At 38.5% G+C, this 72,089-nt stretch overlaps 1 protein-coding gene across 1 annotated transcript in view; it reads right to left on the reverse strand.

Moving 5' to 3' along the window:
- Window positions 1–71,320: 71,320 nt before the first annotated feature.
- LOC150080323 (uncharacterized) overlaps window positions 71,321–72,089 on the reverse strand; it is a 1,026-nt gene continuing 257 nt past the window's right edge. The window contains exon 1 of the mRNA XM_090380682.1: window positions 71,321–72,089. This exon is cut by the window's right edge and continues 257 nt beyond it. Within this exon, the coding sequence (XP_090236808.1) occupies window positions 71,321–72,089 (769 nt within the window).

A 72,089-nucleotide genomic window follows, 5' to 3' on the forward strand; every position in this document is an offset into this window, starting at 1 on the left:
TAGGCAGAACCACAGTGGGCTCAGGGCATCTCCCTGAAACGTTCCTCTGCTGATGCGGATTGGTCTGGTTTTGATATTCTCAACCTTGATGGTGATACACCATTTCGTCATGGTTGTTTCTAGGAACTTTGTCACTGCCGGATTGACTTTGTAGACTTTAGCGTCTCTATTAGCCAGTCATATGGCACAGAGTCAAAAGTCTTGTGGTAATCGATGTAGACTGTGTACAGATTTCGGCGCTTCACTGAACATCCTCTTGCATCCTTTCTGTTGTTCGGCCATGATGTTCTGTTTCTTCAAGTGTCTGCGCGGCACTGTGGTATCGTCACCGTCCTCCCCACACCGGGTGGAAAAGGCACGGATTCGAATCCCGTTGATGACCCGTGGCAGAGTTAGTCAGTCTCAGGCGTAGATAGCAAGGTTTTTCTTCCCAGAAACTGGGGTTTTTTCGTCCAGCAAATCGGCCAGAGAACACACGCAATTTACAGACAAAAATACGGGATTATGTAATCAATTACAGTATTTGAAGATTAAATGCACGAGGCATAATATGTTATGGGTTTTAATTAACTATAAGATATCGGTGTAGATAGATCATAATTTACCCATAAATTTAACTACATACGTAGTGTAAAGGCATCGTTTGATTGTATCTCATATTGTGGCTGCCTTCACAACGAGATAACAGTTATCGTACTACTTCGAACAGTAGTCTCCTCCACTAGAGAAGCGTTATTTATTCGAAGTAGTGCAATACCTGGGATCTCGTTGTGAAGGGTAAACTATAGCGTATCTACACCGATATTATATAGGTAATCAATTACGAGTAACCCTAATATAATAATTGGAAAAATTTAGTTCTCCGATTGGTCTGATATCTTCTTGGTTATGCAGCTGGTCAGAATCTTGTACATCGTTGTGAGAAGGAAATAGGAGAATTGGCCTCCATTTCATTGGGCTTCTTGTACTTGGTCTTTAGCCTTCAGATACGTGATTTCTTGAGTGAAAACCCTGGGATTATTTCTGTGTGCCTTATCATTCGTGCGAACTGCTATTCTAGTTGCTTATGAGTGCAAGTGAGCTTCTTGTACCAGTAGTTGTGGACGTTATCTGTTCCTAAGGCTCACCAGCTGTGGGAGTTCTTGATCGGCTGTTGTACTTCTTCCTCCGAATCTCCCACTCTCTCATCTCTATTTGAGAGATGAGAGAGAGTGAGTTCTTCCTGATTGGGGGGTTCCACACCGTCACGGGTTTTGCTGCCAAGTACACAGGGTGGTTGTTGTGTCTTTTCTTGCTGTTGGTCGGGGAACTCTCTGACTGTCCTACAAGTGTTCACGATTGCGACTTTCTGGAGTTCCTTGTAGGAGTTCGCTGGGAGACCTATTGCTGCTAGGCTATTATGTAGGGTCTTTGGTACCATATCGGTGATTGACACGATGATAGGGATGGTTGTTACTCGTTGCATATGCCACATCTCTTTGATCTCCTGTCTTAGGTTCGCGTACTTCCTGATTTTTTTCTCATGGGTTTTCTGGAGGGTGCCAGTGTTGGACACCACTATGTCAATATCTCTCTATAGATTAAAAACGTTTTCCTCCTAGTAATATTTATTCGAGCCAACGGGAGAAGATGGCTGGGCAATTACGTCACTACAAATGCACAGGTAAATAATTATATTGTTGTTGTCTTCCGCTGAAAGACAATTGCCTCCATAACGCTCACCAACCTCGTGTTTCACTCTGTAATACATGACCACGCACGGCATCATTTTATGTTCCATTCTAATGTCAGCTGATGCAGGGACCCGATATAGTTTGTATATTTGTAAATAGTTTAGTATTTTGTAAATAGCTTAAATATTTTCATAGTTTGTAAATATTTTAGTTAAATATTTTAATCTTGTTCTTTCGGATGCAATAATATTCCTCACGCATTATGGGAACCCGAAGCAAAAGGCCTTTTCCTATGTAAACGCAGGTAAATAATTACATAGTGATATTTATTCCACCTTGAGATTGCCGCGTGTTGGAGTAGCCAATGGGAGAAGAAGGATGCGGGTTACGTGGTACAAGTGGGTGGGACAATCACACCACTACGAGTTTCATGTTGTTGTTCTCTGGAGGCTTAGGTTCTTATGGAGGCTCTTTGGCACCATGCCGCTGGTTGATATGGTGATTCTTATTGCAAAGATATATATGCCAGTATCCTTTGTTTTTTGTAGTTGGTTGGTCACATCATGCTTAATGTTTTCCAAGATTGCAGGACCTATCAGGTTCTTCATGAATGGTCCGTCTCTGGTCTGCTATTCGCTGTTCGGTGATCTGAAAAGTCGGTAAACATTCCAACTACTCGGTGTGTAGTTTCATCCTGTACATTTTCATTATTCTTACTATTGTTATTTCAATTCCCCATTATATTGAATCACCCAAATATACACACCACATTTATTGGGCATACGGACGTATGCCCAATTAATGTGGTGTACAATATATGCAATGCTCAAGTTTAAAGGTGAATTCGCAGAATATGTCAGTTGTGACTGTTGTTTCCAAAATTTTCACTAGCGTATCCAGAAGAAATTGGGAGGTAATTTTCTAGCGCACTGCCTTTAGGGATTGTCATAACATTAACTCTATTGAAGTGCGTGAGGTAAGTACCTATCTCGATAGAAAGATTGAATATACTGTATGTATTATATTCAATATTTCAGTTGTGGCAAGCATTTCCTCTAGAGTCTAAAGTGTGAAATTGGAATCTTATCTGGACCAGGAGAGCAGCCCTTTGAAAGTTTTCGAATCACTTGAGTAAGATTTATCTCTTCTTACTGAGATGATATAAAATGTATCGTTGTTAATGACTGTAAAATCACAATTAATGCAAAAGAAACTTCTGAGTGTGTTGTACGTGATCAGAATATTAGGAGCAGATTAGAAAAAATATTTGCTTTAATGTAATCACAAGCTCTAACATTCTATAGATAAAAATCACTTTTTGGTCACTGTTGAGCATAATGGGAGTTATTTAACATAATTAATTCAGACCGACTTCGAGTCACTATCAGCAGTGAAACTACCTTGAATTGATTGAAAATACCAAACATGCTGATTTCTAGGTATCTTTGTTTAAAGATAACTAGAAACCAGTATGTGTTGCTCAGAAATTTCTTGGCAACACATACTGGAAAAGTCCAGAATGCATGCAGTGGACTAATGAGAGTATCTGTTCCTGTGTTTATTACTATGAGATTGGAAGTCCTGCACAATAGAGGAGATTGAGTTAATAAGATTGGGGTAAGATCATGCTAATAAGATCTTAATAAGATTGTGTTAATCCTTTTTCTCTCTTTCTCTCTGTCTGCAAAGAATCATTCGCTAAAACCATTGGTCCAACACCACAGCAATGAAAAGCATTCAAACTGTCAGAATGACAACAGTGTTGGAAAGGTCAGCAATTTGGAAAATTCAATTGCTAAACTGCAACTTTGTACAAGGTTTTCGGGATGACATGGCCAACTTTTTGGAATTCTGAGATCTCCGTTAAAATGAGCAGTCTTGTCGTCGATTTAACTTTGGAGCCATTAACGTCCTTCCACTGGTTTACGATGTTCTCAACTACTGTCTTTGGAGAGATGAAAAGCTCAAAACCATCTTAGGGCCAGCCAAAGAACTCTCCTCATTAGCACAGTGGTTAAGGCTTCGATCGATTTGAATCCCATCTTTAGGGTTGGGGGATTGAAAGCCTTTATGATTTTTTTCACCACTCTGTAACCGAATGTGTGCTTGTTTCTAAACGTCCAGAAACGTTTAGAAACATTTATCTAAACCATTTATTTAGAAATATTTATTCTACAAATATGCAAACAGACTACAAATGCACATAGCTTACAGACAAAGTTTCAGTCTCTGAAATGATATCTCTAAAATAATTATGTCTGTATAAATCTATTAATACCATAGTTCTTCAAAAGAACTATGGTATAAATGAACGAACACGACTTTGATCTAGCATTCAACAGGAAAAAAGTTTTGCAGTGCTACGTGGAACTGGTATCTGGATGATGGGTGAACCTATAGATGAAGATGTTTTCATCTCTCCATGATATGTGACGTCATCTTGCAACAATTTGCTTTCTCGTCGCCTTATTCGCCTCGAGGAAAATTCAAACGCGACAACCATCTACGCTAAGTATAGCCCATTGGCATTCAACCATCTGCCCACGTTCATATTTGCCGAGCAAATTTGGCCATGCAATAATGAGAGATATTTTCACATCCAACAGTGTCCATTTCTTAAAGTTATGTGTTCTTTCAGTTTGACCTGTCCTACAATTGCACATTCGTTTTTAATGCTGCTGTATGCCCTCTCTATGACTGCAGAGAGTGGCACATTAAGACACGCATTCGACATATGGTAAGAGGGAACAGGGTGCCGCCCAGAGCGTCCCAGAAAAGAGTTAATTGCAATGAATATCACGCACAACTATGTCAAGATTCTTACATTGAGCGTCGCGGGACATAAAACTACCCACACACTTATTTTGTCGGATTCTGCCCACCAAAGAGCAGCAACCGTTAACAATACCATCACGTCTCCCATTTGTCACAAACCCTCGTGGATCGATCGCAAGCAAAGTTATAAGTGCACCGACTCGCTGCCCACGTTATCTGTCCAATCCCATAAATATAAACAACAAGTATTTATTTGTCACTAACCTGAACAGCGTTTATTAACACATACGAAAAGCTATAAAAGTTGTCGTCATTTACAGGATTGGTTTCGCGCATGTCTGGGCTTGACACCTTCGCATTCTCAGCAGTCCCACTGAATTTCTTTTAGAAGATTGAGGATATGTGTTTATTTTTGTGTTTTTCTTAGCGCTTTATTTCTTTATCTTTAATAAAAGAAATTTTACATCCCCACTAGCAAACAGAGATGTCATTGTTGCCTCACATGAACAATCAAACTAATATCAAGATGGATGACTTGAACAGACTTCAAAAATGCTCAGAGAAGTAGTTGCTATTATTTAATGATGCTAAATGCAAGGTCTTAAACTTGGGGAATAGCAACCCCCAAATAAATTATACACTGGGGGAGGGGTTAAAATAAAAACATTAGAGGAGGAGGAAAGGGATTGGGACAGGGGCAGATATGAAGTTTTCTGAATAGTTTAAAGAGGAAGCCAGGAAAGCCCACGATGTCCTATCGATGATTTATCGAACGTTGTCCTGTACAGATAGGGAGTTCATAATCCCACTGTAAAAGGAGTTCATAATCCCACTGTAAGACCGCATTTGGAATACTGTGCTCAAGTATGGAGACTTCATTTGAAAAAGACAATGCGCTTCTTGAAAGGGTCGAAAGACGGTCAATTCGAATGGTGAGATTGGCAAAAGGGCGACCATATGAGGAAAGTCTCCGTATTTGTGGGCAGCTTGCCAACCAGTCACTTCAGAGATGATCAGGCTAGGTTGTAGGGAATATCCGTTTAGCCAGCGAGTCTTCTGGAACAGGTTGTCACAGGTAGTTGAGGCTGTCAGTTTGAATAAATTCAAAAGTCAACTGGATAGTTACCTGTGTGAGGAGGGAAGCAAATTTTGTATTTTCTTATCTGCTTGGTGGGTTTTTTTTCCAGCAAATGTCTAGTGGGCTTCCTTGCACTATATGGCGAATACTATTACTATAAATTTTTATCTTACTATTATAATACAAATTGGGCCAGTATATTAATTTTTATTAAACAACTTAAAACTATTTCTTTATTTCAGCAAAAAATTGTGTCTGTCCCAAATGAGAGGTTACTATATATATATATATATATATATATATATATATATATATACATGTATATATATATATATATATATATATATATATATATGCTGGAACATGTTCCGAATCACAGAAAAGAGCTTTGGATGAATCACATCTTTAAGAGTAGGAGGTGTTAAATGGTTACTTTTCAGATTGTGCTAAGTTAGAAGTGGGGCTCTCCCAGCGATCTATGGCCACTGACATCTCTGATTTTCTTAAATGATATTGACGAAGGGATGGATACTGTGCGTAATTTCAAAATTTGCAGATGATATCAAGCTCAGTATTTAGTGATCAGAACTAAGCAGAGCTCCTTGAGGATGACCTGAATAGACGTCACGGGATGATCAGAAAAGCGGAAATTATATTTTAATGTAGCAAAACTCTGAGGTGTTAAACTTGGTTGGGGAATAGCAATCCCAAAGAATGTTACCGATGTCATATTGGAAATTTCTTTTTGAAGATAAAGAGGGTAACAACAAGAAAGACAGACTTACAGAATATTGAAATCAATATAAATTTCTGAAATACGCGTTTCTATTTTTTATTTTATTTTCCTTGTGTGAACTTTGCATGTTGTGCGGGCAGAAAAACCCGGAATAGCTTGGGAGAAAGGAATCTACTTCTTCCTCCTGAGATTGGCTAACTACAGCCTCAATTTAAGAGGACTTTAGAATCCATCTAGTCGTCTTCGTAAACCGAACTCAGACCTCTCCAAACGAGTAGCAGACATCAATGTATATCTTGTCTACCGACTTGGCTGCCACGGAGGACTGCACTTTAATGTGCGAACTGTTTTCAGACATATATACAACATATTGATCACAGAATCCAGCGCACCACCGGATTTGATTAAAAACTTCATCGTACAACTTATTTATCGGCACCATCAAGCAATGCTATCTGTTACTGAACTGCTTACAGTATTCTTATTGAAATCTACTGACATGAGATGCCATGAGACAAAAGTGAAGTGGTTGAATCCTTTAACTTGACAACAAAGGCGTCTATTCAATTGCCATTCTTGATTAAAAATTAATTTATATAATTCTGGTGAATATCAAAAACTCTGTTCTTCTTCAAGACGGGTCTTTGCAGATGCAGAAACTCCAGGACAAGATCATGGACAACGATATATAATTACTAGCGGAAAGTGATGTTAGAAGATCTGAAACAAAAAGGAACCAATTTGTTTGTCATTATTCTATCAGATGCTCTCCAAAGTTAGATGAAGTTGAGATTAAACAACCATAATGATTTTCCCCGCTTTAATGTCGTTGGAACAGATTGGTACAGGTGTTCTATCGCTCGTAGACATCTAAGTATGGGACCGAATAATTAGAATCTCATCTGGTAAAGACACCGGCGAGTTGAATTCGTGTCGAAAGTGCACTCGGTTATTGCACCGAATCTGTCAGAGCCTATAGCAAACGATTATGTATGACGGCTACTCTATTTCTCGCTATCTCTTCACCTCAGCGCGTGCACAATGCGCGAATGGCTCCCGGAATGTTAATCAAGGTAGATTTACGCATCACGCATATGTAATTAAGATCATTTTGTCCGACACACGTTGCGTCTAAACACTGGACATTTCGGAGGATGAAAAAAGGGGGAGGGAAAAAAAGAGAGAGAAAAAACGAGCACGATTAAAAATAAAACTCACCAGATGTCAACTCCACCCTTCGTGCCTATTTATTTTGCGCATAACTTTGACCTTCCAACCCATAAAATAACCTTCACCTCCAAATTACGGCAACAAATATCACAGTCGACGATCATCCCCAGCGTCTGTCCATCGATAAACAAGACTCAGACGCGAGACGAATGATGGACAGATAAAGAGAGAGAGTGAGAGGAAGAGATCGCTCTGTAGATAACGATGCGGGACAGAAATTCGACGGTCGGCTTTATTTAGGGTGGTTAAAAAGTCCTTTCTCGCTTTTAAAATTTAATAATTCGGAAACTATAAGTGGTAACGTAAAACGGTTTTTTGCATTGGCTTTAGAATATGTGGAATGTTTTTTGCTTTTTAAAATAATAAGACTTAGTTCAAAATTTGACCATCAGAGTGCGAGCCAAGTGATTAATTTAAAAAAATTACACAAAGGTAAATTTTTCACCAATCTTTATTGACGACCCAAGTTCCACCTGTACACCTTTATATTTTAGTAAGCAGTGAGGACGGGGCATTGTGTTATCCACGAAGCCTCTAAATCAGAAAGAGCGGAAGAGAAATCTCTATAAACGAGGTTTCAGTTATCCCTACAACCAAAAGTCTGCTGGAGTTAGGGGGGGGGGGAAGATCTTCCAGGTGAGGGATGTGGAAAATTTGAGTCTGATAATTCGTTTTTCCCTGAAGGTCTCTCGTATGAATTGTTTCGCATTGTTGTCAATATGTGACGTAACATCAACCTGCATAAAAATCATGCTTCCATGTAAATCGTATTCATTGGCTTCTGGGATACTTTTGGTCCGCAATAGGCTGAGACACCTTGTGCCGTTAATTATGCTGATGACTCAACGCGCACATTCTCTAGCCTAAATTCGGCAATTTGTCACAGATTTCCAAGGTGAAAGTGCACTTTATTCACCCATAGGATGTTAAATAAACATTCTGGATCTTGCTGGACCTTCTTCAATCATCCAATAGGCGAAATCAAAATAGCTTTAAATCTTATGGTCACAGTCGATGCAGATCTTTAATTTTAGAGGGAAACAGGTAGAGTTATAAGTTCAAGGATTTATCCCCTCTGAGGAATATGTTGCAAGAGACATTTACAAATTCTGATCCTGTTCGGGACCACAGTGCCATCGATCTAACCCTATAGCAATAACTCTTCGCCCAGTGCCTGTTCCGATCCAATTCCGCTCTAAAGCTAGGACCAAGTGGAGAAATGCTATCACGTGCTTAGATTTCTTGCATAGAGATTATTAAGATTCTTGTAATATCCTTTTGTCGGGAAGACAACGAGAGACTTTGAAATGGAATGAGTTTTGTAAGTCAGATGGTGATTTGCAAGATCATCATTTCTAGAGTTACAGAAAAACTAAGATACTAATAAACCAGCGTTATCGTTAGACGAGTATGCAACAGAACCATCAGATTTTAAGGGAGGTGGAGGCATGGATGAACAGAAATTGTGGTCAATGGCCTTGGCAAGAAACGAGAATATGGTTAGGGAAAGGCGCTACGTGGTTTCTATCCATTTAAATTATAATATATCTAAATTTTTGTCTCCCAACAGCAAGGTTTGATGATGGGTATCGGCAAGATACCTGAAACGTTATTCAATGTACTGTATATTAGTTTAGGTAAAATCTAAATCTATTAAAAGCTCCACGTGGTATAAGAGTGGTAATTTAAATATATTATAATTTAAAAGAAACGAGAAATTTCATCTTCCGTTTGTACAGGAGGCAAGTTGCTTACTCTTAGATATTTTTCAATTGAGTTTGTATTTATGTGTGGTTTTATGTGGTATGGACACCATCACCATGCTACTAAGCGTAGTAATTTTTAATTCTTGGACATTTAGTAATCCTAGAAGATTTAATTGAACATTGGGACCTAATATCGTTTCCATCAACGTTTTACACTCCAGCGTTAACCGTCATCACTGGAAGTATATCTACGACAAACTTTAGGAACCCAATGTAATGCCGATTTGTTTTTTTTTATCCGGATTAGAGTTTTGCAAAAAAAAAAAAAGTGTTCAAAATAGATTAACTGGGCCATAATGTGAAAAAGTCAATGAAAGTTCTTCCCGTCTAGCGCGATTGGAACTAAAACCTTTTCCAAACGGTGTGGCAGAAAAGCGATTCGTAATCACTGGCGCAGCTATGAGAGTTATAAGAAAGGTGCACGCCAAAACAAACATTGAAGAATGAATACAAAGGAAGGACGCCCCGGGTTTGTTGTGACTTGTAAGAGTGCGTTCAGGCAGAAGGATGCAGTTTGTCGAACAAAATCGTCGTTCTACATCAATAACTGAAATGCAGAAATTAACTTCCAAAGGTACTCAGGAGCATTGAAGCGAACTTGGAAAGCGTGCTTGGAAACCAGAAAAATTCACAATAAAATTTTATATTGAATTGCTCCTCGGACTTTATTGTACTGAGGTAACGCCGAAATTGCACGTATGACGTTTCAGTTAAAACAGCCTCGCCTACAGCGTTCATCCACGTCCCCTTTCGGCTCGTGAATAGAGACTCCGATCACTCATATCCTTGGGGATAGAAACCTAGCTACGATTTCTGAATCTACTTTCGTTAAACCATACACTGTTATCGGAAGCGTTGTAGTATTGTGTTACCTGAGATATACTAAATTCGTTATGAAAGAAAAAAATGAAGTAGCCAATCGCATTTGAGAAAAATGAATTACATTATTGAATTCTAAATGCTCAATAATTCGAACTTAAAAGAGTCAACACTCTGTACAATCGAATGCTTGAGTGCTTCCAAGTTAATGAATTCAAGCTGATATAAACTGAAATTAATGAGCAAAATAAACAATTTACGATAACTTCATTACAATAATTAGCCAGCTCTTTCAGACTCCGAAATCCACTTGGAAGAAAAAAAACTGCTCCAGTTAAATTTCTAAGGAACTTCTTCCCTTTATTCAAATGTCAATCTGACTGAAAGATTTCGAACGTACATTATAATGCTAAAAGCAACCGGACAACTGAGTGTTTCAAAGAATCCTTTATTAAAAAAAATATACAGTAAGTGATCACTGAATTGTAACCACTTTCCTAATACTGTGTTGGGCAACCCTTCGCATGGATAACAGCCGCTGTTCTCCTAGCCATTGACTCTACTAGATATCTGAAGACACCCGTAGGGATCTACAGCCATTCTGCCGACAAGGCTTTCTATACGCCTCACTTCCCGTTCCAAAACAAGCATATCCCACAGGTGTTCAATTGAGGTTGAGTTCAGGCGAATTTGGAGGCCAATCAAGGTAGGTGATATCTTCACTGGTTTTCTCGAACCACTCGTGCACAGTGCAGACTCGATGGGACGGCGAATTATCGTCATGGAAGATCTCGTTTCTTTGGAAAAACATGCAACGTGGCAGGGTACACGCAGTCTCCTAAGAGCTGTCGGTAAACCACGGGCAACGGCGGTTCCCAACAGGGGTCCCGAAGCTAAATGGTCGAAGGAACAACAGACCAGCACTATTCTAGGCAGACTATACAATAAATTTACATTCTCTGAACTTCGCACGTAGGTTTGGAGGAACGTTTCCTACAAATAGAGTTTTGTAGGAAACAGAGCGTACTACGCGGAATTGAAGGGGGGAACCCCCGTGCCTCATGACATGTAACACTATATATACAGACCTCACAAGTGAGGTTTACCGACAGCTCATAGGAGTAATACACTGTTCGACAAAATTAACAGAACACGTAGAAAACGTGGTGTAACTCGTGCAGCTTTCAATGAAGCCGGAAAAATTTTGGTATGGTGGTATACCATAGAATAACGATGAAATGAGGGGACTGTGGGAAACTTCGGACAGGTATAAGGGACATTTTTAGGGGTTGTGTAAGAATTACCAAAAAGTAACATTACAGAAGTCGATACAAGATGCTCGAAAATATGGTCTCATGACATCAGCACGGAGTATGACACCCTCCAACGCCTAAACAAGCCTGACAGCGATGAACCATGCTCGAAATAAGTGTCTATAAGAATCTGTGACAAAAAAAAATCCCATTTTCCACCACGGCAGACCTTAGCTCACTGAGTAACCGAGGAGTTGGTTGTCGGCGTCCAATGCGACGCCAAAGAGTGTCCCACACATGTTCGGTCGGAATTAAGTCTGATGATCGTACTGCCCACGGCAGTCGTTGGATATTTTCAGTTTCAAGATATTCCTCCACCACTTGAGCTCTATGTGCAGTGGGGTTGTTGTGTTTGAAGAGAAAATCTGGGCCAACTGCACCCATAAAAAGTCGCACATAGGGTTCGAGGATCTGTTCTTGATACCTCTACGCAATTTTGACACCAAATCAAAAACATCAAGAGAGGTGTGGCCGTATTCCGCCCACACGAGAACATTGCCTCCATCGTAAGTGTCCCTTTCTCTGATGTTGGAGGGACGGTTCCACATTCCTCGTTGTGTCCAGATGAAATAACGTCTTGAATATATTTGTAGACTAAAATGGGGCACACCAGAAAACAGAACTGTATCCCATTTGTCAGGGCTCCAAATCACATGTTCATGGCACCAGTTTCGATGTGCCCTGCGATGGTTTAGGATTAATGGGATACAAACCACTGGCTTCCTTGCATACAGCCCATTTTCATTGAGCCTTTTTAACACAGACCTGTTGGAAATGTTTTCACCTGTGGCCGCAACAACCTCAAAACAGAGTTGATGACAGGTCATCGTAGAGTTCCGTCTTGCTGTTAGAGCCAGATAGCTGTCTGTTCTGGTTGACGTTGCCCTCGACCAGCTCCTGTAATTGTAGTCTCCTGAAACTAATTCCATAGTGCTGACGACACTGCGTGACACAGTAAGTCAATGTGCCACGTCCTCCTGCGCCTGACTGGCTTCAAGTTGTCCAATGGCCCGCCATCTCAAAGAATAATCTAAACGACAATGACTTGCCATCCTGAGTACTGGACATGTGGCTATTCCACTGAGCAAGCCAAAAAAAACGGGAATGAAGTGATGTGGTCGTAACCTGTTCTTTTATGTGCATGAATGATTTGCATAATGTAAGGTCTTAGATCGATTTCTTTGGATACTCGAAATTTGCATGCCAGGATTCCTATTATATCGAATATTCGCCTTCGGGGACACTTCACAATAAAATATTCATGAAAAACATTTTGTTTTGTTAATGCCAATGAAGATATTCATGCTTTATTTCTTGGCCCGAAATCTGCATTTGGCTTAATTTAGACCACAACGCTTCTTGCCTTACTTAAGAGATTCTACGGGATATTGCTTAATCTACTCGAGCTCCTCAAAAATCTTTTATCTAAGAGATTACTTTGCTTCACGATAATAACAGTACAATTCGTAAAGTGGTGGATGTAGGAATCACACAAGGAGGAGTCAGCCTTGCTCTTTGCAGCAATATTCGTTTCAAAATTGGATCAAGTTCCATCGTTTTTATCTTTTGATGCGTATCGTGCGTAACATGAAAGTGCCATGTGGGTGATCAGCAAAAAGAACTGTTAGGAAATTCTGAACAGTTATTTGAACACTTTCTTGCAAATAAAACGACATAAAGATATGTTTAATTTTTCGAGTTCCAAGAAATCCCTTATAAATTAAAATATTTCATTTTTACCCAGAGTCGTACAGTTCCTGCAATAACATCATCCCTATATACCGGCCTAAGCAGAACAGTACTGACTCTCCCTAATATCGTAAAATTCCTAAATTGCTTTTGTTGTTGTTGTTGTAAAGTTTTAGGCACATCAGTAATTTAAGCCATTTGCGCTGTATATGCTGTCTGTAAATTGAATGTATTTTGTAGTTTGCTCTTTTGCTGGATGAAAAACCCGGATTTCCGGGAGAGAAAACACCATGCACTCCTCGAGATTGCATGGTTTTTTGCGTTTGAGACCACGTTATGAACAAAGCCCATAAAAATTCCTCTCCTATCATTGAAGGGGATTCGAACCTGGGCCTTTTCTACCCATTTTAGGGAAGACGAGGCTTATATGCACACGAGGGCTATATTCGTAGGAGTTACCCTCAAGGTGAACCTGACCTATCAACAACACGTCAAATCCTATTATGCCAAACTCTTAAGACCGTTCTGGGTCATAAAGATAAATTTCTGAAAAAGGCACAATAAAGAAATAATTAGAGAATAACTCGCAACTTACTTCAGTAGTGTGCTCTCCTATGCCCTTGATTTGGTTGGTTGATTGGTTGGTTGTAGTTGGGTTTTAGAAGCATCGGCGACTAAGGCCATGTTGCTCCGTGTATATTATCTGTAAATTGCGTGTGTTTTGAGGTCGATTTTTTGTTTGCTGGACAAAAAACCCGAGTTTCGGGGAGGAAAACCATGCTACCCTCGCCAGAGACCGACTAACTCAGCCACATTGTGAAAAAGACTCATAAAAATTCCTCCAGTCATTGATGAGATTCGAACTCAGATCTTTTCCACCCATTGTGGTCAGGATGGCAATCCTACTAACTTGTGTTACCTACGAGGGCGCTTGAGTTGGTAGAGATTCTATGGAGATTTTTCAAATATAGCTCTTGACACCTGAACTCGCCGAACATCGACCCAGATCTACCGTCAATTTATAAGTGCTATCGTGATGAAAATTTTGGCTCTCTTATAATGTAAAGAGGTGTTTTATTTCTTTTATTTTCATTATTTTGTAAAATTAATGTAACTGTTCACCACCTTATTATAATGAAGAATGGTTGGTGGTGTAGAGTATGAAGGAGTTTGCTTATGAATACACATTTCTACTACTAAGGTTTTTTTAATGCATCGTTTTAATTATATCTCATATTGTGAATACCTTCACAACGAGTTGCCATGCTATTGCACTACCTCAAGTAAGTAACGCTTCACCAATGGAGAAGATTATTGTTACTTATTCTCGGTGGTACCACCACTCAGACGGCACCGTTTCAAGGCTTTTTGGACTCTCTTCTGTGGGTGGATAGGTACCCTTTAGTTGCAATAGTGACAACGCAATAGCGTTACTTACTCGAGGTAGTGCAATACCATGGCAACATAACGTATAACTCTACAATAAATATAAATAAACTCCTTCATACATAAGTAAATTCCTTCATACTTTTAAGCATTTAGCCAAGAAATATCTTTTAGATTAAACCACGCACACCATCAGGCATCACTATTGCAACAACAGGGTACCTACCCACCCACTGAAGAGGGGCCAATAAGCTCCAAAAAAAAAAAAAAACCAATGCATTAAAACTACCTTGGTAGTAGGAATGATGCGTGTGCCGTACCCATGAATAAGTGAACTCCTTCATTAATGTATCTAATTTAAATTAATAAAGAATCTTTTTATTATTATTTCCTTTACGAAAATATTTGATCGAGAGGATAAATTTGAATCAAATTCAGTTATAAAGTAGAACTAGTTATTTTGTTTTGTTTAATTATTTTGTTTAATGGTTAGTTATTTTGTTTAATTGTAGTTTATAAAGACGAGACATCCAAATAATAATTTAAAACAGTTAATTTAAAACAAAATTAGCATAAAATATATATTGGTATAAAAAGAAGCAGTTTATACTCTAAATTTTATTTAAACTTTGTGGAAATTTTGCGAACCTTCCAGAAAGCAAACATAGCTCTCTTAAGTGTCGCCAGATGGCAGCACGTCCTCTGTTCTTTTAATGCCCTCGTGCTACAGCTAATTACTAGGACGCTGAGTAATGTATTGCAAAATTGTTTTTATCGTATTTATTTATTATTATTATTATTTTAAGAATGAAAGATTACTAAAATGATAGTAATTTTCGTTTTTTTTTCATTCATAAAAGAGATGAATGTAAAATTAATAACTTATGATAATTATCTTAATTTATTGACTTTAATAAAGCGTCTGGGAATGTTTGTAAAGACGATTAATGGGACTGTCGTGTAGTTTACGATACGGTGAAAGTTAACAGAAACGAATGAGTGAGATGTATACAAAGAAAAAATAACAATTTTAAAAGCAAGGTTGAAAGAGGGCGATTCTTTATCACCCCTTTCTTATCTTACATAGTCCTAGACGTCAATTCGATTATCGTAGTGGATAGAATCTCTACTTGAAGTTGAAATAATGTTGCACCGACTGACGAGCAAATAAGAAAAGTTTATTAAAATAAATTAATACAAATAAAAGTGAGTATAATAAAACAGACTATCGTACAAGGAAAGGAGAACCAGTCGCTGTATTTCAATAATATCAGTTAGTCGCTACATCCCCATTGAAGTAGATAGGGTTGTAGGGTTGTATCTGTTCGGTGGTAGCAGATAAGCTTTCCGGTTAGCCCATTTAAGGAGTCAGAATTCTGCAGCAAGGATTGGCTTCTTCGTTGTAGTAGCTGCTGATGCCCATGCTTCAACGGCTTAGATGAGTGGTGTATAAAATACTATTCGATTGTATTTCCTAATTATTTGAGGACCCTTGACATAGACAAACTTACATGAGCTTGTCTACGTGAGCATAATATCGAAGTTTTGGATCAAATACTATTCCCAAATCTGCATGAGTAGGAGTGGCTGATATTACAATTCCATCGAGTGTTGGAGCTATTACTGTTGGTGTTGGTTATCTAGTATTTCATATCCATAAGCTACAATATACACCGAGTGATCACTGAATTATGACCACCTACCTAATACTTCGTAGGTCTTCCTTTTGCCCTCAGTACAGCAGCTATCCGACGTGGCATTGATTCGACAAGATGTGGGAAGCTTTCGGGAGGTATGGCCAACCAAGCTGTGTGTAATGCGGTCAGCAATGCAAGTATGGAGGTGATTGGTGTAGCCAGACGCCTGATATGCCTTTCCATAGTGTCCCACAAATGCTCTATGGGGTTGATATCGGCGGAGTTCGGAGGCCAACCGATATGCTGGAAGTCAGAACTGTGTTCCTCAAACTATTCCTGCACAACAAGTACCCGATGACTCGGCGAATTGTCGAATGGCGATAGAAGACACCATCGCCATTCTGGAAAAAGTGTAACATAGCGGGTTGTACACAGTCAGCAAGCAGTTAACAATAGAGGAGAGCACTGATTCGTTGTTCCACATGCACCAGGGATCCAAGTTCCTGCCAGTGAAACATGCCCCACACCATACAACCCCCTCCACCAGCCTGCACTTTTGATACCATGCACGATGAATCAAGAGCCTCCTGTTGTTGACGCCAAATCTGTACACCAAATCCACAGTGTGGAGTAAATAACGTGACTCATTCGACCAGCACACCTTCTTCCAGTCTTCTAACGTCCAACTTGCATGCTCTTTGCACAGGCGAGTCTTTTACGACGATGAACCTTGGTTAGGAAAGGATGCCGTAGGGGTGGTCTGCTGGTATAGCCCATACGGGCGAGCGTGCGACCCATGGTCATGCCAGATATTGTTCCGGATTGGCCCATGTTGCATTGGGTAGTCAACTCTTGAACAGGCGCTCACCTCTAACATCAACCTTTCGCTGATCTTTGCAGTTTTGCCGTCGAGTCGCTGTTTGACCATTTTGACACCAGTCCTGGTACACTTGAACTACGGCGGCTCTCGAACACGCCACCAGTTCAGCCGTTTGGAAAATCGAGGTACCAGCTCGTCGAGCACCCGCAATCTGTCCTTTATCAAAGTCCGATAAATCCTTCCTTTTACCCATCACGCTCGGAATTTTACTACCTGCTGAACCACTGACACCTTATCTATGCTACGTAGGTCGACTAACTCCGCACTCTCGTACCTCATGTGGTCAATGAGTTGCATTCAGTTTTCATAGGGGTGGTCATAATTCAGTGATGACTCAGTGTGTCTGGTATCTGGACATCTTAGGTGATATGTATGAAAAAAATAAATAATATTTACCGGATTTCTATTAGTTCGATTTTAATGAAATTTTAGATGGTTCTAGAACTCTTTCTAATAGGGTCAAATATAAAATTTCCTGAAATTCCGTCTACTGGAGATGAGGATGGAAAAAAGAAGATAGAAGAAATAATAAATACTGGATTTGAAGTCGTTACATTTTAATGAAATTTGGTTGGCTCGACAAATCCTTTCAAAAGGCCCAAATTTAAAATTACATGAAAATCCGTCCACTGAGAGTCGAGTTATCACATGCGGACGGATGGACGGACTTACATAGCGAAGATAAGAATAGCGCATTATGCATATATAGGGAGGACGATTATATCCACTGTGCTATTCGCGAGGGGATTAAACATTCATTAACTATGCATGTATATATCTAGAAAGTCCACATACATCTGAGACTGCTTGGACAGCAGACTCATTCGCTTTAAAATAGATTCATAAAAAAAAAAAAAAAAAAAAAAAACAACGGGGATGATCATCATTATTTTCTTCTATTTATGCATCCAATCACAACTATGTGTTAGTTTAAGAAAAACAGTGTCATATAATCATGAGTATAATCATGAAGACTCTCTTTCCAAACGTCGACCACAAAATCAATTGTTCTCATACCATATGCACCAACCCAATGCTATTATTTATCATCAGCATTTTTGACAGGTTTTTCCATTTAAAGTATGGACAAAAAATAAGATATGGGAAATTAAAAAAGCGCAAACTTATCTTTACTAGCTTTCGAGATACTGCTTGTAACATTCTACCTGACTCACTCTGCGTACAACGGATGCTACCACTCCCTAAAAGATAACTTTAAGTTGTTAGCCTTCCTGCCTTCGATAATTTATATTCTACTGCTTTCTTCTCTTCCTTACCATCATCCATTTTCTACTTTTTTCTACTTCCATATTTTATTCCCATGATGCCCTTTGATGACCGGAAGCAAACTTGCGTTTATGCCGGATGTCCTACCGGACGCTGTCTACGAAAGCTATGGACGCAGTTTATATTCTGCGCACTGCTTCGACACCAGTTCTGTATCTTGTACACGAGGGCTGTCCAAATTCTGACTCACTCACGAGAAGACAGCGTGTTGATTGATTTTTATCAGCTCGCGACAGTTCCAAGAATATAGTTTTTGGTCAACAACTGAATTAATATTCAGTTGACATCTGAGTGATTCTGCTTTCTATATTTTGTTAAATGTAACGTAGAATTAATTAGAATTAATTAATAAATATTTCTTTTGCTTATGTTCCTGCTGAGAAATCACCTGTAAGAAGAAAATTAAAAAGATTGTTGAGCTAAAAGAATTAGTAATACTTGTAATAATAATTATAAAAGATTGATAAGTATATATTAGTAATCATTCATTAATAATATGGTAATAATATTCATTTTTTCTTTTCCTGGCTTCCTTCCGTTGCCACAGGTTCACGATGACCTTGATGACCTTGGGTTCTTTGATAGCATCTTTATACAAGTTAGGTTACCCACCTAATCTCCAGCTGTAGAAGATCACGGTAATCTTTTATGCGTGTGCGTGAATATATTACAAACCTAGTTTCTAGTTGTGTTGGATGAAAAATTCAGATAAAATTAAATAAAAACCCGAGACCTGGAGTAGCTGACTTTATCTAGCTGACCACCACGAAAAAATCTTATTTTTTCTTTTCTTTTTCTCATTTTCATTAATTTTAGCTCAGTTTAGTAATAAAAATGTTGCATCACAAAATATATTATATTAAAAAAGTAAAACAACCATAAATAAATATATTTTGTGTTTATTCCATAAAATATTACTATCAGAATTGTTAGTTCGTTTTGATGGAAATTTATTAATTTTCATAAATTTACCCTCATCGTCATCTCATCGGGAATGTTAATAAGATCATCATTAGACTCCGGGAGATTCTCCTGGATTGAGGAAGCGCTAATGCCTCCCCAGTCCACAAAAGAGGTGATCCGAATGATGTGATGGACAACCATATATCAGTGAATTTGACTTCAGTGATTGGTAACATCATGGTTAAAGATCTCTGATTAAAGATCTCTGATTAAAGATTCATACAATACAGGACCATATCGATAGGAATGGTATCGTTAATAGATCCCAGCATGGAAACGTGAAAGGAAAGTCATGCTTGTCCATTGTAGTTTTTTTTCTTTCTTTCAACTGATTTATGTAGTCATAAATCAGTTGGAAGAAAGAAACAGCTTTGACTTCAGTAAAGCTTGTGATGCGATCCCCCATAAATTGGAAAAAATTAGGATTAATGGCGAAAGATCCTTCGTTGGATCAAGGGCTAACTAAAAGTAGGATACTAAGAGTAATCATAAATGGACATGATTCAGGGCGGAGCAGAATCTCTTAGGAATCAGTGTTAGGACCTCTTCTGTTTCTTATTTTTCTTTATGACATTGATGAGGAGTGCAGGGGAAGTTGTCAAAATTTGTGTTGAGATAAAGGCATTATCTCAACACAAATAGTTAAACACCAGAATCAGGCCAAAATGTCCTGATTCTGGTAATAGAAATGACTTAGACCGATTGCACAAATATTTCTGAAATTTCTGTGAAATTTAATGCTTCTAAATGTAAGATTTTACACCCGGGAACAGAAATTCAGGAGTTACTTACAGATTAGGGGAAGAGGAGTTAAAAGTGATCCAGGACGAAAATGATTTTGGAGTTAAGATTCAGTTAAAAAAATTTTCATATTGTTTAAACAGGCAGCTAGGAGGGTACATTGTGTATTTTCTATGAGAGTTGTTCTTTGTGGGTCTTTGATATTCTCAATTTTCTATGATAGTTGGTCTTTGCAAGTTGCCAAAGGATGTCATTATCCCATTGTATAAGATGATGGTGAGACTACATCTAGAATATGATGTTCAGGTCTGGAGGCCATACTTCATGAAAAACATAAAACTTCTAGAATGGTACAAGGAAGGGCAATCAGATTGGTAAGGGGAGCTAATCGATGACCATGTAAAGAACTGCTTACTTAAAGTGCGGACTGCAAAATTTGGCAATGAGACGTCTCAGGAGAGACCTGATAGAAGTGCAGAAGATCGTGAAAGAAATCAGTAGAACGAACGAGGAAAGTGTTTTCGCTGGCAAAATAGAGAAGAACCAGGGGTATAAAGTTTACCATTATCATTGGAACAAATTGCTTGCAATAGTAGTTGAGATTGATAATTTGATTAAGTTCAAACAGAAATCCACCAATCATTCCATTTTCTTTTAACGGCCACTTTTCTGTTAGCTGCGAAAGATCACTCATCCCTTAATCCTGTATCGATTAACGGATAAGTGATGAGGTATGAACGTCCACAAGGCGTATTGTTCTTCAGTTTTTAGAATTATGAGAAGAGCTCTGCGATAAATATCGCATAAGTCTTTGTGGATATCAGGAATAAACTTGGGGAAATGTTTTCAGACAGCGCAGCATTTTAATGCATTCAAAGGGTTCTACTGACCATGTCCGGCGCCTAAGAGGCCCCGCACAAGGGGATTTTTAGAAGATTATTTTTTATACTGCAGTACAATTCTCAATAATATTAAGGACAGCTCTATATGGAGAAATTTCCAAGCATGATAATTACTGTGTCCATTTATATTCCATGTGTAGAGTACAAATAACATACGGTATAATCCTTCACTTTTCTACCGGGCACATCAAATTTAGTAAAACATAAAATTATGTATTTTACAATGTAATTCTTTATTTTAAAATTATGAAAAATACGACTAGGAACAGTATACTCCTGTAACTCAAAAATATTTTTAAGTAAATGTTTAAAAAAAAAAAGTGTATGCTGAACATTCTCTGATCTGTGTGCCTGCTCTAGATTGTAATAATTATAATTATATATTAAGTTCTTGTTAGATAAGAAAGGTATCTAAAAACAGCTACGATTAATTAAATAAATTTTTTCGAGAAAAAATCTTCAAAAGTGTAGCAAAGCATCGTGACCTCGGAGTGATCTTCGACGCAAAGTTACGGTTTAACCAACATCTACGCTGCAATTGAGTCAAAATCGCTGAATGGTGAAATAGCACCTTCTCTATGTTGCAAACACGGGCACTACAAAGAGATACATCGAGACCGCCATTTTGCAACTTGTTCTCTACGGAGTAGAAATTTGGGGTTCTGCGACCAAAACTACTTTAAAACCACTATATGCAGCCGAATTTTGGTTACTAAAATGGGCTACATGGAAGTCTCACTTATCTCCACAGCAGCGAACCACAGCGATGGCCACGGCTCTCGGAATGGAACGATTGACAGTGAAGATGGAAGAGAGACGCCTAACTTTCATTGTGAAAATGCGCACGAGAAAGATCTCCGCCCCTAACACCTGGGATGTGATCCGATGGAAAATTCCCTGCGCTGTGAGCAATGCCTCAGTTGTGCTCGACCCACAGGAGACTGCACATATCTGAGAGATTTCTGCCCACATAAATGTGTTCACAAGGTCACTGGACGTGGATAACCAGTTCGCCTGTGACAACCAGTATAGGAGAAAGGTCCTAAAGCAAACCCGTGACCAACCCCCTCGCTCAGTAATGTACTGTGGAAGACTCTTTCGGTGCCACTCTGTGAACCACGTATTCTCTTATCTAAATGTATGGAGAACTGGATCACTTGGTATTGGTTCATGGATTTTTATTTTATTGTTGCTATTTTGAATCTTGAATACAACTATCAGATTGGGTATACATAATGGATAAAATTAAACTTCGGATATATACAGCACGATATTGACCCAGTGCCGAAGATCACGAAATCCTGACGTAATCCATATTTATTTTTAAGGGGACACCTGTTCAAAAACTTACATGATATTCTAGCATCTTTTAGCCTGTCAACACGTGTAAGGGTTACGTTGCTGCCATTGAAATCCTAACAGATGCCATACCTGTCTCGTATATTAACGGCGACATTTTTTTTTTTTCATTTTCTTTCTTTTATGTGAAATAATAAAAGTCATCTCTTCGCTTGGAATCAGGGTTAACATTTCCTTTAAGACAACTAAACACCTGAGTCTAATATTTTAGTTTTTCTGCTGTCCCCTCACCTAACACAATACCTGTATTTGACGGAACAGAACTGACAAGATTGGAACAGAATAAATTTCTCTGGAAGTTAGGACTACCATCTTTCCTTGAGTACACGTGCAGGCCAATGCTTGGACACGGCGTTATTTTATGGAGATTCACTGAGGTATGACACACATCCATCTTTGCTTTTATTTCCTTCGCTGTCCCGTATATCCATCTGTGGGCCGCTGCGTGTTCTCGCTCTTGGCTACCACGTGAGTTTTTGCCTCCATGAATCAAACTTTCCTTTCACGTTACAGAACCCGCTACTCTCATCAGCCAATCATGATGTCGCCTTAAGCAAGATTTTCTGGTGTCTTGGAGGATAAAAAAGGCAGTGGTGCAGAAAAAGCTATCTTTGGGCTACTGAGAGACCTCCTGCTGGAGGCGATGTCACTCAGGGTCAACTGATTTATAGCTGAACATACAGAAAGACAAAATAGCTCCCTTAACTTCTTTTCCTTTCATAATGGAAAACAGTTCCCGTTAAATGTGGTCTAATCTCATGAAAATGTGTTCTCTGAAGAGGCAGGAAACAAATCATCCCGCGCGCTGCTGCAATAAAGACCTGACACTGCTTTGAAACATGGAACATGTTTAAATTTCCAGGCATAGCGGTATCAATAATTCATTGGTATGTTTTCAGTTCCTTAGAGGTTTAATTGTTGTCCACTAACACTTTGGCTAGGCAGTGTACAGAAAAACAAAAAACTCGTTCCAGCTTCAGGGCCCGTTAAAGTATCCATTCCCATGTTGCATTGCATCGTTTAACAGAATCCGTCATTGGATAAACAATGGATACCGTAAAAATGGTAAAAGAGCGAGTTGATGTTGATATTTAGATATATTAAGTTAGGGAACCGTCTTATGTAGTTCGTACCCCGTGATGTTATCGAAAACCATGTCCCCTCCCCTTTCTAGAGTATCATATTCCTCGAAAGCTGTTTCCACTGAAACAAACGCTTTTATTAACGTCGTTTATCAAAGCGGTTATGATCCGATAAGAAGAGTCATTTTCTTCAGTGGGGAATTTCTTAATAGTGAAGATGTCAGGGGTGTTTCTCACCTTATCTGCACCTACTGTCTTATCAGCGAACACACGCGTCGTCTTGTCCCTGCTCTAAGAGCTGCTCTGAGAAACAAGACCTGATCAGATGATAGTGGCCAGACTTCCCAATTGCGTTACCATTAAGGAGAGGGGGAGGGGGATTCAGAGTGGCTAATAACACTAAAGTAGGGATGCCTTTCGTGTTAAGACAGTCCGTCATCGCGAGTGACGCTGTTCGTTTATTGATAACAAGAAAATTGTCATGCTTGAAGCACTTGACCCAAATAAAATAATAATCATCCTAAAACGTACTTGTGAAGGTATAATTCTTTTTGCCCCTGTCCTCTTAAGAATTCATCTTAGTATTTTTTTATGAAACCCCAAATATGAATGGTATTAGAACTTTTAGTACTTAGTGTTTTCAACCATGAGTAGGTTGATATTAGACGTGAATTTCTATAGGTTGTAATTTTTGGGCAATACATATGGAGGGAGGTTGGTCCAGAAAATGGAGGTTGAAGGAATAAATAATGAAGCAGAAAGTTTCGTTCTTCTGTGAGTTTGAAGTTGGACAGTAAAAGGATGTTAACGTGATTGGACTGGTTTGGGAAGAAAGAAAGGAAACTATAGAAGCCAGTTCAGAAGAACAGTGACCAGGAAACTATCTATAGGAAAGGCGTGCAGTAGATACAGAACATCTGAGACAGAAGATGGAGAGACTTTGTAAGAGATGGGTCATTAATTAAATTAACTGCCCTCTTTTAAATGTTGCCTTTTACGAAAAAAAGACCTCTTGATTTGTGAAAGATCATGTGCATGTTGACCACACTTCAGTAATAACAATTCCATTATTCTCTGATTTCTGGTCATTTAACTTCCATATAAAGATCCCGATATCTCATAGGACACAGTATTATCCCCTCCCCCAAGATGAGGACTTCATCTATTTGGAAGTAATGCTTGGTTAGGTTTTCTGCGTATTAAACGCCAAAGAAACTAAGGTTATGAGGCATCAGAAAGTTGTGTCTGTAATTGCGAATATTCTCGGAGATTTTTCTGTTTCCATGTTTCAAGTCCATGTTTTTACCCGACATCCGTTAATCTATCTAATCCGTTACAATGTATCTACAACATTGTAACGGATTAGAAACTGCCTGAGATCTATTAACTTAGATATACTGGGAAAAAATACCATAAAAATTCCTCATGTCATTGACGGGATTCGAACTCAGAATCTTTTCAACCAGTGTGGAAATACAATGATTACAACCGAATAATAGTACAAAGTGCATACGTATACGTGCTTTGAGTGACCGGAATTCAATCCGGTGACTGCTAAATACGGTGCTGTTTCTTGTTTTTTTTTTTTTTTTGGTAGTTGTTGGCGCATCGGCTTCTGTGGCCATAATGCACCTCCCAAGGTTTTTGCAGTACTTTGATCCAAGCCCGAGGCGGGATTCGAACCCGCGACCTTTGGGTTGCCAGGTTTCCATGAGATAGGTCTCCATGGTTAGAGAAGTTAGTCCACTTCTCCCTACTTTATTCTTGCTTAACTTCTTCTCACTTCTAACTATTGGAGAGTCCCTCTGTTGATTCTCCTCTATTCTATCCATTTACCTCCCCAGATCCCAAACTTCTCCCTCTGTATTCCTTTTTTTTCCACTTCATTCTCTTTTTCGGGCACTCTCAGGTGTTATGCCCTGGGCTTGCCCAGCAGGAGATAATTGATCCTGGCCGCCTCCACGTGGCGGGGATGGGGGGTGAGACGTAGTGACCAGGTGTTACTGCTTCTTACCTGCTAAGAGCCAGGTACCGGCCGATAACATAACAACAGAACACATCATAACACTTACACGTCCAACACACTACATACAATTGGCCGGTCTTGGCATAAGCTTCAACACAAGAAGTACAATAGCGGCTTATGGGGGAAACCCTGGGATCCGCCACAACAACACATGAATATCCCTGAATATCCCCTTTGGGTTGTCAGGGTTGTTTCTTGTATTCTGTATACTATTCTGGCCTTGTGGTCGTCCCAGAGTATAAATGGAAAGTTTATTTTTTATTTATGTTGTTAACAGATTTCTCTAGCACCAATTTCCGATTGATAATACCTTGTGGATATTTCCAATTCTTCTATACGTACAGATGTTCGCGCCTGGTAGGGTCTAGGAGAAGGAGGAGGTCGACATACACAAATTTGTCCCCTCAAAGCATCCCAGCCATTCTGGATCAGATTCAGATCCAAAGATGTGAAGGAATTCATCCAGCTGAGTTTGTGTGGAGTATTGCTGTTCGTGAAATGAATTAAAACTGTATGGGATCTTTGAAAAACCTCACATGAGCTTTTGAGGATCTCATTTCTACACTTTTGAGAAGTCAAAGTGGATCTCTGAAATACGTCGACATTGGTGTGGCTGTTCACCATAATGGTTTCCAGGCCATCAGACCACCACCACCATGACAGTGTTTTCGAATCGTCCACGTTGCATTTCAGAGAAAATTAAAAAACCTAATTAATCAGATCAGATGGGTTCTGTACTACATTAGATTACAAATGATCGGCCTCATTTATGTTCCATTTTTAAAATTTTAGTAAATTACATTGAGGAAGGAAAAAAAGAACAAAGTTGTACTAAAGGTGTAACTTAAGGGACACTGGTGCATCCAGAAATATCGCAAAACTATGCTAAAAATAAAACATTGCCAGAAAAGTGTACAGGGCTTAAATATTTACAGATCTTTTTTCATATAAGGAAAGATATTTAGATTGTCTTAAATGTATCGACTACACCAAGACTCAGCGACCTGCAACCTTCTAAAGGGCCCGTTTCAGAAATACTAATTCTGAAATTGTCTTTTATGTTCCCTTCTTTTGTTCCTCGCTCAACTACGTATTTCCTAACGCAAAAGATGCGAAATGCATCTTTTGCATAAAATTTAATCCTACGATTAATTTTTATGGAAATAAATGTATTGTTTTCCAAGCTTGCACTACAACAAGCATCTCTTTTCAGTACTGCAAACTGATCTTGTAAGTAAATACCTTTTTAACTCCTACCCCGACATTTCACTTCTTCATGACATCCGTTGTTCTTTGTTTTCACTTCCGGATTATCCTTTATTTGTTCTTTATCAGAGTTCTTTGTTTTTTTTTCTGATTTACATTAAAGTTTATTGTTCTTGGAAACCATCAGTTACTTTGCCTTCAGGTGATGAGAGAAATGCTCTCTGTAATTCGTAGTGTTTCTTATTGTCACAATTAGGCGATCGACTTTTTTATTGGTTCGTTGACACTAACGACATCTAGTTAAAAATAGGGAGTGAAATTCCAAAAAGAAACCACTTTTGTTTATTTTGAATTTCACTTTTTTTTTCTCCTAAATCAAAAAGCGCTACAGGCAATATTTTCAAAGGCTGAGCCTGAATACCTGATATGTTCTATTCCTGTGTTCTTTATTTGGATATTAGTGGATAATTATGGGATTTACTGAGCAGAAGTATTCACGAAGCTTTATAATTGAATTTTCAACTCGAAGTTGTCATTTTAGATATAACTGGGGCTTTGATTTTATTCATATCTTCTTCTTCCAGAAAACCCCTTCTCGTTAACAGGCAGGAGGCAGCTGTATTTCTAGCACCACGACTTCTTGAAAAATAAAATACAGTGCAAATTTTACTTGGAAGCAGCTAGTAAGATATATGCAAGTTATTCTTGCTCAAGGTGGCCTATTCGGTCTCAGATCCTCAGTACAAGCGGGTTGGAGAAATTCTACACGAACAATTAGTCGATCGTCTCAGTCTTAGATTGAGATCTTAGATAGTGCCCTCGTAGATAGCACAGTTGATAGAATCGCTGTCCTCCCCAAACCAGGTGGAAAAGACCTGAGTTCGAGTCCCGTCGACGATATGAGGAATTATTATGGGCCTTTTTCACAATGGGACTGTGTTAGTTGATCTCAGGCGAGGGTAGCATGAGTTTTACTCCTGGAAACTCGGGTTTTTCATCCAGAAAACAGAAAGTAGACCACAGAACACACACAATTTACAGACAATATACACGGAGCAACATGGCCTTAGTAGCTGATGCTTCTAAAACCCTACAACAACAACAACAACAACAACAACATAGAAGATTCATCATGGAATAATCTGATGTTCTGTGCTGATAGCATATTTATTAGTATTTCATACGAGATAAACACAGTAGAGATACTGGCTTCTACGTTACGTATACTATATATTTTGAGGAAATATTTATTTTGAGAAATGATAATATTTCATTACTTAAATTTACAGAATATTTATAAATATTTACTGGTTTTGAGCAAAATAAATATCTGTCAATCATCCAACTATATGGAAAGTTATAGAAGTTCTTAAAAGTGAACAGTCTTTAAATAATTTAATTATTGAATTACATATAAATAGATGTGATTCCTCCAGTTAAAAAAATAAAATATAAAGACTGTTCTTTTTATAGAATATAGAAGATTAAAGAGCTGTTAATGCATTTCATCCAGGAAATTATATGATAGAGGAACCTTAGAGGAATCGATTCCTCTAAGGTAGGTTATCATATCATTTCTATTATTAAAAATAAAATTTTAATTAAGATTCTAGTGAAGTTGTAGTAAAATTGTAGTAAAAGGTATAAAAAATAACAATTATTACTATTATTTACTTATCGGTGAATTGTGTTTTCGGTGAATTTTGGTAAGAAGGCCTTAGGTTTTGCACGTCAATCACGTTAATAATATCATCCGCTTAAAATTTCGATTATAATAATAAAAACTCTTATTTTCTACGAAGCAATTGCATAAAGAACCAGAATTCTTCTTCTGTGAATCTCTGAGACTGAATGGGTTTCTCAAATTCTCACCAACCATCCGTTTGAAAATCCAAATGAATTGTGAATAGTCAGAAAATTTACTGAGGAGAACGTAAGGTCTTGTGCGATTTTTTCATCCAGTAAATAAACAAACCGGCCAAAGAACGTAGTTTATAAATATCTCGTAACTCAGTTTGCTTTTCAGCCTATTTCTCCAGTTTATCTGAAGCAATATGCAGATTTGTTTTGGTCAAGTGGGATGGGAAAGTCATAGTTTTAACTTTCCTTAAAAATCGATCAAAATAAATAAATAAATAAATTTTCTGTTTATACTCCGGGACGACCAGGAGGTCAGAGAAGTTCACATATTAGAGAGAATACAAGAAATTGCAGCGTATTTAGCAGTCATGGGCTTGAACCCCGGTCACTCAAGGAACGTGTATTAATGCACCCGCAAACCTGACCACTCGGCTACGACAGCCAAAAGGAACACATTGTATATCAGGGAATTGGTTTCTGGCTCTGATGCTAATAGCAATTGCCGTGTCGTGTCTATAAAAGAGACTAGTATGCAGAAGAGAAAGAAAAAAAAATGAAAGTGAGAGAGAGAAGGAAAAAAGAACATCCCGAGTGCTTAAAATTCTGGCTGCCTCTTCCTTCCCCTTTTTTGCTGTGTGCGTGTACAGCAGGACAAACTCGTCCTAAGATCCCTGGGATCATATAACGGTAAACCGGCACGTAAGATTAAGGCAACCAATTAAGTGAGGCCTGCCATCTTGAAAGTCGTGACTCTTCTAGCCATTAAAATGTAAGGCTTCGGGCCACAACGGACCTTCCTAGAATGAATGAGCAAAGAGGGATGCACTCTCCCAGTCCACGTTCCCCCCTACCCCTATCCTGCTATCTTTCTCCCTTTGGATATATACACTTGCGTGTATATGTGTGTGTGCGAGCGTGTATACGCCTGTTCACGCATGCGTGTAGTTTCTTTTTTTTTTTTATTTGTGTATGTGTATGCCGCTGGGTGTGCACGAGGGTACCGTTAAACGTAGATAGCAATCGGGTGAATGTAACGGTAAATGGAAGTTTTTATGAAAGAAAACCAGCCTTGGTATGCTCAGGGTAAAAACTACTCATCTTTTTCTACTCTGGTTGGTGAATGAATTTTTTATTTTATTATATAGCAAAGCTTTAAACTCAAGACTGAATTGGTAGATGAACTCTTCAGATGGAGACTACTTGCGATTGCAAGAAGCATCTCTCTTTCTCTCTTTGTACGCATATTGAACATCACTTTCATTAAAAAGCGAACAGTATTCTTCGAAAAATCTTAATCAAACTAGTCCAATAGACTCATTAAGGAGGGAAAATTAGTTGGGATATCCAAACCCCAATTTACTTGAGAAGTAATTAAGAACAAGCATAGAGCTATTTTGGTTGATTAATTATCCTAAAATCCGTGGAGAAGAGAACATGATCAGTTCTCCCGAAACCGAAGATTATCGATTGCTGCCTTCCTTGGATGACTCCAATTGCTTACCGAAATGACACTCCATGGAGAAATTTTGAACAAGCTATAAAAGGAAAATGTGTTCCAGCTGGTGTAAGAAGGACGGTTATTTTACCAACTGTTCTACCCTTGAGGGCAATAACAATACCAGTGGACATGAGACAAAAATATAAATCTTTACTAATTTGATCAAATCAAAACAATAAACGTATAAACAGGCGAATTGTTTAACGTTGAACAGTCAAATAGTCAAAAAGCGAACTACGGTTGTATGCATTGTGATCACCACAGTTCGCCTTTCGAAGACATCTTCCAGCGAAGACTTTTTTTTAATACTGTTCATACTTAATCAGTACTGAAATAAAAAAAAAGCGATTTAAAAGTATCTTTTAAATTTATCACTGATTGAAGGCCGTAGTGACTATTAATTATGCACGTATTAGACAACAAAATGGCAGATTTCAGTGGAACAGACAGTACTGTGCATTTTTCTCTTTGATAATTAAAATCTGCAAATTCAATGAATTTTGGGACTCTTTGTGGAAACAGCCTGCAATGGATATTCCATTATATGACTGGTTCAGGAGTTATGTTTATGAAGGTCGTTAAGAATTAGCGCCAATTTGGCTTAGGTCATCAGATGTTGGCATATCATGTTTATAAATTGCCTGGATTTTGTGATCGGTTTTCCTGTTTTATAGGGTTTAAGATTTTTGGAAGAAAATCGTGCAGTCCAAGACCGACTAACTTGAAATCGGTGTGAAAAAGTTCATACGAGCTTGAAGGATGAACTACTTAAAGATGAATGTGACACGGGCATGACAATGCAATATTTTTGGGTTGAGATTTTCTAATGCTCATGGAGGTTGTTACGATATTACCGATCAAGCATCTTTAAACTTCGCGTAATTCTCACCACTATCAAGAGCAGTGGCAACTCCGACTTCCCTCCAGATATATTAGTTCTTTTTCAGTTAAGAGGCATTTTTCAGTATCAGTTGGAAGTTTCTATCGGTAAATTTACAAATTTACCAATACAAACTTCCAAATTGTCAAATGGAAAGAGGTAGTTCGATTCCGTGGTAAACACGTTTCCAATACCTCACCTTTTTCCCCTTTGCGGCTTCAATGTTAGAATGGAGGTGGCAAGACTTTTGTTGAGACGTGTCCGACAGCAATTACAATAGGATGTTATAGTCACTCATATTCAGGACTATTGCTTTCTTCCGAATAACGAAATTGTAAGGTTGCGAAGTTGAAAAGGGCCTTGTACCACCGTCTCTCGGTGGTACAAGGCCCTTTTCATCCTATGATTTTCCTGCGAACCCGTTTCCAAAATTGCATGCCAAAGTTTTTGACTGAATTGGATCAGAACGGATCGCAAACCGTTTTAAATCATATTGGTGTTAGAAAATGACAATGGAATGCTGATTGAAAACATAAATTTATTCTGTGTTTGAAATATTTAATTCCATATAAGCAGCTGCATTCCCGGCATCACTTGCAATGTTAATTCGCCCACATCCATGCTATAAATAGAAATTTTTACAATTCTTATTATGGGTGAAGATAATCTACTTTTTTTTGGCTACTGAAAAAAAAACTAAACCTGATTCGTCGATCTGAGGTTGGATACAAAACGGTGGATAACAAATTGCAAATAAACCTGCTATAAGCGCTTAACATCACTCAAGAAATGTAACAAAATAAGTTTTATTGAAGAACTTGTAATTATTTTAGCGATTCATTTGCTTATTTTTAAAGTTTTCTGAGGCCCTGCGATTTTTTGTCCACTTTTATATCATCAGCCTTTACTATGAATCTCTACATACCGCTTTCAGTATTCAATGAATGTTGCTAATTAAAACCAAAAAGAAGAAAAAAAAAAAGACACAGCTGCTCCGGCCGTTGAAATAAAGAAACTATTAAATCGACTTCTAAAGTGAACGTTCATTTAAAACGTATAATTTTCTACTCATGGAAACTTCTTAGATATTTCTGTTCTGAATGGTAATCTGAATTATTTATAATTTTAAATTCATATTTTTATTTCTTTCTATTTTCTTAGTTTAGTCACGTTCTTCTTCGATTCGTGTAAGTGAGTGTTTGTGTTAAAAAGAACTTTAATTTTTCGCTGCAGACGTGTTTTTATACACCAGCATGCATGCAATCGATGACTCAATCGAAATTGAAATTCGTGCGCATGAATTAAAGATGACATCGAAAGTGCGTAACAGTTCGTGCATAACTAAATCAATTTGTCTCCCGTTGGAATCCTGGTGTTTAACCGAAGCAAGAATTGTGCATTGGATAAACCTTCAATTCTTCGAATATATCCCCGATCTTGCGAAACAAATTAAACGAACCAAGCAAAATGACCACCCCCATTGTCGAATCTCCCCTGACACTGAAACTTACTTAAAGGCAGCCAATGGATGGAACTGTTTTTTATCTGCGACCCTGCGTGTGCCCTCCGTGGACTTGCTTAGTTCAAGGTTAAGGCCGAAAGCCAGTCTGCAATCTCAGAAGATATATTATCTGCGACAATATCAAGCCTAATAATTTGGTTGGCATAGAAAGACGACCGGCACGCGACGCACAGAACCCTCTCATTACGAGCACAGCGACACGTGGCCAGGCCGTCGCTGAGGTTGAGGCCTATCGACTTCATTTTCGTAATGGCCTTAAGAAGTTTTATTTCTCTACAGAGCCCTCTGGCGAAGGATACTGTGATAGGCAATCGCTCCATCAGTCAAAATTAACGACAGGACCCAATAAGTGGGTGAGGACTTAAGGGGAATAAAAGGGGCCACAACCTAGAGCATGAACCTAGTTATCATGCTGACCCTAGTCTTTGCCACGTGCGCGACAACATGCTTTTCTGCGGGAGGATGTCTACAGCCTGGGGAAAGTGTCTAAAACTGTGAATAGCGATCACTCTTTGAAGGCCTCGTAATATTTGTATTAAGCCGATGGCCAAGATAACGAGTGCTCAAAATGGAAGGCATGCATAGATTAAACCACGAGGGATCTCTCGGTAACCCTACAGATGGGGAGGGCGAAGTGGCGATGCAAAGCACGCGCAACAGTTCAATGGAGCGGAACCACATGGAAACGCCCTGAATAATGTGCCTGGAACAACGATTTGGAGATTATAATGCCCGAGATGGTGACGATAAATGGACCTTCCGATACCTCAAGTACTCCTAAAGTAGTAACTAAACCTTCACTCAGCACTTAACACTCTGCTTAGTTACTCATTAGTCAGCTGCCCCCCTTTACTGGTTCTCGCTGGCATCAATGCCTAAGTGTTTTCATAAAAAAACGAAATCCAAGACCTAAATGACACCTTCCGTTTGACATTTTGTTAATAACCCCCTTCCCATAACGATATTCTACCTCAATTTCACATTGGCTCACGACAATAAAAGAATATAAATTTCTTCCATCCCTGTGGATGCCAATTCCTAACCCTTCAATTCAAATTAGCACTTATAGATTTTTATTCAATCGTGTCCTCGCAGGTGACAAGTGGTTATAATCCCTATTCTTTCCAGACCAGGTGGAAAAGGCCCGCGTTCGAATCCCATTCATAACGCGAGGAATTTTTATTGGTCATTTTCACACCGTGGGTGAGTTAGTAGGTCTAAGGCGAGGGCAGCAAAATTTTATCTCTCAGAATCCCGGTTTTTTTTTTTTTTCCCTTGTCCAAGAAGACAGGCAAACTAACCAGACAACACTCGCAGTTTTATGGACATAATATGCATGGGTGGATGAGCTTGTTCTCTCGGGTAACCCTAATATGAAATATTATTGAATATTTATTTTAAACTAAAATATTTATTTTGTATGACTGGCTAAATGATGCAAGGAAGCGGCCTTTTTCTGCATCTGCCAAAAATAAAAAATAAATAAAAGTCACCCGAAAAAGTGCTTATCTAATTCCAGTTCGGACTTTAGGAAACTGTCAGCATCGACCACTCTTGTAAGTAATTCATTTCAATAATCAACAAACACGCTGCCCTAAAGTAAACTTCATGAGATCCATGTCAGTTACTCCCCAACATTTTGTATCTGTGCGTCCTTGTTCGTTTTCCTTTTGACAGCGAAAATATAACCGCCCCCCCCCCCCCAACGTTCATTTTACTCCTTGGGCCTTATATACCTCAGCCCCCCCCCCCATCCTCTAAAGTTGGTACTGTTGAAGAAGCAGGAGATGGGTGCACTCTATTCACAAAACGAATTCTCCAGTCAGTTGTTATATTCGGATATTCCATGAGGGAAAGAAAATCATAGAAAGTAAAAAAAGTGTCCAAAGTTATGTAAACTCTGAACATAGGCATATTTATTTTTCAGGTTGCTATCTTCTAATTCTTAGATTAATAAGTAATATTTCTCTGCTTTGGTTAATAGAACGCCACCAATCATGCTTTGTTTTAAATGAACTCATCTCTTTTGGCTTTTTGTACCCAATTATCTTAAAGCACACGTACCTTGTATTACTGACTTTAAGCCTAACGATAATTCTGGCGAATAACTGCTTTAGGTGGGTTCGGTAGCAATTGTTTTGATATCCACTAAGCTACCAAAGACGGCTTTTAGATCTTTTGGAGAATCTATTGAAAAATTTTGGAATATGTTCTTTTGGAAGAATATTGTTGTGGAGATTCTTCAGAATATGCTCTTTTGGGAGAATATTCTCTAGGTCTCATCACTAATTAAGCCATCACTTACTTCACTGGGAGATAAATATTTATAAGATTTCTGAGACAATTATTTTTAGACTTGAACTCTTTTTGAGACTTATATTTGTCTCTTTTTTTGGAGTCTTCAATAAACTACTCTCAAACGCATGTTTTAATTAACCGGAAAAAATAATGATACCTTTTATACAGGGATTAAGAACACGAGGGCTCCTTACTATTGAAAAAGGAAAGCAAAATATCCGTAAATGCTGTTTTCTTTTTTTTTTTTCTGGTCACGTTATTCGTAAGAGGAGTAGCTTCAAAAGTGCAACTGTCACAGCAAAGTTATGGTTCCTCGCTTGCAATTTAGACCGGTCGCAAATTGCGACAAACCTGTTTTTCCCATCATTAAATGAGTTCAAAAAGATACAGTGTCAAAACGGTTCTCCTTATTGCGCTATATTACGAAGAATTCCCTTTCGCTGCGCCACACGAACGAGCATAAAGCAATGCTGTCGTATCAGTACTAACGGACATACCGCCATCTAGTGTTAACTTTATTCCCTAGATGGCCTAGCGTTTCGACATCTGTTGTATGTCAAGAGTTGCAGTCTATGACTCTAAGGTCTGCGTTTCCTGTTTGGTCCTCTTGGATGTCTCTAATCAGATGTTTCGGATCCTTGAGTAGTTCTTGATTGAATGAGACAAGAAGACGTTTGATAGCTTGAAGTATTGGAGGAAGTGCTCTTGTAAAATTCTGAAAGTCATCGAGTAACTGCTGATAACATTTCGTACGGCAATCGCCAATGAAATATCTCAGGCATCTTAATATCTTTGAAATCAGTAGTGAATCTCGATGATTTATAGCATAGTTGCTCGCAGACAGATAGACATGTCACTGTCAAATAAACGTCAGAAGTGACGTCCAGAGATGGAGAGTAGTGATGAATGGCAAAAGGACAACTTTTAATTCTCCTGGTCAATTTTCCTTTTTTGGAAAATTTGGATCAAGTTTAAAGAACTTCCAAAAGATTTTAAAAACAGTTGAGGGAAGGAGAAGGGAGTTAAAATGAAGGATAAAATAACTACACAAAAGAAAAGAAAGCTTCCAGGAACAGAATTAGATCTTTTAAATAAGCAAATAAATTTCCTGTTTTTGTGAGCAAGAGGAAGGTCAATTGTTGGTTAGACCTAAACAAATCAAGGTCGAGTTTATTGTAGTGACGTGACACTGTATATAAACTGAGTGTAGAGATGATTTGTGATAGCAAAATAGGGTTTTAAAAGAAGATGCATCATGTAGGGATCTTCCGGGACAATAGAAGCTAAGGGCTGCTAAAAGTTATGGACTATTAAAATTGCATTGACTAACTTATTAAAAAAGACTGAGGCTTAAGAAATTCCTTCGATTGCTTCGTTACTTTAGATTTAGTGAACGGCGCCATTGTGAATATTTTTTGTTTTGTATGGAGCCTTATTTCTTACGCAGATATATTTTATAAAACTTTTTTTTTTTGAATGAGATTAATTTCACGATTAATACGAGAGACAGTCAATAGATTACCTACATTGGTAATAAAGCAAAAACGTAGCCTATTTTTAAAATTTCTCTCTGAGTATATATATATCTGCTTGAGCTCAATTCACGGCCTCCGTTTTGAGGGAACGAGGTAACGCATGAAAAAAAACAAAAAAAAAAAAAAAACAGAAGTATTTTTTTCAGGTCTCTGAAAACGTCATTTACGCCTTCCGTGAGATTATAATTGCTTGAAAATTAATGTTCACGTAGGTGTTTCTTCAGATCAGAAGAGGAGATAATCACTGAGGAGGATATCAGTTCTGGATGGTGCAGGGCGGCTGGTTTTACTCCTGGAATCCTCAATCTCTCAGAATAGCAGTTCCTTTATGAGACTCGTGTGTAGGACCGTTATCATGAAGAAGCAAGGCACCACGCGTTAATTTCCCTCTTCTCTGTTCCTTTATGGTCCCCTTCGTAAATTTTTGAGAACAGCAGCTTAGATATCTCGAGCGACTTATGTGGCATGTAATCTATCAAAAGAATTCCTTCCATATCCGAAAAAAAAGATGGCCACGATCTTCCAGGTGGAGGATCCACTCCTAAATTCGTTGGTTACCCTTGGTGTTTCCATGCAATGGAAACACCAAGGGTAACACCATGCAATGGAAACACCAAGGGTAACCAACGCCGTCATCACCAGTTACAATTGTTGAAAGAAACTATTGTTCGTTTGGAAAGTGAGAACTGATCATTGACATGGCCAAACATTCATGGAGGATGATAAGTACAGACCCTCAGAAATGATACATTTTTCTGGCAGTCATAGACACATTAATACGCATATTCTGCATAACCAGGTCTGTCTTCAAATTTTTTGGCACGTTTCTGGAGTTTTCGCTTCCGTTGATCGTCCCGGGCAAAAAGGGGGAAGGAGCTGCAATTCTTTTCAATTCCTCCATCCTAATCTATGTGAATGAGACCAAATCAAACATGTTTGAAGCCGTACTGGTTACAACAGAATACAATTCCACACTTATAGATATCGTTTCAATATATTTATTCCTGATCAAAATGTCAGTACTCTAGATGATCTCACAAACTGGCTGCTCAATCATCTGCATACATCAGCAAAGCATACAGTGTGCCACGATTTCAATCTTCCCTCCTGCGCTCTTTCACCTCAGGAGGAGATTAGATACCTTTATCACTACTGTACATTAGCAGTGAATAACCAACCAACGCGTGGGAGTCATTTACTTGCCTTAATGTTCTCATCGGCAGATTGCGCTATTGATACTGAACACGATGAGACCAGAGTCCAACCTTCACTGTCGTCAACTTCCTCACTGAACTTCTACAAACCAAGATAAAGTAATAAAAAAAATAGTCACTCCCAAGTACCTTCAGCCTGAAAGATGTCTCGAAGCTGCCAAGACAAGTCCTCAACAACTGTGGTTTGGGCGTTGAGCTACTCACAAGATGGCTGATCACAACTGCTAACTATACTGCGTCAAAGACTGTTACCATCACATCCCATTCTAAAATTTGGTGGACATATGCCTTCCGCTTAAAATAAATCCTACACAAAACTTGATAAAATACCTCTCTGGCAAAAGACCATAGCATAGACCGATTCCTCCCCAACCAAATGCTAACCAAACTACAAACATTGACTTCCTGAAATTTTCCACCCGTAAGAGGTATTGAAGTAACCTACTCAACGCTTCACCTGCCAGAATGCCTTAAAAACACCGGATGTCATCTGGAAGTGTATCAATTAGGTGAAGATACATTGACTTATGCCACCTTAAAGCATGAAGTCTAATGACAGTGATAAGTTTTCTGTATTAATAGGTTCCTAGTGTCCTGTATTTAATGACTGTAATTAATCACCTTCGTGTAATTAGTCATGTCCTTATCCCTTAATATTGTATATCCCTAATTCTGTCTTATGTAATCCAACCTTTGTGACCCCTGGCATTGCTGCCATTATGGAAACTATTGTACACACGTTACCTGTAAAATAGAGTGTTTATTTATTTTATTTATTTATTTGATGATAGCTCGATGCCCCAATTTCGTGACATCCATGTTTTCCTTTGTTCTCCGCAATTCACTGTATTGAAGTGAACGTGGGTAAATAAGATACTGTTATTTATATAATAAACTTATGTTCTTATTTTATAATTTATTGAACGTCCATAGTACCAAGATGGGAAGAAGACCCTATCGGAGAAGTATATTCCAATATAGGTAAAAATTTCTGCTTCTAAAATCTCTAAATATTGATTTGATGAGAACTTGAGTTTTACTTGATGGCTTTTTTTATAACAGAGGTAATACATTGGTTAAAGCGGACTTTATTACTATATAAAATTCCTAGATCTTTAACTGTGTTAACCTGACTTATAAGGAATCCTTGTAAGATATAATTAAAATTAATCCGCCAGTAAAGGCAGGGATCAAAAGAGGTCTGCGGAAAATGTTCCATGTCACTGCGATATACTGGGGCATCGTACATTTAGTTGGTTGGCGCTAACACCTACAAACCACCACCAGCAATTACAAATCATGCAATCTTACTGCTTCCATCCTTTGAGTTCCTTGAGCCAAGGCAGCAGTATTTTCCAGTAATTGTCTGAGATGAGCGATTTCCTTGAAGGTCTCCTACTCCCTTAAAGCATTTAACACATTCTTCGTAGGATTCTTCGAATGGTGTTGGCACTGATGCCGTATTAAATGCAGAGGTTGCTTCGTCATTTGGAGATGATTTTACTTCATAATTTGCTCCAATGCCCAGCATCTCGTCCTGCCCCCCTTACATTTTCCGCCAGTAGTATCTGTCGAAAGACATGTTACGGGCGTTTTCCCATTCATTGAAGGCTTTCTCGAAAAAGGCAACGACTACAGTACAAGTTAAAGTCCATGGAAATCCTGTCCAGTTTACATTTCCGGTGGATTGATTCGCTAGTCGACTAACGCGGATTTACAGCACCTTCCTACGCATACACGTCCCAAATCATGTGAACCCGTCGATTTTTGTATAGGTTTTTGCACGTAATGCAAACGACCATGATGCTAATAATTTGGTCAGGCTGTATATTATTAAAAAAAAACAACCCTGTGATTGCAAATTTGCTGAATCGCTGTTCTTCCACACTATATGCGCCCTCGCAGTAACACATTTGGTATTATCACCACACCGGGTGGAAAGACCTGAGTTCGAATCCCGTCAATGATGAGAGGAATTTTTATGAACTTTTTAACAACGTGGCTCAGCGACGACCCTAATGAACCAATTGGCGGACAACCTTCATTTATGTGATTAATACGAAATATGTATTACACCCAGCTGCAGACGCTTTCAGATTTCACCTTGAACCCTAATAGGGAATGAGCGGACCTCACATATAACAGTGTAATCAGTACAAGCTAATTCTATCACACTCTGCTACTGTGCTTAGCAGAAACACCTCAGCTCGAACCTTCACTGTCACTAAGCCTGGCGACTTCGCTTGACAGCCTGTATTTGCTGTCAGTGGGAAACCGAAAGAAAACAGATGACTCGACCCTTCGGCCACATTCCCGCAGCTATTACAAAGCATTTATTACAGGTAAACTTCGTGTCTGATGTATCGTACAGGGTCAGTTAACCATTGGGTGTCTTTTTTTCGGGTTATATCTCAAACTAAAACCAGAAAGCTCTCTCTCTGAGGTGTAGCCTTTTAGGCTATTTATTTACTTCGGAATAGTGGAATACATAATTATAGCCTTCTGAAAAGAAATTGCTGATAATCCTACCAATCACGAAAATTTTCCGCTTTGCCAATGTCAGATAAAGTAAACGCTTAAAAAGGCAATTCTGTTTGATTTAAAAATGTATGTACTTGGCCCCTTTCTCCTCATTCTTATGTCATTGCTTTTGAAAAACTTTCAGCACGATGCGATCAAGTCGATATTTGATTACAAGATTCTATTCTGTAAGATTTACTACAATTGAGAAAAAACTTAGAAAAAGTTCCAGCCCTCTAGATGGCAGTTGAACCGTTGCAAAAATCGTTACCACATTAGTCACGTGGTCGTGTTGAATTCGAGTGTAACATCCAAGACATTTAATCTGTGTGAGGAAGTCAATAAATAAGGTGAATTTTCACTGACATAAGTGCCTCTTATGTACTCTGTCCATGTACCGTTATTACTGCATGCCTTAACATGTAGCTCCCATCGATATGAAGTTGCCAATATAGCAATTTTTTGGGGGTTTAACACTGAGCGTAATGCGCCTATTGTCTTCACCATGCCCGTCAGTCTGGTGTTTGCAAATAATAACTCGGCTCCTTATGGATGGAATTTCATGAAATTTTGTATTTGGATCTTTTAAAAAGATCTGTAGACCGAACCCAAATTTCATTAAAATCCGGACAATAGAAATCAATCCAGCAAGTATGATTTCTTTGTCCGTCCGTCTGCCTGTAATAACTTGACTCTAAGTGAATAGATTTTCATCAAATTTTATATTTCATTCTGTTAGAATGATTTGTAGACGTTTCCCAAATTTCTCTAAAACAAGATCAAAAGAAATCCTAATTACTATATTTCTTTTTCGTACCTATCACATATGTGATATGTTAATTGTAGCTGAAACATTGAATATTACGTTTGTGTACATTAAATAGTTTCAAAATGGCATCCGTTCTTTCAGTTACATTGTTGTTTACTGAACAGAAAAGTTAATAAGCACTAAAAGTAGTCAATGAACTTTCTTAGAACCGTTGTCGAGCTATACAAAAATTCACCATCATCCATCTACTTGAAATACGAAGCAAAGCTCTAAAAGTGAATTCTGAATATTTATGAAAGATGTATAATCTTGCCTCGAAGAGTTAAATACAACCTCTAAATACATTTCTGTATTTGTGCATTGGGCTATTTTTGTGTTGCCTGAAATTTCGTAATGTTCTGTGGCTGCTTCAATGTAGTAATCACAATATTAACGACTACATTATGGATCATTAATCAAAACAAGAATGCTCTTAAGTTCTTTATAAATGATGATGATACGTAATAACCAGAGAGAAAAAACCAGCAACTTGTACTACAGATGTTCGAAGATCTTTAGCCCGAAGCTTTGATATTCGTAAACTGCCAGTAGAAACAATTAACAGTTCATTTTAAGGAGTCTTGTCTTTCTTTCGGTATTGCTACTTAACCTCTCAAATCGACCACTTAATAGCCGCATCAAAAGACCTTTCGCAATTAGCGATTTTATAATATTAATTTCTTAATGAGGACGAATAAGGGCACATTAAATTAGCGGAGAAAAGTTCGTTATAAATGCGCAATCATTTTCCATTGTATTCTTCTCACGATTCGGGAAGGCACATGGTAAACTCCACTATAACGACAATAAAACAAGTCCAGTATGTTATCTCTTCAGAAATCTCCAGCATCAAAATGCCACAGCGGTACTGGTTCTCAATCATGGCTTTTCGGTCTTGGAGCGAAGCCAATTATAGCCGAAAAATTTCCCATTTTCCAACTAATTGATACCTTGTTCATTATTTTCCTGTTTGACAAAAGTTGTACGAGGGATTTGGCGTTTATGGGGCTGATGTAGTTCCCCTAAAATTCCTGCAATTCAATAAAAATTGATAATTGCAATATGGTATGTTATTACCGGTCGATTTTTAGCCAATAACAGCATTAATTAAAGGTACCGACAGTATTTCCCTTTGGGTAATTTGATTTCTGAGAGATTTTTATTATGCCTGAACCCCCTCCCCCTTTCCCGCTAAGCTAAAATCTCTGTGTTAAGCAATTCCTTTTAAATTGCGGTCTCTTTCTCTTTAGTTGTAGCTTATTGGCATAATAAATTAAGCTTTCGTTTAATTTATTATGCCAATTTAACTTTTCAAAGAAAAAAAAACATTTATAGCTATTCTATTCTAGAAAGCAAAGTTGATTGTTATTTGATCATCGCGACTGCGCAGTTAAACAAAATGTTACTGCCATAAATTGTCTGTTGCTAGTTTATTGGTTGTGCACTAGAGAGCGCTGTAGATCCTTGTCCAAAATCAAGTATTCAAAACATTTTAAAATACTGTATTAATGAACTGCATTAAAATCGCTCAAAACATAATTATAATATAATATTTATAAGTTATATCACTAAACATCCGGTTCTTTACTTTTTATTTGTAGCTTAATTGGCAATTACTAATATTTAAAAGGAAAATAAATAAATATTTCAAGCAATGCTTCGTCTCTAAGATTTCAACTCAGAAGACCTGCTGGTAAAAAATAAAAATATTAAAAAAAAAAAAAAAAATTGTCGACATAACGGAAGATCGCTCTCACACACACACGTGTTTGACATAAATGTTATTGCCGTGTTGCGTGTTTTTTTCTGTTTGGCTCCCGTTTGGTTTGCAAATATGAGTATAAACACCTGCGGAGTCATCGTTTTGCCGTATGAAAAGTAATATGTGTGTGCAGATATACCCACCGGGAAAACAGGAAATGGGCCTCGATGTTTGGAAGGATAAGGGCGTTTTGTCCTCTCAATAATTAAGGGGTTTGTTTTACTTGTGGAGTATTGGGTCTCTGGAGAAATTTATGACCATATCTTCATCACAGATGAATGGGTCGTGCTGGAATGTCGCGTTCACATAATAAAGCATTCGTGGCATAGAAAGCTCATAAAAGGAATAAAATAAAATTACTGTCCAAGATTGTATTAAAACGAAAAGATGGTATCTGGAATGTTTTTTTTTTTTTCCTCTAATATGACAGCTTTTGGTGATTGCAGTGTTTAGTGTATCCTAATTAATATTTTTAAAGGAACAGCAGAAGAGGCACACAAAGAGGAAAGTTACTCCCTAAATTTTAGAAAGCATTACATCTATTGTTAGACTTCTAACACACGGGATTTAACTCTTTCCTTGTTCCACGAGGAACTGAGGGAGGGGTTAGTGCTAGTGTTAATATTGTTCAGGTAACGATTAGCTTCTCTGCAAAGCCAGAGTTCTGATGATGGAGCCATGCAGCCGGTTATCTTGCTTTTATAGTAGGTGTCAGTGTCTGTTAGGAGATTTTTGGACAGTGTTGCGTAAAGGAAACAGTGAAGAGCGTGTGACTCAAGTGTGCCTTTTGGCGCAGATTCGCCAACGTTGCGTATAACTGAATGAATTGGAATGAAGAAGAGTTCTTCTGTTGTCTGAATATTGACTGCTCGTGTGGATCATGCAGCAAGAACTTGGGTAGGCTTTGGCAGTAGATTCTAGCGACCAGGTTCTACAGTTACAAGCGTTAGCAACGGACGATCGAGGATTCGAAGATGTTTATGAAGTTTTAGAAACAAAAAAACTGTAGGAAAAATAAATAAATAAAAGTATTGTTTCATTTAACAAATTAATTCATTAGAATTGAAGTCCTTCACTGTTCTGAAAATAAATAAATTCATTTTGACTTGCAATATATTTTTTTCCCTACATTAACACATTTTCTTAGCGCATCGGCTTCTGTGGCCATAATGCACCTCCCAAAGGTTTTGCATTTTACTCTGATCCAAGCCCGAGGCGGGATTCGAACCCGCGACATTTTGGGTTAGTAGGCACGCACTTTGCCCACCCAGCTAGGCTGGTCGGCTCTGGTTTGAGTCAGATATATAAACTCTTTAGAGGATGCCCCCAGGGGTCGGTGTTGGGGCCTCTCCTCTGGAATGCCGTACTAGATCAGTGGCTCACGAAAACACACCAGGATTCTCTAAAGGTGGCCTACGCCGATGATCTCGTGATTGCCATAGAAGGAAGGTCACGTAAGATACTAGAGGACAAAATCCAACCCATCTTAGATGATTTGGTGGCATGGGCTGACATCAACAAGCTCAAGATATCTCCGAGTAAAACAAATTTCATGACATTTAAAAACCACTTTAATTATGGAAGACCACCAAGAATTCAACTAAATGGTTTACAGATACCTTATGTTCCTCAAAACAAATATCTTGGCATAATTCTCGATGATAAATTAACCTTTCTCCCTCATGTCACCAAACTGAAGGAAAAAAATTAGAAATTTTACTGCTTCGGTCATAAGAATCTCCAAAAGAGACTGGGGTTTGAATAAAAAAGACCATGAAACTATATTATAAAGCAATATTTCTGCCTATAGTTTCGTACGGAGCAGGTATTTGGCACCAGAACGTCGTTAAGGTGAAAATTAAAAATAAGCTACTATCAATTCAAAGAACGATGCTTCTGGCACTAAACAATGCCCCTCGTACAGTATCAAACAATGCCCTCCAAATCCTTGGAGGAGAACTGCCTTTAGATTTATTTATCTTATACCGTGGCATGATTTATAAACATAAGAAAGGACTGCAGGTCCTTTCTTATGTTTATAAATATGTCTATTTATAAATATGTCTCTTATGTTTATAAATATGTCTTATGTCTATTATGGGAATTACAACCGACCCAGTTAGTAACTTAAAGACAGAACGGAAAAGATTATGGAGTGAAATGGTTAGTATTTGGCAAAGTAGATGGAATGAGTCTGTGCACGGTGAAGTCACAAAGAAGTATATTGAAAATGTTGAGTTTGCTTCTACTCAACCTTCTGTTTCGTGGTTTGCACCAAGTATGTTTACGACGTATTTATTAACAGGCCATGGATCTCTGAGGGCCAAACTTTTCGACAGAGGTTTGGAGCCGGATCCTTTTTGCACCTGTGGTCAAATGGAAGACTGGATCCATGTCTTACTGTTTTGTCCGCAATATACAGACCATCGAGTATTGCTACTTAATCAGGTTCCAGGTCTAGCTGAGGACAATGTGAAAATACTAGTTGAGAACAAAACAAACCTTGAGACTTTCCAGACCTTTGCAGAATCGGTCTTTAAGAAAAGACTTCAACTAAGAACTCAAATCCAAAATCGAATATAAATCTGACAGCTGAGAAGTTAATATAAATGTTCGTATCCCATTAAACATAAATAGGATGACTTGTAAGATATGTAAATTGAATTGTATTACTAGGATTTAGAGTTAAAATTCTATTATCTTCTGTACAAATGTAAATATTTACTTCGCTAAGTTTATTGGAGTTTTCCAAATTGGCTTGTATCTGCTGAGGCTTGGATTTTTTTTTTTTTTTTGCTGGTTTCCAGGTTTGGGCAACCTGGGGACGGGATTGCTGGCACCCACCGGTATTGCACTATCTCCGGTGGGTGCGGGATTTGTGCCCAAGGCACTAAAGGCAATAGTAGACCCAGGCTTGGCTGCTTGTGCCTTGGGGGCAGGCAGCGGCTGCCTAGGTGTTGGCTGCTCCCTCAAGCGATAAAAAGCTTTGCAGAGTTTCTGCACCAACACAGACGTGCAAGGTGGAGATGGGCTAAGGCCTAGGAGTCACCCTTGATACAGGTAAAACACACACAAACACGTGTTCGTATACAATATAGTATATATATATATTTATATATGTATAATGAGAATGCTAATGTATATAAAATTGTATATATATCTTCTCTGTCAGTTTTTGTATATAAACTGTAAAGAATTGTGTGTACAAATAAATGGAAAAAAAAAAAAAATGGAATATAAACTCTTTATGGGTGGTATATTTTCAATAATGAGAAATAGTTACGATATTTATTTGTTAAAATTAGCATACACAACAGAATGTGAATCTCAATTAAAAATCGTAAAAATGCAATACAATCAAACCAAATTAATATGATCCCACACACCACAAATAATAATATAATAATTGCGCATATAGAAACTTACCATCGCTGTATATATTAATAATTATTTTAAAAATAAAACATATTTTAAAACCAGAATTTAGTAGGCGACCATTTTGCCTAAAAAATTATTAAAAATTATTGTGCTCCGGATATTCAGGTGAATACGTTTAATATACTCGGAAACCCTTAGTTAATAAAAATATAGCAATTATTTTGAATAGGTGTTATTGAAAAACTATTAAAATAGCTTTTTAAAGACCATAAATGAACTGTAGGGATGTACTTGGTAACTACAGCAACAGAGCAGTTGATGTCATCGGATATGTGAAATATTTTTGGAGAGGGCGTAGTTTCATTTTTGGAGTTGTTCTCAAGTATAACATGTGTTTATATGGAATCATTCCATTGCATCTGAATCATTATCAATGTCAAGAATCATTCGGTAAATTTTGTGTGTGAAGTGGGGAAGGGCTCCGATTTTCTTCTATGCCACTATGTTTAAACCACTTCCATGCAGTATTCTATAGCAATTTTAATTAAAACCGAATACTGAGAAAGTTCCACCAGTAATGAAGTTTTGGTCAACTTGGAAACACCTATCCTTTCGATGAAGCCTTTCAGAACCTTTCCGAAAGTGGCTAAATACTTTTTTTTTATTTTTATCGCAGTCATCTGATCTTCCACGAGACTAGCACGTGTGCGCACTTTTTTAAGCAAATAAAAGTGCACAGACTACTCAGTAATGCAGGTGTGTTGCTTGGTGACGTCACATCTGATGACAGTCGCGGTGTCACGCAAAGAGCCCTGCCATACATTAATTAAGGAATGTTTTTCGCCTCTGAACATAGACGACAGACCACAGTACACTTTCTAAGATGAGTCTTTCAATTTTTTAACCCTTTGGTAAGCCTGCCAAATCACAGTCGTCACGAACAGCTCTGGTTCGTTTGAATAATAAATAATGAGATTTGTTTTTATCCACATTTTTTTTTTTTTTATCAGGGGTGGTATGTACAAATTTTCCCTTCGGTTTAACGCCTTTCTTCCATTACCAACCACATATCCCCTCGTTAATGGAAATGTTGGACACTTTTTACAGCCAATTAAAAAAACGAATTTATGTAAACAGCTGTTGTGGTAGGATTTCGTGGTCTGCTATCAGCACACCTCTGATTCGGCTAATTTTGAATAGCTGTAATGCTTGCTAGTGGAAGCCATTAAAAAAATAATAGTTATTGAAATAGGAGTTTGAACGTTAAGAATATAGTAGTTCAATTAAGATTTTCATGTACTTCCAGTACAGGTAAACATCTGACAAACGTTCATGAATCATCGCCAAGCACCCGAGATATGAGACTTCACCGTTTTGTTGTGGGTTGTCTGTTTGCGGGATTTGAATCTTGGTCGTTAAAATTCCCATGACAAAACCATATCCAATACATAAAAAGCCATTTGATGATACTCGATTGGCATCCCCATGTTTAACGCCCATACCAGCATCTCTACACATATACTAACCTTTAACGTACACTAACCTTTTATCATCCGAGTAAAATATATACTTTCCCCTCTGGTGACAGAAAGAACAACCAACGTAAAATGCACCCTTCCGAAAGTGGGTTATTGCCACACACCAAAAAATTAACGGCTCATTGCGACCTGCACGTGCTCCAGGTCGTATGCTGAGGGTAACCATAGTCTTGACAACAAGTATTACTTTCTCAAGACAACTCAATGAACTAAAAAGAGAAAAAAAAATGTTCACCGACGAAACCAAATTTTAAGTGGTCTAATAGCTCATGGTGAGCTTGCTAAACCATACATTAGAAGTCATTTAGAAACAGTAGCTTGGGGGGTGAGGGGGGAAATATTGGTTCTTTGACGTCTTTATTTGTCCGGACTACCAACGCCCTCTTGTTTCCTACAGGAGCCTGTGGGAGGTCCACAAATAAGGCTTTTTAATCGCACTAATAATCCTGGGTTCACTACCACCAAGGAGCATATAGGGGCTCGGATGACTCGCCTTTCTCTGGGTTCATTAAGTTGTCTTCCGTTGTTCCGCAGATTAGGGACAATACAACCGGCATTCCATAATTGGCTCACTACACGGTTAATTATCTTGAACAGAGTTACTAGATCTTTATTCTGGTAAACTGAAGACAGTTCAGTTGTCCTTATTTTTATTTTTGTTTTGGTAACTTTTAAGTACAAAGACTTCACATATGCAGCGTTCTGTCGGTTTGTTTTCAGCCCATTTATTGATGACATGACATATAGTTCAGCGTTAAAATGTGCCCCCTGTCCGTGTATTTTCGATAAAGTTCTTTAGCAATTCTAAATGTAGGACCTTATATATTTTTTATATTTTTATTTATTTTTCTATAAACAGATACAAATCAGGCAAGGATCCATTTAGCATCAGTAACAAAGAGAAGGGTTGGATCAGAAGATATAAGTAGCATTACAGAATAAAAAATCTGTTATGATCCATTAGAAAGTCGATTTTTGGCAAGAGAACAATTGAGTGCACATGAAAAAAAGGAAGTAGCTTGAACATAATACATAGACATCAGCAAGTCTTAACCAGCAGATGCATATGAGGTTAATTCAAATATAAGGAAACTTTCAATAAAGGTTTTACGGGAAAATTTAAGAAATGGATGCAAGTTGAAATAACTGAGGAAAGAATGGCAATTCTGAGTATGCAATACTTAGAACTTGAAATGTGTCATTTAGTTTCTAGAAAAGATTTTGTCTTGATGGTTTAAGTGGAATAAGTTCTGGGCATGGAAAAGTTAGGACTGAAGGCTAGTCAGTAGTTTATCTTAAAGCGGAATATTTGAATTTCTCAAGAACTGTTAGCCTCACCTAATAGGCCCAAGTTGAGAATATTTCACTAGAGAAGTTGATCTGCTGGTGAAGCGCTTGCAACACTTTGATACCCCGATTTAGTCAATAATGTCCTGCCTAGTACTTGATAGAACATTGACTAGATGTGGTTAGCCCCTTCAACTAGTGATTCATTAGCCCACTTCTTGGCCTAAAGATGGAATTCATTATATAATACAGAAGCATAGCTAACACTAACAAGCCTATTTTCGAATTTCCTTGCTGGGTAGATAGATCTGTACTTTCTACTTTTTTGAAACAAATGAAATCTAGTAAAATCATGAAGTTAAAATCCTAGATTCCACGCAATGTCCTTTCCACAATATTTTACATTGGCTAAATCTTACACGGGTTGATAAGCGGATCTATTTCAGACCTCACCCGACGGCTGCAGTCTGGGAGGCCACTGAGGAACACCTTCGCATTAATGTTTGCTATTTAGTGGTGTGTCATCGAACGCCATTAATTTTCAAAAATTTCCTAGAAACTTCTCGCTGCACCACATACAAAACCTGATCAATTTGTTCATCCGCATGACCTCTTCCTGGCTCTGTTTACTGTCTACAGGTCCTACCGTTTCGTTCCTTTGGATGCCTTAGTATATAATTATTGGCCGCTGTCGTACGCAATAAGCAGTAATTTTCGGCAATTAAAGGTCACTGGTGGAGCCTCTATAAATATTCAGATAGCTTAACTGGCGCAATTCAGCAATTAATGTGATATTGGTAGTCAAAGTGGAGCTGTTAAACCGGCTTCCGCTAATAGATTTATCTTGCTAAAGTAAAACAGCAATGGAAAATAATCTATCTTGCATAATTCCATTATTAATGTAAATTAGCTTCACGAGCATAGCGTGGTTGGTTATGGTTGAGTGAACTATTAGAAATAACTCAAGTGTTTAATTATTGCAATGGTTCTTATAAAATTCATTTTTCATGAATTTTATAAATATTGTATAAATCTTTGAGCAGTCTCCAAAATATCTTCCGAATAGCGATAAGTCAAGTCGACATGGCAGATGGTGTGAGCCAATAAACTGAACACCATCCATACGGCACCAGTTCTGGATAAAGAATTTTTCTTGGTGGATCCTTGTGCAACGTGCACGACACCTATTTCGTCCAAAACTCGCTTCATTAGTGAACAGTATCTAACTTTCAAAACCAAGAATTCGGGAATGACGAAGGAACCGCTCCAGTCGATGATAGTCTGTTGGAGTGGATGTAAGTGCATCTAAAAAGTATACAATTTCTGTCACAGAAGAATTTGCTAAAACAGACGTGTAGGGAGCCCGTATAGTAGCACAAATTTATCGGATGCTCATCCATTGACCTTGTTATACCATGATAAGAATTTCGTCTTCAATGTCTTGGCAGACTACCACTACAAGTCTAGCAGGGCCGCGAAATGTACCATTTTCCTTCAAAAATTTATCGACTTCCATAAATGTTTGAAAATTTGGCATTCTCCTATTTCGCGATATAATAACATGCATGTATGCGTACTCAGTGTTGGAAAATGAGGTCATTATTTGATGGTAAACAACAATATCGTTGTTTTTTATTTTTTGATTTATTTTATTTTTTTCCCTTATTTTGGACCGCATATTTTTTTTGCACTTTACAACAAACACCCTTCATGGCACTAAGCCAGGGGTTACTTTCTCAAAACATAACAGAAGCGTTTTTTTTTTAATGAGTTAATTAACTTTGAAATATATTTCAAGCAAATGAACTCAATGTGAACAGGGTTACCTCTTGACCCTGTGCCTTAGATATAGTAATATGGGTGTGTGTGTGTGTGTGTGTGTGTGTGTGTGTGTGTGTGTGTGTGTGTGTTTAGGGGAGGAGGGAATGTTCTCAATTCTGAGGCCTTAAGCAGAAACTTACCCCGCTTATGCTAAAATCCGCTATTGGTCATGGAAATGCAACTTAATTAATAACGCATTCATGTTTTTAATTATGCACCCATTACCAGAAAACTATTCATTTCGTGTGACGTTTTCTTTTAATTTTAAATTATTCTTTTCATAAAAATTAGCTGAAATTTTAAGAGAAAGTACTAATGACATTGTTCGTATTTTGCTATTCTGCTTAAAAAAATAATAAAATAAAATAAAACTCAATCACTCATACTTTCCTAATTGCCAAGCTTAACCAAATTATCCACCTCGGTCACCTTGGCTGGTTACTTATTTCAGTGATCTCTAACACGCTGTCCGAAACCAAACTTTATGAGCCTTCTGATACTCCCTAAGATTTTAAATTTGTGTTCCTTGGTTCTTGTTTCTCCTAATAGTAAAAATATGCCTCCTTCATTCTTTTTACCTTTGAGGCCTTGTACAACTCAATCAGATGCCTCCTAAAATGTGTAGTTGCCATGCTTTACAATCCGCTCTTTCAAGCCCTTGTCATGGCGGTCGGTTATCGTGACCTCCAGACTTGTATAGAATGTTCCAAATGCGGGCTCACCAACGTCTTATATGGAGGGACAGAAGTCCTTCTCCCTACTTGCGTCTTATATAAGTCATAGACAGAATACCATGTACGTTCCTAACCACTTCTTTACACTTCATGGTAAATTTCATATCTGTCTGTATCATGATCCCTAAGTGTTTTTTAGTGTTTTTTCTTACTGGACCAGTTTTAGCTCCTCTCATAATCTGGAGAGAGAATCTAGCTTATGAGTACTTTCTGAATCCGTGTTTGCAAGTGCAAAATCTTGTACTTAGAGGGATTAAACTTGTTCAGTTTACAAAGAATATAACTACAGTCGATCCAACTCATTTTGAAAAACGAAGCCTGGTTCTAATCACTCTTTTTGCCTTTAAATCATCAACAAATTTTGACAACATCCTCTGTATTCCCTCGTCAATATCATTAAGAAAGATTGAGATTCCAGTAAATTGTTTTTAAATACAATCTCGGCAATGTTTGTATAATGATATTTTAAAAAATAAATAAATTAAATTAAATTATTTTAATTTGTCTGCAGTGTCCATATTCGTTTTTAGTATTTATGAAATTTTTATTGTTTTATCTCTCAAAATATGCAAGTTTGGTAATCATGAGAGTTCGAAACCACTGGAAGCTGTTTTACGCTCAGATTTACTCCAGTGTTGTTTTTGATCCCTCAGACCAGTTCATGAACACAATTGTAAACATATTACACAGTAGAAGTTTCGCAAGGGGCTCAGATGAGGAGACCGAATGTCAAATTTCATTCCCAATCAAATAATCCAAAGGAATAACTAAAAACAGTTGCACTGTCAAGTTTGGATTAACATTTTTAATTAAACGGTGAGATGGTGTAGACTAATCCTCAAGGTTTATTGATCATTTTCAATTTGATTGCTCTCTTCAGTTGTGAGTCCCTTAATAGAGGACTCACCCTTCTAATTAACTTTTTTTTACAACGTAAAGCTTACTTTAATATGCTAATACAGCCGACTTTTAACTGCTCAATTCCAGCTTCGTGCCTCCCATCTAGCTACGATACCTGACCTCACCAATCATCACCGCACCCTTTCCATGACACAACATTTGCATGGAAAACGGACACTAAAAAGAGCTACTATCCACTCGTTATCGCAGATCCAGTAATTGTGGCCAACCGAGTTCTTACCCTCTATTATGGGAGCTATTACGATAAGGGAAGACAGGTAAGGTACCATTTGTTTTTCAACCTTAATACAGCACCGAAGAGTTGATGTAAGTTATAGCCGTTAAATTGGTTATTCTCCTCTGAATAGTACTTATCCATAGCGGAAATTGAGGGTAGGGGAAGTCAAACGGTTCATGTTTCTCTGGTGCCTGCCTAAATAAGAGGTATTTGCAGATTACCTACCATTTAGATAAAGTTTTCAATGCAGTTATTGCAGTCGTGAAATTCGCTCTTACTTGTGGAATATCAAATTAGAAACAAACGGTTAAAACTCTTCTTAGCTTGGAAAAATATTAAATAAATAAAAAAAAAGGAAAGTAGATGACATCAGAACGCTAATAGCAAGAAGTTACTAATGACGTGAGGAATTTTTATGGGTCTTTTTCAAATGGTGTTGGCTTAGTCAGTTTCAGGCCGTGGTAGCATGGTTTTTTCTCCCGGAAAAACGGGTATTTTGTCTAACAAACACCAAATTGACCACAGAATATGCAATTCGCAGACATTAAATACGACTTATAATTATTATAAGTAGTTCTCTTTGGTTCTGAGTTTTAGGTACTGATGCACCTAAAACTCAGAACCAAAGAGAACTACTTATAATAATTGCCTATATACAGTTGAATGTAACTTAAGAATCAAGTTATGCTGTTACGATTAAGATCAAGTTGTCTTTTGGCGAGTGCAATGATCCAGCATTAGGGGTTGAATAATATTAATGGTGCGCGCTACCGATTGAGAGATCGAAATTTTTATTAATATCTACCACTAGTTTACCTGATATGGAAACAAGTGACGAAATTGTATACAAACGACATCTTACATGAATGAATTGAACTGAAGCACAGAGACCTTTTTGATAATGTCCAATGTTCTCTTTGAAATAAGTTCTTTGTTCAAAGCCGATCTTCTGGGCAAGCCCAGAAGATCGGCTTTGAACTATTAATTTATCTATTAATTTATCATTTAAACAAAAAATATATGTTTATGTTCTCGACGGCCACACAAGGTCAGAAAGCTCACAACATAGAGAAAATGCACTGCCCTACCATTAATATCCGGACACCTTCCTTTAGACAAAAAAGACCTTTTATTGTGTCATTTAATATTTTGTGCTGAAACCGTTTGCTTTTATGGCGGTCTTCAATTTTCGCGGCATACTCTCAACCAGTTTTTTATAAATGTCAGGTCGTTAAGCTCAATACCAACAATAACATAAATGTCAGGTGATATGTTCCTCCACTCTCCCTTTAACGCAGCCAACAGTTCGGCTTTGTTCTTTGAACGATCTCGACGTACACGTATCCGACGATCCAATACATCCCAAAGATGCTCAGTAGGGTTCAGATCAGCACGTTTTAAGCTGAAAGATCCACGATCCTGTGATAATTATGGATAAGCCGTTTTAAGCTGAAAGATCCAAGTAAAAGGTCGAATTATTCTGCATCTACGAAAAACGTCCATAGTTATCGCTCATAGACTGGATAAGATACGATTGAAGAAATAGATATTGATTTGATAGCCTATCCATCCATTCTGTACTGCAAGGTAGTTCTGTCCAACTTCTTCCTGAGATCAACAAACAGGTCCCCAGACCTTCAGTTTTGGTCGGATGCTGAGCTTAATCAAGTAGTTATAAACACTCTTACGAGGATTCCCTAAAGCAACATTAAAATTGATGCTCATTGGAATAGACTCAAAGTCAGAAAATATGTATTGAACTAGAGGGAGAGTTCTCTGAAGTTTTATAAACTAAGCTTCGTATCATATTACTAGCTTTTTTTCTTCTTCTTCTTCTTCTCTCTCTCTCTCTCTCTCTCTCTCTCTCTCTCTCTCTCTCTCTCTCTCTCTCTCTCTCTCTCTCTCTCTCTCTCTCTCTCTCTCGTATTTTCGAAAAGTGAAATTTTTTCATGAAAGTTATGAAGACACGAATGGACTTCCATATCACAGAAGAGTAGCAGGATAAAAGTCTCCAGAGTAACGCGCAGTTCATATGTCTCGCTCTCTAAAATATTTACTCGAAGCCTGCCATCGCGGATAGCACAGTGAATATAAGCACCGTCCTCGCCATACCGGGTGGAAAAGGCCGGGTTCGAATCTCATTAATGACGCGAGGAATTTTAGAGGCCTTTTTCACAACATGGCTGAGTTAGTCGTTCTCAGGTGAGGACGGCAGCGTGATTTTTTCTACAGGAAACTCTTGTTTTTCGTCCAGCAAACAGACAAATCGACCACACAGTATATAGTGGACATAGTGTTTTCGTCAAGCGGTTCCTGTGGTTCCCCACAAATCCGCGTTGAGTACTCTGTGATGTATGCACAACATTGCAAGGCCAGTCAGTGTGGGTTATGTATGAGTAGTGTTTTGTTTGACTGGCCTCTTAGTTATTGGGAGGCTCGATCACCATGGAAGGAGCCTTTCAGCATCCGTCTACCGGCACGAGGAGCGGGGCCAGGAAGGAACGCAGGAACGTCTGACGAGGCTCTCTCCCCACTTGCAAAGCAAGAGAGGAGAGAGAGAGGCCAAGTTAGAATAACGGGGCGACTTGGATAGGAAAGGTAAGAAAAGGGGAAGGAAGCGAGGGTAGGCAGAGCGGAAGGCTACCCCTAGCAGAGGGCCAAAGGCCAGGTGATCCCACGTTTGTCAGTTGACCAGCGTCAGCAGAACCCCTTCGATGAGGATTCATCGGGGGTGGTTAAAATCTCGCCTGGGGTGTGTCCCAGGCCAGCAAAAGAGCTCGAAAGCATCTAATCACATGCCTATGGAAAGGCGGCGTCAGCAAAGGAGCTTCACGAAGAAGAGGTGAAAGCAGGAATCCCATTTGTTTATCTCCTGCAGAGAGAAGTGTCGGCGTCGGCAAGAATCTCTGGTGGAAGGGAAGTCAAAGGAATCTTTGTCGAGGGAAGTTGAGAATCACCCAGTGAAGTCTTCTAGGAGCAGCAGAGAACATGTTAGAGCATTGCAGGAGAAGATGAAGTTACTGTGGATGTATAGGAAGAAAAAAATATATATACAGGTGGCTCTCGAGTGGCCACATAATAGAAACTTGGTGACGTGATTGCAATGGTGCATCCTGTGAAGTAGAGAATCATTACTGGGTTTGGTATATCCTTATGGTTGACAAGTTATTGAATTTCTGGTGTGACTGGCAGTGGGGAAGCTAGTCGACAGAATGAGCTGCGGTAGTCATAGGTATGCCAGTTGGTGTGAGTGACAGCGGCGTCTGTTGAAGACCGCGGTGGAATAGGTCGAGAATGTTTTGTAGGCTTCTTCTGATTCCAATACCCTAGCCTCTGGATGAATTGTCGGTGCATTGGGGGCCAGAAGAAGCTGGTTGCGATGGTCAAGATAGATCGGACAGGAGTACATCACATGGTTCCAGTCCTCTGACTCACCACAGATGAAAAAAAGCATCGTCAGCCAGACCAAAGTCGAGAAGACACCTTTTAAATGATCCATGTCCAGTCAAAAGAAAGGACGTGTAGACGTTAGGATAGAACCAGTTGCAACGTCATTTGTTGAGGAAGGTGACATCCGGAATAAAGAGTTTAGTAATTTCACCTGTTGATGAGTTATTCCATCGTGTCTGCCATAGGGAAACCAGTTCAGTCCACACACGGGTCATCTCATGTTTGATAGAACTTGTAGTGCAGCGGTTGACGTGGTCCGACATGCACGAGTCATTTGCAGCATCATAAGCCGCTGGACCTGAAGGATCAGACGTTGCATTCTTACTATCGTCATCCTGTTATACCACACTGCAGCGCCATATGTGACAATGGGAATAAATATAGCTGTGTAAATAAGATGTAAAACCCGGCTTTTGAGGCCCCAGTCTTTGCGGGTGAAGCGTGCCAGCAGGGCAATATAGGCTTTAATTTTCTCTTTGATGGAACATAGATGGGGAATGAAAGTTCCTCGGTCATCCAGTGTAATACCCAGATATTTGACAGCGCGTTGGTTTTTGAGTGATTGCCCTTTATAACGAATGGTCGGAGGCCTCCTCACATCAAACTTTCCTTTCAGTAGAAGAGTTTTGCTCTTTTCAGTAAAGACTGAAAGTTTGTTGTTCTTAGCCCACTCGGAAAGGGTGGACAGCACTGCACTGGCCCTAGTTTCTATTGTAGCTCTCGTAGGTCCTTCAACGACGATGACAAAGTCGTCGGCATAAGAAGTTCGAGTGACGTTGGGATATATCCTCAGAAGCCAGTCATCCAGGATCATATTCCACACTGCCTTTCGGACGTCTCACCATAAAAACTGTGTTTTTATGGTGAGACGTCGGTTAGAGAAGTAGCTCTTGAGGCAGTTGAAGAGATTCTGAGAGCAATCAGTGGCCCTGATCCTCTGTACGATGGCCGGCCACCAAACGGTGTCAAAGAAACCTTTAAAATCTATAAAAATTACAAAGACATAGGTGACCTCAGAATCTTTTGCAAATTTCAGAATCGTGGTCAGAGCATCAATTGTGGAACAACTCGGCCTGAACCCGAACTGGAGGGGAGCTGCAAGACCTTTAGCTTCGTATGCAGGGTGGAGGCGAAATAGCAGGAGTTTCTCAAACACTTTACCCAGTATTGGTAAAAAGTGCTATAGGACGATAAGCTGATGTCCTGCCAGTGGGATCCTTTGGTAGAAGTCTCACTTTTGCAAGCTTCCAGCGTGATGGAAATATGCCATCTTTCAGGCAGGTGTTGAAAAGCTGGATGAGGGTAGCAGGAGCGACAGTCCAAAGACGTTTGACAAATTCCCCCTCGATGAAGTCCAGACCTGGAGCCTTGCCATTCTTGATCTTGTTGAGGGCCATGGCCACTTCCTCTTCAGTAAAAGGATCTTCAATAGCGGTAGGTTGGAAGTTTTGGTTGTCGATAGTGACTTGATTATGGAAGTCTGTGTTTAAGGCAGCATCATCATGGTAAATAAAGTCATCCAGAATTTTGTTCATTGTGTCCACCCAATTTGTTGTCTCAGGAGAGCCATTATTGCATATGGAATTGATGATGTCTGTAGACCTGATTTTGTTCCTGACAAGTTTATGCACCAGGCTCCACAGGTTCCTCTTTCCTTCTGTCTCTACCAGTGTGCGTCATGAGTTTTGTTTGGCATGGTAAATCCTATTGCAATATTCACTGCGAAAGGCTCTGAATCCTTCTTTGTATTGATCAGCAATGTGGGGAGGCTCAGTTCTGCATTTAAGCTGGTATGCTCTACGTGCATGCTTGAGATCATTCCGTAGGTTAGTAAGATCCTGCGACCACCAGGTGACGGACCTTAGACTTTTAGAATATTTCTTCATCGATGCTTGTGAAGCTTTCAGGAGCAATGATTGAATAAAATCTTTTTTTTTTTTTGGGTACTGTTCATGGAGTGATACTATTGAGGGCAGAGGGGCTGCATGTGGCTTCTCGAATGATCTCATTAAAAATGTCCCATTTAACCGATCTTATAGAGAACCTGGAAGTATCGTGCATGTAGATTTGGCGAGGGTAACTTGATCTGTAATACAGTATGTGATAAGGCAGTGATCACTGGTGATCGCATATTCATGCACCTGCCATTGTTGGAGACAATTGATTGCTGAGGGAAGGAGTTATAAGGGTAACATCCAAGTTGGATTCTCCGGTTCCTGAGGAGTAGGTGGTAGGTTGACCACACAATATATGCAATTTACAGACACAATACGTACAGCGCATCAGAAACTTAGCCAGCATGTCATACGCCACAATATGGCCGAAGTTGCAAAAATCCTACAAAAAAAGTAATTACAACTTTAAGCTTAGAACAACATCATAGGCTTGAAAAACTTGGAGTAAAAATCAAATTATGGACTCCGTGCATTCAAGTTTATGAATGTATCAAGATTTCAGTAGCTATTATAAACTAAAACGTCTTTGTTTCAGAATCTTGATGTCTTAGAAAAGAAATGATCATAATGTTAACTTGACAATGTTTCCCGATGTTTTTCTCGGGAAAAAAAGAGGTGCCATTTATCCGATATATCGCTAAAAGTGTTGAAAATTCATCAAGCCTTTCTGCGAGGAACTAAAAGTTTCATTTTTTATCCCAGTATTGCTGTGGGTAAGTGCATATCGCTTCTCAAAGATCGAATCTTCATTCCTAGTAGTGGTAAAAATTTAGCCTTCGCTAAACGGTCCTACATGTAAGTATATTTTAACTTACGTTCTTTGTAATATACTTTATAGTTTAATTTATATTACAAATATTTCTGTGCTATATAGAAAGCATCGTATATATTAGCTTAAAATTCTTAGCACTTGAAATAATTCTTCTCTTGGATATAGTCAATTTTTATGATAATTAAGAGCTTTTCTCTGTTTTGTACTCATTGAATCTAAATAAATTCTTCAATTCTAACCTTATCCACTGCTATGAACGTGTTTCTGCTCATGCAAGATGTTGTGTTTAAAAGAATGCATTTTTACAGAAATCAGACTTTTTTTTTTAGGTGCATCAGCAACTTAGGCCATTTATTATATGTCTATAAACTCTGCGTTCTACTGTCAATATGCTGTGTGTGTGTGCTAGACGAAAAACCCGATTTTCCGGAAGAAAAACCATGCTACCCTCGCCTGAGACAGACTAACTCAACCACGTTGCGAAAAAGGCCCATAAAAATTCCTCGTGACGGGTTTCGAAGATTGGTAGAAGAATACCAGGCAAAAAAAAGGTCTAGGAGATTAACAAATTTAAGTTAGTATTTAAATGGAGTAGTAAGTTATTTCATTTTGCTGTCTATATTTCTACATCCACGCTTTATTCAAGGTTGGTTTATAGCGTAATTTAATAAAGACCTCATTACAACATTTAATGATCTACCCACGATTTGTAGTTAATTCTAACAATAAACACTAAATAGATTCATTGCTCTTGAACAATGAAGGCCAAGGAATAAAATCAGTGGGCTGTTGGGTCAAGCATCACCATGCTTGTAAATCTAATCATAAATTCATTACTTTCACTTTGCATCGGCAAGGTTCATCCCAAATCTCAACGCAGAAAACTCAAGGTCGCCCCCCACGTATTTAGAGAACTAGTTCTGCTGTAAGTTTTCAGCTCTGTTTATTATTCAAATTTAAATGCATGTTTTTCTTAAATGCCATTTAATATGGCGATGACGCGTTGTGTTAAGGGCATTCAAATATTTATTGGTTTCTTTTATCTTCCTTACATCAATTGACGACAATCGGGTAACAAAAGACTAAACTATGCCACAGAACTGTAGCATACCAAGTGACTCCTAAGTTATTACACAGTCAAACTACTTCTGTTTGGGGAAATCATTTTTAACCTTCTCACGCGGTCAGTTAGACCCGAATGAACTCCCATATTACAGAAGAGAAGCTGGCTGAACGCCTCCAGAGTAACGCTGCTCATAAAAAGAAAAAAAACTAGCAAGCACAAAGATCTTTATCCCACTATAATCGACCATACTAGCTGTCTTTATCAATGATAGCGCCGAGTAGCAAAGCCTACACAAGAGTAACCATCCCTAGATTACGCAAATAAAAAGGATTCCCACTTCCATATGCACACAGTGTCATTAAGTCCTAGATAACCTCAAGAAATCGTAGACCTTGATAATTATCCGGCGAAGAAAGTCTCCAGTGGAATGAGTACGAAGCCTTCAGAAGGAGCCAAAATTATCCATCTTAATTAAATTCTCGCCAGGGATGATCCCAGCAAGTGGAGGCTGTAATCTAACATGAGTGATGAATTGTGGCCGCCAGAAACTTCCAGTAATTTGAATTCTACTCCCCTCTCTCTCTCTCTCGCTAGGCTTGTAACAGTAGTGTGTGGGGGATTTGCGATAGAGTCCATAATGTGTTATTATTTGCAGGTTGCAAATTACAGTCTATTCTACCCACGCTGGGCAGTTTCCTTGTTCGTCTCCTCCCCCGTACCCCAACCTCTTCCTAAGGGCTTAAACTTTACTGCAATTTACTGATGGCGTAGTTTGGAGCCAAAATGTGCTATTGAAACCATGGGAACTGCTTTCACTGAACTGATTTGGAATAAAGTTTCAGGCCAGACATAAACATTAATAAAAGATTGTTTTGTGTTGCGTTTAATGTAAACTCCTTCTTGGCGATTTAAGAAACTAGTTTGTTATAAACAGCAAATGTTAATTGCATATTAATATTTGCTTCATCAATATGATATAATCATCTGTTCTTTTATTTAACTACCAACAGGAGCGATTTATTCTCCAGTATAGTAGTAAATGGGACTGATAAGTAGCAATTAAAGTATAAGATTGACAAATGCAAGTAGCATATGGGTAGCAGTAATCCCAGATTAACATACCAACTGTGTGGTACAATACTCGGGGTAGTGGAGAATGCAAAACATCTGAAGGTCACTGTGCAGTCAGATATCATGTTCTTTGATCAATGCAGACAGGATGCCAGGACAGCTCTTTGAGGGGGGGGGGAGATGATTACAGAAACTTTGCTAGCAGGAATAAGGAGGTCATTGTACAAAGCAATGATCAGGCCACATCTTGAGTACTGCATACAAGTCTGGAAGTCTCATTTTAGGAAGGATGTAGATCTGCTGGAACAGGTGCAGAGAAGGGCAGGTGAAGAGAACCAAAGGGTACTCTTACTAAGAAAGCTTTCAGTTCTACAAATTGCAGCGCTTGCAGATTAAGTAATCTGCGAGTCATCTGATTGAGGTGTTGTAAAGGCTTTTAGTGGATTGAGCAAGCTCAGTGCTAATGGCTTTCATTCTCTTGTTTAGACTACACACACAAGAGGGGGCAGAAATTCAAACTGAAGAAGGATGGTTGCAGGGCAGATGTGTAGAAATTTACCTTCAGCCGGCGGGTAAGTTAATTGTCGGAAAAAACTTCCTTCTGGTGGAGTAGAAGTGGATAGTTTGAATAAATTCAAGGAAGAACTAAATAAACTATTAGAGGGGATGGACGAGTTTTAAGAGAAGTGTGTGTGTTGGCTAATACTCTACACTACAAGCTTGCTTTCTAGCATCATTTAACGACACTAACACTAAATATAGATCTGTGTGCATGATTTTTGTAAATATGTTTATTCTAGGCCACTTTACAAAGTTTGACTGATGAAAAAACTCTAATACTTTCATACTTCCAAGCTTATTTTTGATTTCAAAAGACTATTACTTGGTAATACTGATGACAGTTTCAAATAAAATAAGTTCTGTGTGAAATTTAAAACTAGATAATAATTTTTAAATTTGATTCATTGGTACAGCAGAATAAAAATGTTATTAATTTTTGACCAAGTCAGCCCACTGTTTAAATTAAAATGGCGACCACAGTTCTTTAATTATTAAAAATAACTTTGGAAAAATTTCAGTTTTAAACTCTTAAAACATTCTTTCCATTTAAAGTAAATGGATAATTTCTATTCTATTATATATTCTATTCTAATATATTTTCTATTCTAATTTTAGCGTTTTATATTATATTTTAATTATTATTTTAATAGGATATTAAACTTCAGTATACTGTATACCATTTTATTAGAGTGAATTAATAAAGAATTATTAATAATGAAGTATTAGATTTATTAGAGTTAAGTAATAATGAATTTTACTTTAATATTTGTTAAAGTTTAATAGTTGGGCTCTTCGAATGTAATCTAATTTAATTTTTATGGTATTTTAATCTAGTTTGAAATTTATTAAATATTAACATAATTTATTTTTTATTTGATTTTAATTTCGATATACTTTTCTAAATTCAAATTACAACAATTTTGCAGGGGCTTTTAGGGACTTCGAACATTTAAAAACAAATCAACGTAGGGATTAATTCAAGTTTTATTTTAAATTATAAAAACAAATAATGTTTTCAGTGAGAAAAAAATCGCAAATTAAAATTGAGAGCTGTTCCCTCCTTTGTAAGGATCATTGCATACAGTTGAACAACTCCACTAACTGCAACATTCATGATACCAATGGTATAATGCTTTTAAACAAACAAGCGAAGCAATATTTTGAAGGTAATCTAACCACTCTTTGAATCCAAGTTCTTCGTGAACTTCTTGGCGCTTTTCCTAGATATTTCTCGTATACTCTGTAATCAGTAATTAATGAAATTATGCTCCAGCGGTTCTATTACAAACTGCTGACTTGTCGTTCGGAGGGGTGAGTCTATTACGAAAGAGCCAACTAATCGTGTAATGGTTAACCATCCCCCCCCTTCCATTTTTGCTTGCGGTTTAGGCTTCTGCAGCTACTTCATCTTGAAGTGGGCGGCAGTAGGATAGTCATGTGATAAGACGATAACCGTTAGATAATTCAGCCAGACACTAATACCGAACACGTCAAACAGCGATGCATCAAGATTCCTACGGCCATCATTATCACGGTCCTATCTCCATAGCTATCAACCGTCTGACGTGGGGAGGGGTCGCTGCGCGCACACGGTAGAAGAGGGAAAGGATGCGATTACGACAGGGAAGAAGGGGAAAGGGGAGGGAACTCAGGTGCAAAGAGATATTCGCATGATATATTGGTAGAAGCCTATCAGATGGTGGCAGTGGCAGGCCGTTTAAGGTGTAGCATGCAGGGTCTTTAGAGGATATGTCTCGTCATTCGCAGGACGCCGCTGGGACCTCACAGCTAGCGAACTCTCCCCTGAACTTACCGTCCGACGTTGTCAATATCAATAAATATTTCTGTTCCCTCACTGATGACTTCCTTAAAAGTTGCTGCAGTTTGGAAAAGCTGAAACTGTCCTAATAATGACTATGCGCAGCGATCAAACAAACGTCAGGAACAGTACGTGAGACAGACTTGAGTATCAATCCAGTGAATTGATCGGCACAGCCTCACCTTATCAATTAAGATTTTGTTACTGTTCTTAACGGGAGTACCCAATGACCCCTGTTATAACTGAACCAAAACCTACCACCCTTCAACTTGCATCGTTTCAGGTTATACGTTGTTTTTACTTGTTATGGTGTGTCGCGACCTCCTTTTTATTAATATTTTTCACACCGTGACCCAATTAGGTCTCGAGCAACGGTTGCATGGTTTCATCTAACAAAACAGAACAAACCCACTATATAACAACGCAATTTGAAAAGTACAATGATGCTTCATAGCTTTAGTGGTTTTAGCTCGAATCCAAAGCAACACAACCCAACTGGTAAAGCAGCCCAACTGTCAATTACAAAATAGTGCCACTGTTCATCAGGGCACGAGAATTAAATCTCTTGAACACCACCTGGACCTGAGGCTGTGTAGGGTGATCTCCTATCCTTCTCCGAGCACTTTTCACACACAAAGGCAAAGATGTATGCCGCATTATAGGCCATCAGAAAGGAGTTCGCGGGATTCCATCACCCAAAGGTGATCGTAAACTGCACCCACGTTTGTCTCATGCCTATTTCGCTCTACGCATCGTCCATTTGATCCTCTGCACCAGAAACTTACCTGAACAAACATTATAGCACCGAGTACTGAATACATCGATGGTTCAGCAGAGTCGGAAGAAGACCTTTAGCCATCTTATGAGCTATTCTCCACACCAGCTTGGGCACTACCCCGTGGAAACAACAGGAACCTGAGTATCTTTGCGTAGCCATTTACGGGGAGAATCTCTTCTCCAAGCATCTCAGATGTGGTTGCCACTGCATGGCGACTGGAAAGAAGCAACGGAAGTGACCTTCTCCCACTGAGAAGCCGCTTGGAAAAGTCTAGTGTGCGTCGGCCTGATGTTCCCCAACGACACGCTCAAGATCATTAATGCTCTAAAAACTGGTGAGAGACACTGCGCAGACAAGACTTACAACAATCTAGTGACATATCATACTTTGCAACTATAACCGGTTACTGGTGCAGTACTCTGCGTACTTGTATTTTCTGTTACAGGAATACTGTAATCTGAATTTATAGTCCTCCTAGCCAGAACTCTGTATTCAGGGCAAGCCTTACAGCTAATAAACGGATTTTATGACAATAATAGTGACTTCTCCAACTATCTTCAGAAATCCCTGGAAGTGGGGGCCGAGTTTGCCACCATTAAGCCCTCACGACCAACGTATTTATCTAGTGGTTAAATTCAAGCACCTACTGGTCTAATACGATGGAATTTGTTGAGGTAATATCACTAATTTGTGGTAATCTCTTTTACCATTAAAAATGGTAAAATCCAATGGGAGATGAGTGTACGTAGTCCAAAAGTTTCTTAATTAAACGTGATATGAAATGTATCCTTTAATTTAATTTTCTTAATCTTTTATATAATTATTATCAAAACGGTTTTTAAATAAATTGTTGTCCAGGATCGTATACTTATATCTTTAATTTGGTAATAAAATATCTTTAAGTTGACTGCATTAAAATATGTTTTAATTAAAACGATTGCTGGTAAATGGTAAGAGTCATTACGATGATTATAACTTTAATACAGGGACATGCTAGGAAGCAATTTTACTCCAACGTTGAAAGCAGTCAGAATGCTAGGTTAACCCAATTATTAAGGAACGAATCATGCGTATAAATTGAGTTTAATTTAGTTGTTCTAATTCTATCATAACAGACAGTAAATAGCTTCTTCGATCTGACTGGACCAAATTCTTCTTCTAAATAACTATTGGTCTAATCGAAGATTTTTATATTCATCAGAAGAGCCTGAACAAAAATAAAAGGGTTAAAAAAACAAAACGTTCATTGTCAATTGTAAGATGGTCCATCTTTTTACCCTACTGCGCTTATCGGATCTGCACAGCAATGTATTCACTACTACGCTTGCGTCATTGAATCGAAAATATCGTGGCATCGAACTTTAGTTAGGGATGGCAAATGCGACAGAACCTTCTCGAAGTTTGAGTTTCCATGGAAGCTGCTACGGTACAAAGACATCATCGTATCTGCGAAGCATCCAAGATATAACTTCGTTGTAAGAGCTCGCTAACTGACACGTGTCACTTACTAGAACAAGCTTATCTGTGACATCAGCGCCATCAGTTCGAATAACATCAACGCATGAGGCTGTCTATCTGAATACAATTTAGCTGAATTTCTTACATCATTGCACATGTGGAGTTTACATGTGTACGTATGTGTAGCCATAAAGGTTCTAATAGATTACTAGAGGTAATATGGCTCGACTTACGTAGACTTTGAAATATTCAGGATACATCATATGAAATCAAAGTTCGAAGCATTAAAAGATGAAAGATTCGTTGGTAGACTCATAAGCAATGAGACAACCAATAATCTTTGTATTGTACATACTACTGCAAGTAAGTATCATGGTATCCTTCCTCCGACAAGCAGTTTCAATAATATTTCCAGCTCATCAGAGAGTGGAAAGGTGCTACTGGTGGATAATTCTTAAAGTATTTGTTTACTTTTCCGATTTTATGCCCACAATTCCTTAATATTTACCCAAAATTCCAGCTTACATTTTTCGTACTTTTATTTCGCGTGTTTTTCCACTAAGCCATTCCACAACTACTGTTACGCAAGCGAATTCGCCGAATATTCAGATAAAAATAAGCTTTGATCTATCAATGACGTGGCTTATATGCCCTGATTCTGAGTGCACGCAGGCAGCCAGCTGAGCTTTGTGCATTAAACAAGGAATGGGATAACAATATCACTGCAACTGGACTCTTTTCCAAGTTGCTGCAACCATTTCTTATCAGTCGTTGGCTTGTTTCTTTGTGGGGTTAACTATTACAAGGATAAAAAAGTAAAGACCAGAGAGATGAAGTTCCCGACCAAGAGCAGTGGCTAATTAAAACTGATAGTCAAGGATGAAAGTTTATCCTAGATATACTGACTGACTATGTATGATTTAATCTCTGGAGAAAATTCGCACCAGTACGCTGACAGTTGACGCTATAATAACCCTTTTTCGGGTTGCGCTTTTGGGCTAGTTTTGGATTTTCGTCTAGGCAGAAATCCAGCTCTGCAAAGGCGTTATAGATTGCATACTAGACCACGACGGTTTCTGGGTGTTAACCTCTTTTCATTTTGCGAATGACCTGAGTAACTAACTACCCCTGACAGCTGCAAGCAGCGACTCCATCGTTTTGTTAATCAAGGCCATCAGGTGTTAGTATATTTTATGGATAAATTGCATGGACGCCATGATATATTTAACTGTTTTGCGAAAACCTTGGGCAAGGATGGGTTTTTATTTCAAAGAAAACAATCAAAGCGGTGAAACCCCTTGAATAAAGCAAGGTTCGATGTACAACACAGCAAGATTCTGCTCCCGTTCACAAAACGCAAACCATTCAGAAAGCGATACATTCAGGCTTGAGTTCATCAAGTCTGCAGATTTTCTGCCAGCCTGTAGTCGAAATAATTACTTTAAAACTATGATGGAGTTAGAAGTGCGTGGCCTTCAGCGAACAATACTTTCCAAATTTTCCTTTTTATATCATCAAGTCCCTCCCTCCCTTATCAGCGTATAACTTCGTTGTCTCTGTGGGTGTTTTCTGTACGAGTGGTCAGTATCAAGCCTAAACGTCCCAGCAGTTGCTGAAACAAATCGCGAGCAATCAAACAATAGGATAAAGTCTCGAGCCACTCTGCCCACCAATTCAGAAGTTTATTCACAAGCCTGTAATTCCAAATGCTGGTGCCCTGTCACGATGCTATGCTCGTCCTCAATTAATGCTTTGCCGAGATAGCAACCATCGGAGTCGACACACACGTAGATATTTGTTGCTCAAACATGCAGCTCCGCAGTGTGTAATAACCTGCCATGGCTATCACGAAAAATCCGCCCCTGCATTTGAACAGGGCTTACCAAGCAGGTACGCGCATGTAAAATGGTACGTGCAATTGTTACGCGAGGAGGAAGACTTGGGGGAAGGCAGGGGGGATTATCGACTATAAGGACTACAGTACAGGATGAAGTGGGGGGGGGTGTACCAAACAGGAACACAATGATGTTTCTCAGAGAAGAAAACCGATAATTTCCGATCAGTGACCTGTGGCTGTAGATATGTTCCTATCTGCTATTAGCCGGTGATGGATGCGATCAGAGAAACAGATATTGATAACTTGATGTTGGTGGATGCGGCCCGATTGTGTTAACAATGGAGGTGGTGATTTATAGCACTTAATGAAATAGGAAGACACTTCATTACAGTGAAAAATAGCTATTCAGATTGATGCAGAAAATATGCGGCAGAACTGGAACTGATTATGTTCTTTTCCTAGGGTAAAACTCGCTCAGAGATGCAAATAAAAGGAAGGGTTGGTGGGTTTCGCTTTGTGTAAGAAAATCCAGCATGCCGAAAGCACCGCACGTGTCAGAAGTTGGATATGAATCTCTGCTGCACTGTTTTACTTTGGTGAATATATCGTTCTGTATAAGAAAGTCCGGATGCTTTCGGCATGCCAGATTTTCTTACACAAAACAAAACCAACCAACCCTTCCTTTTATTTGCATCTCTGAGCGAGTGAAATTATCGAGGAAGTTAGATACACATAGCAACGAACATTGAGTATCTCGAAGACTGAGCCTATATTCTTGATACTTCATAGCATCAATAATATAGGCCTCACTAACCTTGAAAACGAACTTTATTTTCCAAGCAGTATCTCTCGGCTCTGTGTTACTAAGCTACTGGACATCACACGTTTCTTATCTTTGCCTCTCTTCTCCGAATTCTGACGCCTTTCTGTCTGGAGGCCATCATCGGTTGTGTCGTAAAAGGGACATCAGTCTCATTTTCCTCTGTCAATCGACACATTTGACAGTGTATCCTGCCCAGATACATTTCCAGCGCTAGATTAAACACCAGGTTCAATAGGCCATTACTAATCTAATAAATTGCTCAGTCAGTATTTATCCCGAAAGGTAACAAACAGGAGATGGGCAGCTCCGAGCCATCCGCCAGTGTGTGGTTTTCTTAACCTGAAAAGAAGGCTGGGAAGTATTTATTTACGAGACAAGAATCTAACACATCAGCTTATGCTAGCAGGTGACAATAATCATCAATTCATTCCATCACACCTTAATAACGAAGCCGATGTACCGGACGCTACTTGATTACTTTCATCTGCTTCCCATAACTCATTATTTTATCGGCGTCTCTATCACTCTCATCCCCAAAAAATGGATGCCCATCTTTCTTGCGAAGCGAATGACATTGGGGTGTCGACAGAAGCTTCCGCAGCGTAATCCCTACTCAAGCACGTGCTGTCAGGATGTCGTTAAGGTACCGGAGGGAAGGGGACGGGAAACAGAAACTTGGACTGTTGGACGTCACCAAAGACATTAACATAAAATTCCATTCGATAATAAATAAAAGTTTAATAGATTTCACATACTTCGTTATGTTAATAGGACTTTGAAATTTTGCATTTGCATCAACGTACACAACTTTGGGAATGCTTTTAATTATACTGGAACGAAAATTCGCTCAACCAGATCAGTCCAAGCGAAAAGTAACCATTCAATGAATCTGACTGTTGGATCGAGGTCATCAGTCCCGTTTTTTCTCGGCATTGAAAAAGCAATCGGTAATTTAATTTAATTTGTGTCAGATGGAATTACAATTGCTTAGACAATTAGCGCCACCTTTAATCTTCACCTCTTCCAAAATATAAGTTAGTTTTTGTTCACTTCCACTTTACATCGAGGGTGTTAGAGGCATCGCCAGAATCCATTAGTGGAATTTTTTTTTTAATTACAAAGTTGCAATAAGAAAATTTTGTAATTCAAATTTTCTTAATTATTTTCTAATATCAGCTATATCGTTTTGTACACCGCACGTTTATAGAAAGCTAAAAAAAAAGTGATTAATGGATCGACCGTGTTATTTTATGCAAAATGTCGCCTATCAAGGGTACGATGATACTAATTTTAAAGGGAATGTACCCTGTTGGTCTGGACGTCGCCAAAATCATCCCCTCATTGACACGATCAGATGTCATTGGAAAATACTAAAGAAGTAGTCTTGCTAGTTTTTGTCAATTTACAATGTCCCTGTTCTAGAGCAGCGCTACATATTTCTGAGGATTCTGCGAATTCTCATTTCGTAGAATCCCTTGAAGAGAAAGGGAATAATGTGTACATGTGACATAAGTCGGTGGTTAGGAGTATTTCCATGAAGCGGGAATATCAATCATTCTAGATTCTTGCGAACATATTGGTTTATTGTATTTCTAAGTTAAATAAAAACACATATAATTTATTGAAAGAGGTATTTATGCTCGGAATATATGATTAGAGATAATTACTGTCTGCCCTTGTTAGGTCAGTCCTGTGAAGTTTGATTTTCCGGTACCAGAAAGTAGTTGGAGAATTTGCTGATTTGATTGGCCATAAATAAAGATTAGCTGCTCCAGAAAAACCAGTTCAATTTTACAACACAGTGTGGAATTAGTGAGTTGTAACTGACACAGAACTGGAGCAGCAATTTTATTGGTTATTGTTATTGACTACTGGATATCCAACAGCCACTTATGAAACAAGCTACCTGTGATATCAACCTCAATTTCAGTATCTAACACGCTCAGGGCACAATTACCATCCGAATCTAGTTTGTTATTGGATCGTGCTAGCAATAGGAGTGACCTTTGGCAGATACAAGTGTGATAATTCTCATATAACGTCTTGATAGTCGGTAGCACGTTCGATGCGATCATCCCAAAGTATTCTTTGAGACTACTTTGAATTCGCTGGTGTTCGCGAAGGACTTCACTCCTTAAAAACGACGTCACGATCTCCAGTAATATTCACAAATCACTCTTCCCTCCTCCCGTTTCCTTGGGCGAGAAGCGTGGAATAATGTACTGGACAGGTCTTCCTAAACACGTTCAAACAGCTACTCCTATGCACAGCATGAGTTGCATCATAAATCTATTGGGTATGTGCAAGACTAAAGCTTCAAAAAATGTATCGAGGCTTAGTAGAAAAGTTTTATCGCGTGTGGTTTTCAGTCCTAGTGAAGGTCAATTGATCTGCATGGGGAACAGTATTCACCTACTGAATATATTACGACCACTGTTAGATTAATGTGTTTGAAATTAATATTTTTAAAATCGAAAGGGAAGCAAACTAAAATAACTTCTAGGAATGTACCAGGGTGACAAACTATACCGAAATACTTATTCTATCTACAGTAAGGTCAAGAGTGTGTTGTCAATAAAACGAACCAATTTGAACTCCTTGTAGGTTGAACTTTTGAACTTCTGGTTAGTACAACTAATGCTGACATAATACGGTTAATTGAAACGTAGTGCCACACTCTGGTGTATAAAACGCATTTAGAAAGGATAGGCAAGATAGAACTGGTGGTAGATCAGATTCAGAAGATAAAAGTAAAAATAAAAATAACCTGTTTCACTAATTAATAAAATATATCAAAACATTCCACTGGTTTTCCATTTCAGGATTATTGTAGATTAATTTCTGCTCTAACTATCCACGCCAAATTGCAACAGTAGAAAGTGCAGAGATTTTATATAAAAGAGAGAGAGAGAGATTTTATTATTTTTTGGCTAGTACAGGAATGTTCTTTTTTTTTTTTTTGTTTTTCGTTGCATGTTTTGCTTGAGGATAGACAGAAGAATCAATAAACGGGTACGTATTTCGACAATCTACAAAAGAATACAAGTGATCCTTCTGTTTGACGTAGCCGAGTGTTCGGAAACGAGAGGTCGAAACAGGCCTGAACAATCTCGAAGATTATATTGTAAATAAGACCACATTAATATGTACTATAATTATATTAATGATCTTAGAAACTGCAGAATGTTCGCGTCATTAATCAGTTTCTGGACATTGTCAATAGCTTATTTTACCGAATTAAACACGAAAATGTACAATATACACATAATGTAAACTTCACGTGAATTAAGACTACAAACCAACAAATAAATATTTTTATCACAATATGAACTCTAGTGCAGTGTATAATTTCGGATTATGGGTGCAATCGGGAGCGGACTTGTAGTCCTTTAATCTTCTTGAAGATCGATATATCTCAGGAGAAACAGATGAAGAGGAAGTTTCTGAACACCACCAGGAAGCTGCCAATTTTCATAAAGAACGCGCCTAATAACACACCTGCATAGATGGCGGAGCTCGGATGGATTCAAGCATCTCTGTTTCAGCAAGGGCGACCACTTAATTGTCATGTCAAGAAGTTGTCTCGCAGAGAGGTCCCAGCTCCGGATGATCTTCCGCCACCACAAGAAGTGACGACAGATCACCGATTGCAGAGATCCTATTGTCAACTGAGGAGCAACACGGAGAAGAAGACGAATGCACAAGATCCTTCCTTGGTGGTAACGTTGCTCTTCCTCATCTGTTTTGGATCCCTGACTGAGCAGAAGCTCTTGTAGGCAGAGCAAGATCAGATAACATATTCGGATTTCCACGCTGACCGAAATAGCCTTAAATCGAGTTGGATTGAAGTTCCCTCCGAGCCTCAGTAATCGCAGCATTAATTCGGGTTTAACCCTAACGATGCTGTACAAAAACGGATTAGAGATATCTCGGCTGATTACATCAATAAATCGTTCACCAAGACCAAATTCCATTCTATTTTCATTAGCAGCGCGGGTGAAATAGATAGTCGGCGAGTTCGGCATGGTTCCACTGCTGGCAACGTCTATTTGGGACCACGTCCATAACGGGTGTATCTGTTCGGGATATATCAGCTCTTGTTCGCAAATTCCTTGTAGCAGATCGCAGTCATACAGACACATCAAAACTTCTCCAACA

The sequence above is a fragment of the Mastigoproctus giganteus genome, chromosome 9, assembly GCF_048544385.1.
Source record: "Mastigoproctus giganteus isolate SK-2022 chromosome 9, ASM4854438v1, whole genome shotgun sequence".
In the NCBI taxonomy this organism is placed as follows: domain Eukaryota; kingdom Metazoa; phylum Arthropoda; class Arachnida; order Uropygi; family Thelyphonidae; genus Mastigoproctus; species Mastigoproctus giganteus.